The sequence below is a fragment of the Rosa rugosa genome, chromosome 7 (assembly GCF_958449725.1).
Source record: "Rosa rugosa chromosome 7, drRosRugo1.1, whole genome shotgun sequence".
NCBI classification, from domain to species: Eukaryota; Viridiplantae; Streptophyta; class Magnoliopsida; order Rosales; family Rosaceae; genus Rosa; species Rosa rugosa.
The window spans coordinates 26,140,914-26,201,861 of record NC_084826.1 but is presented as its reverse complement, the minus strand read 5'-3'; the positions used below and the strand labels follow the sequence as shown (position 1 = coordinate 26,201,861).

Genomic DNA, 60,948 nt, shown 5'->3' with positions numbered 1-60,948 from the left:
GAGAAGTCACAGCCAAAATGATATTCCTATTTCAGTTTGCAGCGTGCCGCTGCACCGCAACGGCAGCGTTCCGCTGCCAATTAATAAACCAAAGTTGTTGTAGCTACTTCATTTTTTAATTTTCATTAATATTTGCAGCGTGCCGCTGCACCGCAACGGCAGCGTTCCGCTGCCAATGACCAAATCTATATGCAGTAATCCAACTACAAGTCATAGAACAAGTCACCGACAAGATAACTAAAAACTAATGTCAATGGACAAGTCAATTAGTTTACAAATGGTTATGTCACTGTACATGTAACTATTAAAACCTGTAGACACAAAGAATACTGAAGGATTTATAAAAGAAGAAAACAGAAAAACTGTCTCATAGTCAAAAAAAAAAATTCCAATGAGTAAGCACCTTACAAGCACTTCTTATCATTTATTGAAAAAAATGAAAAATCAAAACAAATATTCAAACTGTATTGGAGTCACTTGCTATGTCACTTGCCATGTCACTGTTAAAGGCATGTAGGCAGAATTGAACCTATATCGGAGCTGTACAACTCTTTCTGTTGTGACCATCACATTTTCCACACCTACCACACTTGATCACCCTGGTTTTCTCGCTCCTTTTTCTGAACCTCTTCTTTCTAGGCCTTCCCGGTGGTCTTCTAGTCAAAGGCGGCTGCAAGATCACAGCATCTCTACCAAAATCATGCACTTGCTTCGAAATAGAGGGAAGAGGATTAATTGGGAAAGAATAAGTTTCTCGATATTTATCCACCTTGTACAGCTCATTGACATACAAATACGGGGAAGAACCATGTTGTTGGATCACTACAAGTGCATGGGAACATGGGAAACCATACAGCTGCCATTCTCCACACGAACAAAACCGAGTTTCCAAATTTACCATGCTATTGTACTTTTGGCAGTGAACTTCATACACATAGGTATCAGACCTGCTCACTCTCCAATGCCTTCCGACTTCCAAATTGTCCTTCAGCTTCTTTTCAATCACTGGGCACAACTCAGACAACCATTCATGAGCATCCTGCTTCCGAGCAGCAATTGAAGCCATGGACTTCACTCTAATGCCATCATTAATATCAAGAATAGGAAGACTCTTCAAAGGCAACACCCAATTATTGAAAGACTCAGCCAAGTTATTTGTCATTTCACCAAATCTTTCACCATTAAAGTAAGCCATACACCAGTTCTCCTTGGGAAGATCTTCCAGAAATTGAGCAACTATGTCACCGCCTTCACTCCTCAAGATTTCCATGTTGAACTCATACATCTCCGGTGTGCGAGAATAAGCACAACACATAAACAAGTAAGGAATCCGATCCTTGAGGTAAGATCCAGCTGGAAATTTGTCAGAAAGGTTAGACATCAGGTGTCTAAAACAAAACCCATGTGGATTATTAGGAAACACTCTAGGGAAAGCACTAACAAGCCCAACATGACGATCAGAAATGAATGTCACCCTCCTCATAGGGTGTTTTGCAAACTCTTCAGCCAAAACCTCAAGAAAAAATCTCCAATTACTCTCATTTTCAGAATCCACAATAGCATAAGCAACTGGATACAAGCCAGAACAGAAAAACAAAATAATGTCACTGCCATGTAACTGTTAATGTCACTGACCATGTCGCTGACATAACTGCAAATTACTTGACAGTGACATGGCCAGAGACATGTCATTCAAATCACAGAACATTTAGGTCATTGGACATGTAACTATCAATGAACATGTAAGTGACCATGTCAGTAGCTATGTAACTAACCATGTCACTTACTTTACAAAAAAAAAAAACAAGACATGGCAGCAAATAGAAAACAAGAAAAATAAAAAACTACAAGTAATGAAGGAGATTCAACCTTGATTGGCATCCTTTGCCGATGCAGCAATAATCTGCCCCTTGTACTTGTTGGTGATGAATGTAGCATCAATGAAAAGAATAGGTCTACAAGATTGAAAACCCTTCATCCATGCACCATAGCTCACAAACATACGCTGAAACCTGTGTGTTTCTCGATGAAACTCAACCACTATCCTAGAGTCGGGGTTTGACTTCATAACAGACTCACTGAACCAAAGTAGCTGAGCATAAGACTCAGCTTCATCACCATGTAGGGCTGTTTTTGCCAACTCCGTACCATACCAAACTGTACGATAAGCAACATCCAAACCATAATCACTCTTGATCTCATCAGCTATATCAATTGGCTTTTTGTTTGGATTGGCACGAATCTTATCAAGCACAATAGACTTGACAACCTTGGATCCCATCATCTTACTCTTCTGCAAACGAATCACACCATGACAAGTGTGAACATTAACCAACCTTTTAATCATAAAGAAACCATTAGCCCTACATAAATAAGCCTTCACCAGCCAATTGCAGCCTTGAGAATGTTTCTTAGAACACTGAGCAATAACACGAACCTTGTCATTTCTAACAAACTCATATGAAAAGCCAATTTCTATAGCATACTTACGCAGCTTATCCCTAAACTCAACAACCCCACCCTCAAACTTTTGGCCTTCAGAATGAATATAACTCTCCCAACCTTTTGTCATATAACTCTTCGGTGCCTCTGCCCTATAACACCCCAAATAATCATTCTCCTCAAGCATGGTACTAGAATCCTCACACACTGTGTTACTCACCACACTTTCACTAATAGAAGGCAAATCAGTCACAAACACTTCAACAAAATCAGAATTGTAACGAACCAAATTCCTAAAAATCATTCTCATATCAACTTCACTCTCTAGAAAACATGAAGTAGAATCCGGAGGAATAATGTACCTCAACATGAAATTGCCTTGAATCAAATCCGGAAAACGAGAGCGTATGGAATTGCATAGGTCAACAAACGACCAATTATGCAACAATGGAACTGTCGCTGCTTCACCAGAATAAATAAACTTGACAACATAGCTAGTATCCATAACAACTGCACAAGAATAAAACAAATCACTATCCATGTCACTACTAAGGAAATCAACAGAATCAACACAAACAAGTCACTGCCAAAGTAACTGTTAATGCCTGAACAGAAGAACAACATCATACTCGCAAAATAAATGATAATTCCTGAACAAAACAGCAGTATTAAAAATGTAACTGGCCATGTCACTGATAAAAAAATCACAGTATAGAACAAATATAGTACAGCAATAGCACAAAACATCATCAACAATTCAACATAGCACTGAGTCCGACGAAGGAGAAGAAAACAGTAATCCAAAACGAACAATTCAACAATTTAACACAAACAACAAAAATACACTGCAAAATCCAAAACGAACAAATTCACAGAGAGATGGCTTACCGATCAAATCAGAGAAAACCAGAGAGAGGAAGAAATAGAGAGACTGTAACTAAGCACTGAGTCAACGAAGAAGAAGAACACAATAACGTGATCAAGACGAACACCGACGAAGCCAGAGATCCAGAAAAAGAGAAAAGAACTGAGGAAGCTCCAAAACCACTTTCAGATCGTCGCAGAGGCACAAAGAGAAATCGGAAGCTTCCGACGGAGAGGGCGGCGAAGAAAGAATCTCGGAAAGAGATCTCCGATCAAATCGAATCGGAAGCTTTCTGATCAAAGGAGAGAGAAAATTTGAGCTCCCCGATTTTGAAATGGAAGGTTATAAAGGTTTATTACCTTAGGGGCAGAATCGGAATGATAAAAATTAAAAACTGACCTTTTTTAACATGACCTCATTATTCATAAGGACTAAACTAATATTAATAACAATTTACAATGGACCTTCTTATCAAGTGGAAAACTAGGTGACCTTATTATCATTTCACTCTCTAAAGTGATCTTTTCCATCATTTCCCTAAAAAGTAAAAAGGAAAAAGAAATTAAAAAGGAAAAAGAAATAACAAAGGGGTATATTGGACATTTCACCTAAGGCCAACTCCTAATTTGACGCTGGAGGGACCAATCAGACAGAAATTTTGACGCTAGGGACTTTTCAGATTAATTGAGAATATCAGGGACTGAAACGAAAAAAATGTCATAGTACAGGTACTAAACATAATTTAATCATTTTTAAAACTCACCCGAGCTTTATCTATTTTTTCGCAATGTTTTAATATGGATTAAATTATGTTTAGTCCTCCTCGCCTTGCTTTGCTTTAGGTTACCCTTGCCTGCCCTAGCGTTAGCCTCACTTTGCCTTTAGTTAGCCTCGCCATAGCACGCGCAACAAGCAATGACAGCCTGCACAGCCGCTCACAGCACACTACTAAAAAGAAGTGCATTTGCATCGAAAATTTGCGGCGGAAAAGTATTCCGTCTCGAAAAGTCAGCTTTTGCGATGGCACATACTACAGTATATTTTCCGTCGTAAATATATGAACTTTTGCTACGATTTCAATTTTGCCGTCGCATAATCTTACATCAATTTTGGCATTTGGACCTATTTAAGAGTTTCTTCTTACATTCAAGATAGTATGTAGTCTTCAACTTGGAGAAAAAATTCTTCTCAAATGTAAACCCTAAAATATACATCAAACTCTATGGAAGAAAGTGACGATTCAGTAATTGAGCAAAACATCATTTTGGTGTCTTTGCACAAGGTATGGGTTTAGACGTTTTATGTTCTTCTTTTTTTCACTATCTTGATTACAATTGGTCTGTGTATTTGAAAATCAAGACATATTCGGCTTTTAACGTTTTGCCTTCAGGCCATTGAGATATCCCAGATATAGACCCCATCCCTTTTCATCTCCCATGATTTTCTTGTTCTTTATTTTTGTTTTGTGCATGAATTCATATATGTATTTCTATTACTATGAAATTCATAAGATTTTTTTTGTTGTCGGTAAGAGGGGGAAAGGTTAAAGAATAGTACAATGGGCTTTTGGAGGCATGAATAGAATCTTCCAAAAAATGGCTTTTATTTATTTTATTGGACAATGGGCATTTTGGGAAAATTAGGGAGATGTAGATAGCATATTGGTTATTTGTAAAGTAAATTGGAGGTCTATTAAGTAGGGAGATCCAAATGCCAATTTTGGAGGTATGCATAGAAGCTCTCATTGATATATCATCCGTGTCTTTTATTTTTGAACACTGTTGTGTCTCTCTAAACTGTAAACCGAAAACTGTGACTTTTGCTATTTGATAATGTGATATGTATTAAAATATAATTATCTAATATCGAATAATTAATATATCATTCATAATAGTAGAAAATAATAAAATCATGACTTTTATATATACAATATCTCTATGTTTTAGATATATACGGTATTTCTAGAAATAACTTTTAACATAAATACAAATCCAATAAAAAAAAGTCTCAATTAAAACCTGATAAGAAAAACGAAGTCTCAATAAAAATCTAATGGTTATCCATAATTAACTGCTATGGTGGGCTATTCCAATTAGGTTGTTTTAGGCCTCAACAAACATTTTCTTTGTTGCATCTGGTTTCATTCTTAGCCAAGAAAATCTGCCCAGCAAAGATCAAAACGTCGATCAAGCCACAAGATATGTAATGAGTAAGCCCCAGTCCCCAAATGAAGTTTCCGTAAGAAATTACATTGGTTTTGATTTGGTGTTTACGTAAAATTGTAGGTTGGATCAATTGGATATGGGTAGATTTGGTGGGTGAATGCGGCCGTTTGAGAAACTTCAAAATTCCAGAGCAGTTAAAAAAGGAGAGAAATTGGTACGTTTGGCGGCAGAGAAAGTTATGTTCGTGGTGGGTCAAAAACCGTCTGGAGAAGAGAGAGGACGAAAAAAGGGAAGGAGGAAGAGGGAGAGACGGCAGAGATCCCGAAGTCGATGACATGATCGAACAAAAATAAAAAGGAGATCATCAAATTCCATCTGTAAAATCTATTAGGCCCCGTTTGGATTTGAGGATTCTGGAGTGTGGATTTGGATTTGGACTCCTCAAATCCAAATCTATCTGTTTGGCAATTCTTTTTCAGGTGTATTTGGATTTCAAATCATCTTGCTCAAATCCACACCCCAATTTTATTAAGAATTTGAAATTACTACTAAAGGGTAGTTATTTGAAATCACTTCTGTCTTTATCTAATCCTCTCTCTCTCTTCTCCATCTCTGTTCACCACGACGCTCTCTCTCTTCTCCGTCTCTGTTTCACAACGACGCCGGTGCGGTGGTGCACTAACTGAAGGAGAAGGCAGGTTCATCCACGACGACAAACCGGAAAGAGTCGTGGCGGTAGATCCGACCAACCCGAGCGCCGAACTGAGCGAGAGAATCTGGTCGAAATCAACGGCACCGATTAGAATCTGGGTAACTTTCTTCCCATGAAATCCTTTCGGGGACAATTGCAATCCAAACAACAATATTTGAAATCAGTAAATTCTGAAAATTTTAAATCTAAATCCAAATCCAAATTCAATTTCCAAACGGGGCCTTAGTGACTTGTGGATTGGGTTAAGAAATTTCTTAAGCAGTAAGAAACTGCACGTGGACTAGTAAGGACTAAGGAAGGAAGTTTTGGTGTCATATATTGCTACCTAGCTTTGGCTAGAAGCCTAGAATACAATCATCAAGTATGAATGCACTTATATGTCACATCCCACATTAGCTAAATAGAAACAGCAACCAAATATCGACCGCGGTTACATAATGAGAAATAGTTGGTATAGTACGGAGTTACAGAGACTGAAGCAAGTAGCTTTAGCAACATTACGGTATATTACATATACATTAGACATGATCGATTCTGTAATGGGATGGAGAAAAAGTATTAGGGCTGTCACTCGGTCGGTTCGAATCGGTTATAGGTATTACCAACTTCAAAACCAAAGCTTTCGGTTTCAAAACTGAGTTACCAATTACCAACCAAATTTTTCGGTTTTTAATTATATCTATCAAATTCGGTATTTCGGTTTTCGGTATTACCAACTTTAGAACAACTAATTCTTTATAATATAAATTAGAATAAACAAAACTAGGTTTTTGAATTTTATAGTCATAAACATTGTATTCATCTACTAATTATAGCTTTCTTTTGTATATATGACATCAAGTTTTTACAATTTTCACTAAAACTAGGTTATTTAACCATTTTTGACTAAGTTACTTAAAATACATGTACTATTAATGTAGTAATATTCCTACTATTATAAAAGTTTTTATGTTTATTTCTTAATATACATGTATGTGTATTGAAAACTGTAGTATATAAATCTAATATTTAGATAATCGGTAGATTCGGTATTTACCAAAACCAAACTAACTTTTTCGGTAATTTTTTATTTCGGTTTTATCGGTCTCGATTATCAAAAAGTCGGTTTACCAAACCTAAAACATCAGTTGGTATTCTGTCGGTTTGGTAATTACCAAACAAGCGGCAGCCCTAAGAAAAACAGAAAACACATTATGGTACTATCATCCATCATGACTGTTAAACATACACAGCACGCTCCATTTATTGAAGTTGGTGAAAGCTAACTGGAAGGAGGAAATTAGGGACCCATGGTTGCAAGTCACGGTACTTTAGTCAATAATGGCGAATTGCATGATTGAAAGATACTTCGCCAAAATTGCTGGGAAATTTCCTTTCTGCTTTTTATCTCTGTATACTTTCTTGGAAAATATGTGCACAGTATGATTTCTTATTAGTCTGGTTTGATTCTGATGAAGGATCAAAGTTTGTTCAGAGTAGATGAAGAAAGTTGCTGAGGGAAGATCAAAATGTAAGCTAGCTGAAAACACATTCGACTTGTTTTGAGTGTTGGAAAAGCTACCAGTATTCAACTTCATTGAAAATCTAGTTGAGAACTAGCAATTGAGCCCCGCGCGATGCTGCGGGTTGTTTTCCTATACAGAGTTTTTTTTTCCTGAATTTATACGTAATAGAGTACCTCATAATCTAATAAGCGTTAACTAAAATTGTTGATTTCTTGTTATTTTACAAATTGCGAGAGGAAAATAGAGTTTAAAAAAGAAAAACTCATCAAAAAATAAAAAAGCATTAATCTAAAAGTGATTTGAAGGGTCTCCAAAACATGCTGCAAACAGAAAATCTATAATGAGCATTGTTTCGATCATCTCCAAAACATAAAAAAAAGGTAACAATTTCACCTCAAAAGCACGAAAACTTGCAAGACAACAAACAAATCCTAATGTTGATCGACAAAAACTGGAAATAATGACATCCCAGCCACAAATAACATAAACCAATGAAAAGAAAACAACTAAAAAGTAAAATCAAATACAGGAGGGGATTCAGTCACCATATTATTTTCAGCGGGATTTACCTTGATGTCACTCGCACAGAAGAGTATATACTCAATCTTTATCTGCTAGCAGGATTTGTTGTCCATCTTTTTTCATTCCTTCAGTTCCAAAAGAATGTACTGCCATTTAAAGAATAAAATTAGCACCATTTTATATACCCAAAGCTCATATTACACCATACAATATATATCATAAGCTACACAGAGACTGTCCTTAAACCATTTCCTACTTCAGATAGGGATTTTTCAGAGTAACCAATGAATCAAGTACCTACCTCAGAATAGAAGAAACAACCATAGTAAGACAAAATGAAGAAACAAAATTATACAAACAAAAGCTTTAGTTTCCTGCATATAACCTTCAGATCTGACCATCTAGTGATCCACATCATTCCCCAAATGCAGATTCTGGACTTTCTTATTATGAGCCAACTCAGCTGGGTGACCCTGAACCAAACACATTCATTATGCTAATGAACAAACAAAAGTAGATAGATAACGAACAAACCATACTTCAACAGAAAGGTAAAGAGGTAAGCATTTGAAAATTACTAAAAACAGTTGGAAGCAAGTATTTACAATTATAGAAAGCAGAATCAGTAATTGCAATAACTAAGCAAAAAGAAGAATTACAATCAGGAAGCTTCCTATAGAATTTACATTTTTACAAAGAATGTTTTCCAACACACATATGACTTGAGCGTAGACTGTATACGCTGAAGTTGGCATAGCCTTTAGCCTCTTTACATAGCTCAATCAGATCAATAGATGCCAAATGTTCCAATGCTTCCCGAAACACAGCGAACAATCTCATAGGATTACACTTCTATATTTCTATGTATGCAATTGCACAAAAATGTTTCTTTTCTGGAATTAAGGCTCTCAAAAAGTTCAATGAAGACAAAATCCAAACACTCTGAAAAGTATCCATCAGATTAATCTACAAACCATCAATCATAATGTAAACTTTATGATCAAAATTGCAAATCTGACGTCAAATCAAAGAATCAAAATCTCAAATTTTAATCAAATCTGGGAGATAAGATTTGAAAACCAAACTTCTTCCATTTGTTTTCAGCCCAACCTTTCTATCTGAGAGTATTAAAATAATTTGGTTTTTGGAACTACTGTAAATGGAAAACAGAGCGTACAAAATAAAACAATTTAATCAGATAAGCTTCAATTAAGGAAAGAAAGAGATAACAAAAACTTTCATCTTCACAGATTGTAAACGGTGAGAAATCGATTAGCATAATTAGGAAAGTGAAAAGAAATAACCAATCAAAGGAAATCAGATGAATAGATATGACGGGGATATTGATTTTATTAAGCTCCAATCTTACCAGGCTTTCACTGCTGTTGATTTTGATGGCTGCGTTTGATGTTGTGAAACAATGAAGACGGGCGTTGACAGAGGCTTCCTGAAGAAACCAAGACTCAGAGATTTTGGTTATATATAGAGGGGGAAGGAATGGCGGAATCGCCATTGATCTTGGTGGCTCAGTTCATCGTCTGGGAGTTGATAGAAGCTTCGAGACCTGACAGATTTATACACCAATGGCAGCGTGAAATTGTGGGAAAAATCTAAGGGCAGAACCGACATGTCACTGTAGATGTACTCTTGAAACCTATAGAACTGCTTCCAATCTCTGTAGATCTCGTAGGAGCATCATTTCATGGTCATTGCAGAAGCTATTGAAAAATGTCAAAGCTGGTAATATATAGAAACATATACAGTATCCTTACGATGGGTTCTGTATACTCTTTTATTCCAGAATAATGTTTTTTTTTTCCTTTCATTTTATCATCATCTCATAACTTTGAACATCCAATTCGGCCTAGTTGCCTTTTGTTTTACCAAATTCATTTCCTTCATTAGAGCTGCTTTCAAGTTTAAAGTATTTCTTTAAACAAAGGAGACAAATGGCCAACCCATGTTTAGCAAATTTTATCTCAAGGTAAGCTAAGCTCAGATAAATAACATCGGTGCCAATGATACATTAAAAGTTTCTAATGGCCAATGATATATTAAAAGTTCCTAACAGCCAATGATACATTAAAAGTTCCCAACAGCTCTACCGATTCAAACTGGCAGGCACTATACCATTATAGAAGTATGTCAAATATATAAGATTATTTATGAATAAACTTTAACAACAATGGATATTCTCATCAAAACATCTAACTACACCGAAAACATAACAAAGATACAATCTACAATGACATAACTCCAAGCATAGCTAAGCAGTCAATAATATACACTGTAAAATATTATTCGACAAAAATAGATAATGAAATAATAATCGCATTCATTTAGCAACATTCAAGTGAAACCAAGCAAAATTAACTATCACTAATATTGCATTTCTCCATGAAACCAAGAGAAAATAATTACCTGCCAGCATCGCAAACGCATCTTCATTTCCAACTGTACTCGATCCTTCGACTACTTGTTCCTCAAACACTATAACCAAAAACCAAACAATACAAATTAGTTTATACACTTAAGTACAGATTATTCATAGATCAGTGATGAAAAAACAACTTCCATAAACAGCGAAAACAAAGGAGGAGAAACGAAATGGAATACCCACTTCTTTTCCATCTCTTCGAATTAACTTGATCAAATTGATTAGATTTACATCCTCCTTCCAACAATCTTTTGACCCGTTTCGTTGTGCTCGTAGATTCCATCACTGCAACAATAGATGTAATCCAATTAAATTTTTAGAGCATCATATTGAACATATGCCTAGAAAATCAGAAATTTCTAACAGCTAGTTCTGGTGAAAGAGAAACAGATCGGCATACCTTGTAAGCTGAAGAAGACGATTGGAGTCGTTTAGAAATAGATTTTCTTTCTTTCTCTTGGATTGCGAAAACAGAGCTGGAGTCGTTTCTGGTCTGAATTGGAGAAACAGACGGTACCTCTCTCTCTCTCAATCGTTCTTGATAATTGATCTCTCTGGATGAATGGTTGTGCTTCTGAACTTGATTATGCAGCAAAGATGGTGGCTTTGGAATTGGATTTGATGGATGCTGATGTAGACAAAAGCCTCTGTCGGTGTAGATGGACGCTTCCAGAAAAAAGGAGAGAATGGCAGCTTGTAATTATGGGAAATAGAAAGGGCAAAATCGACAATCCCGGATGTCACTGTAGAATGAACAGTATAACAGTGGATCCGTCTTTAGATCTAGTTGAGAATGTGTTCTAAACACTTGGGTTTGAGGGAGGTTCCGTTTGTAATGAAGTCTTAACAAAATGTTTTGTAGCTGCAATCTTTCAAAGTCTGAGTCAATGGCTAAGAGGTCCGAGACCAAGTTACAGTTGAAAGCTGTACTAGGTATCATAGCCAATGAAGTGGACCAAACTTGCATTAACTTGATAAATGTGTAAGGTGCCTTGCTATAAGATTGATAAGTCACTTCATACGGCATGCTTCATTTTGAACAGTGGGTGAAAGCAATAATGGTGGCCCCTGAATCGCTTACTTTTTGAACGATTGAAAGATATTTCACCGAAACTGCTAGGAAATTTCCTCTGTACTAGCTTTTTACTTCTGGGCTTCTAGCCAAAGCTAGGTAGCAATATATGACACCAAAACTTCCTTCCTTAGTCCTTACCAGTCCATGTGCAGTTTCTTACTGCTTAAGAAATTTCTTAACCCAGTCCACAAGTCACTAATAGATTTTACAGATTAAGTTTATTTGAGAACTAGGCATTCTATATTTGCTATTTTGCTTGTTTCCAATAATTAAATAAGTAATGAAAAAGCAAAAGTAAACAAAATCAATCCTAATATCTGTATACTTAATAGTTTCATAGTGCCCCATAATAAAGGTAGAGCAAATGAGAAACCTTGCACACTGAATAATAGTGAAGGGAATCAAGACAATTTGCTAGTTTGGTGACTTGGTCTACTTCACTACAAACCTATATGCATGGTACTTTACATTTACAAACCCCTTCAAACTCACAGTTTTAGAATCATCATCAATTGTTACAAAAAAAAAAAAAAAATCATCATCAACTAGCTGAATATTAACTCTAAATGCATTAGTAATCATACAGATAAAGATAGATCAACATCCTTACCTTGTCGGCCTTCACATTGCCAAGAAAATTCCAGCACAACCCCGGCAGATTCCACTTTCTTGTCAACTCCTACATTACCCTTCTCAATTTCAAAGCCAACCCATTCTCATTCTCATTCTCATTCTCTTTACCTCAAAATTTCAGTTGGAAAAAAGCTCATTTCTTGCCGAGGCATAATTTCAATATCGACCGCGGTTACATAATTTGAAATAGTTGGTACAGTACAGAGTTACAGAGACTGAAGCAAGTAGCTTTAGCAACATTACGGTGACTTTTTGAACGATTGAAAGATATTTCACCGAAACTGCTAGGAAATTTCCTCTGTACTCGCTTTTTATCAAGATAATGCAAGTTTGGTCCACTCCATACTTTTTGAACGATTGAAAGATATTTCACCGAAACTTCTAGGAAATTTCCTCTGTACTAGCTTTTTACTTCTCACAACTTTCCTGGAAAATGTATGCATAGTTGCTTATTAGTATTCATTCATTCTGGGGAAGAATAGAAGTTTATTCAAAATAGATGAACCTAGTTGCTGGGGGCAGAAAGTGAGCTAGAAAACTGATTGGTAAGTGTCTATTGATATCTTTACTCATCCAAGTTCTAACCAGGTAAGTAAAACTGCTAAGAACAATAGTCTTGCTGTGCAATTACTTATCTGTTTTGCTTTCTGAATCTTTATATTCATCGCAAAGATTTGCTTCTTTCGACTTGTTGATTTTCAGGCTATAATATGGCTGCTGCTTCTTCTTGCTCTGATATCATCCCTCGGGAGAAGTATGATGTATTTCTTAGTTTCAGAGGCGAGGACACCCGGAATAGTTTTACCAGCCATCTTTATGAGGCTTTATGTCGGAACAAAATCCAAACTTACATAGATTACAAACTGGAGAGAGGAGATGAAATCTCACCTGCCCTTCTCAAAGCAATCAGCGAATCGAAGCTCTCAGTTATCATTTTCTCCAAAAACTATGCTTCTTCTACATGGTGCTTGGAAGAACTTGTGCACATACTCCAATGCAGAGATAAACAGTTTGTTATACCCATCTTCTACGGCGTAGATCCATCACATGTACGCAGAAAATTGGGGAGTTATGCAGATGCATTTGTTAAACACGAGGAACGTGTCGAGGACAATCCGGACAAGGTGCTCAGGTGGAGAGATGCTTTGACAACAGCAGCCAATATATCTGGGTTTGATTCCCAAACTATTAGGTAACTCAATCATCAACTCATGTATCCAGTTCTTACTTCTATTATGCATCGGCTATTCAGAGAAGATTGGCTACTGCATCACTTTACTAACTACTTTGTCTTTCATGTCTATATGGCAGGGTCGAGTCTGAATTAATTAAGACTGTGGTCGAAGACATTTTGGAAAAATTGAACCGCGAATCGTCAAGTTGTTTAGAGGGCAAGGTTGGAATCAAAAAAAAGATTCAACAAGTTGAATCGTTATTATGCCTTCACTCACTGGATGTCCAGACTCTAGGTATTTGGGGTATGGGTGGTATCGGTAAGACCACCATTGCTGAGGTTGTATTTGGTCGTCTCTCTTCTCAATTCGAAGCTTGCTGCTTTATTGCAAATGTTAGCGAATCAGAAGCGAAACATGTACTAAATGATTTGCGGAATCAGATTCTTTGTGAACTACTGCAGAAAGAAAATCTACGTATGGCCACTTCATATACTATATCAAATTCTGAACGAGAGAGGCTTCGCCGTACAAAGGCCCTCATTGTTCTTGATGGTGTGAGTGCTTTCCGCCAAATACAAGTTTTAGTTGGAGGTGACAATATGTTTGGCCCTGGAAGTAGAATCCTTGTAACAACCAGAAATAAACGCATATTTGGGAACCTTGTTAATGAAGATAAGATATATGAGGTTAAGGAATTAGACGTTGATGAAGCTCTTGAGCTCTTTTATTTGAGAGCTAATGTCTCTTTCCCAGGTGATTATACGACTTTTGCAGAACAGGTGGTAGATTATGCTAGGGGCAATCCATTGGCTCTTACAATATTGGGCTCCGTATTCTCTCATTGCAGGAGCAAAGAAGACTGGGAAAGTGAATTAGATAAAGTGAAAAAATTTCCCAGCCAAGATATCCAGAATGTGTTGAGGTTAAGTTATGATGGATTAGAAGAAAATGAGAAGGATATATTTCTCGATATCGCATGTTACTATAAAGGAGAGCGTATAGATTATGCAAACAGAATGTTACATGCCTCTGGTTTCTGTGCGAATGCAGGGATAAGACTTCTCATTGATATGTCTCTCATATCCGTGGATAAATGTTCCAGATTCATTAAGATGCATGATTTGATACAAGAAATGGGTCATAAAATTGTTCGTGATCAAGGTGTTAAGAATCCCGGGAAACGCAGTAGATTGTGGATTGCTAATGATGTCTGTTATGTATTGCAAAATAATAGGGTAAGAACCAAATGCAGTCACCTTTTTTGAAAAAAATAATTGAAACTGATTTTCTTCTAACAAGTTAAATGCATGGTGATATAGTTCTGAGTGAAATAACTTTTGTTCTCTACTGTGTGCTCATTTATATTTTGTTCTTGATTTTCAGGGAACTGGAGCAATTGAATGCTTAGTCATGAGCCTGGACCACATTTCAGATCTTGACATAAAACCTTCAGCCTTCAAACAGATGCATAATCTAAGATTACTTAAGTTACATTTTGAGCGTTACTGCGACCCAATGTCATGCGTCAACAAAGTTCACCTTCCTCGAGGTCTCGAGTGTCTTCCTCAAGCCCTTAGAATTATGCAGTGGGATGGCTACCCTTTGAATTCTCTGCCATCAAAGTTTTGTGCAGAAAAGCTTGTTGAGCTTCGTATGCGGAACAGCCGACTTCAGCGACTTTGGAATGAAGGCGTGAAGGTTTGCTTAATTTAATTCTTGTGTATGAATAATGGTGTGGAAAACATAACTCTTGCCATTAATTGTCTTTGATTTGTTACAGATCAATCTTGGGAGCTTAAAACATATCGATCTTAGTGACTCCCAGCACCTGGCTGATGTTTCAGCTCTGATTGAGAGCCCAAATCTCGAGACAATTATTCTTGAATGTTGTACAAGTTTGGTTCAACTTCCTTCTTTTCAGCATCTTGCCAAGCTTACTGATCTCAATCTGTACAGCTGCTTCAATCTCAAAATTCTCCCAGAGATGCCAGGCAATCTGGAAAGCTTATACTTGGATGGTACTGCAATAGAAGAATTGCCTTCATCAATTTGGTGTCTCGAGAAGCTTTATAGATTGGGTCTTGAAGAATGTGAAGAGCTTAAGAATCTTCCAAGCACCCCTTGTAGGCTGAATTCGCTCCGAATTCTTAGTCTAGAGGGCTGCCTCTCTCTTGAGTGTTTGCCTGTCGAGCTCCCTTCTGGGCTGGAATACCTTTACTTGAGCAGTTGCGAGAGTCTTGGGTCTTTGCCTGTCGAGCTCCCTTCTGGGCTAAAGTCCCTGAGCTTGAGGAATTGCAAGAGTCTTGGGTCTTTGCCTGTCGAGCTCCCTTCTGGGCTGGAACACCTTTACTTGAGCAGTTGCGAGAGTCTTGGGTCTTTGCCTGTCGAGCTCCCTTCTGGGCTAAAGTCCCTGAGCTTGAGGAATTGCAAGAGTCTTGGGTCTTTGCCTGTCGAGCTCCCTTCTGGGCTGAAGGAACTGATCTTGAGCGGTTGCGAGAGTCTTGGGTCTTTGCCTGTCAAGCTACCTTCTGGGCTGAAGAAACTGGACTTGAGAGATTGTGTGAGTCTTGGGTCTTTGCCCGTGGAGCTCCCCTCTGTGCTGGAGAACCTGTATTTGAGCAATTGCAAGAGTCTTGGGTCTTTACCGAAGCTGCCATGGCTTCTAAACGATTTACAAGCAGATGGCTGCATGTCACTAGAGAGGATTGCCCCGGTACAAGGTTGGGATCAATATTTCAACCGTTTAAAAGAATTCAGGATTGAGCATTTCGAGCAGCATATATTTATAAATTGCCTGAAATTGGATCAGAGTGCAAGGAGCAACATAATGGCTGATGCACAGCTTCGAGTCATGCGAATTGCATATGTCCCAGGCGAAATTACAATTGTTTGTCCGGGAAATAAAATTCCAAAGTGGTTGAGGTATCAAAGTGAGGGGTGTTCGATAAATATCAAGCTTCCTCCTCATTGGCATCGTGAAGGCTTCATGGGTTTCGCTCTATGCATTGTGGTTGCATTCAACAACTATACGCCACCCGATATTGGGACTTCCTTCTTGAGTTGTGAAACCCATCACAAAACTAATAATTGTCAAGAACTTCGTCGGAAACCCATCACAAAACTACCAGATAATCTCAATTCAGATCATGTGTTCGTGTGGTATTTCCGCCCTGAATATGTTGTATTAGAAAGTGCAATCAATCGCCAGGATTGGGTAAAAGCATCCGAGGCCTCTTTTGACTTCATATTGTACAATATACTGAGAAGCACCGGATCTTGCCAGAAAATAAATCCTTTTGCCCCGTTCACTGTGAGGGTGAAAAGGTGTGGAGTCTCCTTGTTGTATGCTCAAGATCTTGAAAACTTCTTTGGAGGCATTGATGAAGATGTTGTTATGGAACCAAAACAAGTAGTTGAAAAAGAAGATATCATCATCAAAACTAAAGAGACGAGGCGGCCAGTTTGAACCTGGTGGAAGCGGAACTGCAATCCTCAAAGAAGATGACGGCGAACTACCTCCCCAGAGTAGTAAAAGGAAAATCAACATCTTTTGAAATAGCTAGTGAGTGAACTTGCATTTCTATCTTGATTCTCTTCATTATAGTGGATTAGTGCGCAACTTTGCTCCGCCTTTGTAAGTTTGATAAGTTACTTTTCTATATGTCAAAATAGATTTGTTCCGGACTTTATATTCTAGACTATTGAATCTGTTGAAATGTTGTTCAGTCAATAACTTCATATTGAAATGAATCGAAATTACAGGCGTTGTTGGTTTACTTGATTTACAAGGAATGAAAGAGGGATTAAAAGCTTTGAGAGAGAATGATAATGGTGAATCACTGCAGTTCAAGAGCACTATAACGGAGTTAATTAGGAGTAATACGAGTGAGGAATTGATGGGAAACGAAAAGGCTAGCTGTTAATGGATCGAATGTAAAGTCTGGCTCTGCCGCTGCTGCAATTGAGAAAGCAGACAAGGTAAATTGCTCACCTATGCCTGTCACCATAATCACAATATGTGCACAGATGGCACGAGCACATAGCTAGACTCTTGACTGTGGAAAGATATCCTCTTAAAGCTACCTGTGTTTAGATCTTTTTCCTTCCTTGGTCTTTCATGCTTTCTGCTGGTAGATAAATTGACATTCATTCATACTTTTCTCACATATGCACATTTTGTTTTAATAAAAATCTGCCGACAGGTGAGACAGTCAACACTGGTCTATCCAACTACGTACACCCACCAATACTCAACTAAATTAGAAATCGAGTGACATATCCATGTAATGCCTGTATAGTTTCTAGTCAAGTTGCCAATGCTGCTACTGTAGTCTGTAGTTAGAATGGTGATCTGATTGAGATTGTTAGCTGCAGACAGAGTTTGACCAAAATAATGCCACAATTATCTTCTAATTAAAGTCAGACAAAGACAAGTCAAAATCTAAATGATGCAAGCTAATAAAAGTCAGACAAAGACAAAGAAAATGATAGGGTGCCAACTTAATCCCATTACAGTTGGACAAAAGAAAATCATTGACTGTAAAATGTATCTCAGCTTCAGTCAACGAAACTTCAGAGAGATCGGCTCATATAATTTTGAAAATGACAATCAATAATGTATTTCAAATAATATAGTAATAAAGTGTCTGGAAGGACCATTGAGGTCTGCAATATTCAGTTCTTTCTCATGCATGATTATGATAGACTAAGGATTCCATTAATTGAAGGCTTTAAGATGCTGTGCTTATTGCATCTCTTTTTCTTCTTTTCAGTGCTCATCACAGTTACAACTTCCAAAGTAGATCATTCGAGTACATTTCAGTCCATTGCAGACGGCGAGACCATAGGTTCAACTGGTGGAACCTTTGAGCTTGGATTCTTCAGTCCCAGTTCTTCTACTACGCGATATGTGGGGATATGGTACAAGAAGATATCGGTTACCACCATTTTGTGGGTTGTGGGTTGCCAACAGAGACACACCCCTCACTGATTCATTAGGTGTTCTCACGATCACACACCGCGGAATTCTTGTCCTTGTCAGCCAAAACAACAGAACAGTTTGGTCCTCCAACACATCAAGAACTGCACAAAATCCAGTGGCTCAGCTTTCCAACTCCAGAAATCCTGTTGTGAAAGATGGGAGTGATAATGAGGCAGAGAATTTTCGGTGGCAAAGTTATGATATTACCCAGGTGACACATTCCTACAAGGTATGAAGCTTGGCAGAACACAGTTACAGGATTCAATATCATCGTGGAAAAATCATCAAGATCCTTCTCAGGGCAATTACACTATCAACTTGATCCCATTGGTTATCCAAAACTAATTTTGAGGCAAGGTTCGGTCACAAAATTTCAGACTGGTCGATGGAATGGAATCCGATTTAGTGGAAGACCTCATTTGAGTCCAAACCCTCTATACGCATATGGTCTTGTTTTTTATCACAATGAGATATTTTACAGTTATGCTGGCCAACAGCTCAGTTATTTCTAGGATGGTGTTAACTCAAGAAGTGGGTTGATACCACAAAGTTGGGTAGTTTACTTAACAGCACAGATTGATAACTGTGATAGTTGTGCACTTTGTGGTCCAAATGGCCCATGTAATATTGAGAACTCCCCAGTATGTGGTTGCTTGAGAGGATTAGTACCCAAAGTTCCAAAAGATTGGGACATGATGGATTGGTCAAATGGGTGTGTTAGAAGAACTGGTATACAGTGTCATGGGGACATAGTTTTCCAGTAGTACACTGGGACCAAATTGCCAAGCACCAAACAATCCTGATTTACCACAAGTACGAACCTCAAGTAATGTAAGAAGTGTTGTATGAAGAACTGCTCCTGCATTTGCATATCAGGGAAGGAGTAAGTGGGAGCTTGCTGTGGTTCAGTGATCTGATTGACGTAAGAAATTTCACTGAAAATGGGCAAGATATATCTAGTTATCTACATATATAAGATTAGCTGCATCAGAGCAAGGTATGTAATCATCTTGATTCCTCAAGTCTTGGTACTTTATACAAACTTATAATAGGAAAACAGAACACTATACTTCCAATAACAACATATTTAAAATTACTCACTTGATGGTGATTTATGTATTTATGAATGATCATATATGCACAAAATGAAGTCAAAACAGAACAAATTAGCTGAAGCTCACAATATACATGAACTGATGAATTTCAGGGTATATTGAAAGAATGAAAGATAGACGAAAAATAGAAGTGAAAAGGCTCTAAAGAGACTCTCTATGCAAGGAATCAATGATTTCAAAAATGAGGTTGTACACATTGCCAAACTTTAGCACATGAATCTAGTGAAGCTTCTAGGGTACTGCATTCAAACAGAAAATAAAGAAGTCCAAGCTTTTGTTGGTCATCACTGAGAAACCTTATATTTGGTTTTATTGGTCCAGCTGATGCAGTTTGTAATTGCCTGGTGGATGTCCTATTTGGCATGTTATTTTGCAGATAGATCAAAAAGCATGTTACTGGATTGGCCTAAGCGCTTTGACATTATTAATGGCATTGCTCGGGAGCTTCTCTATCTTCATCGAGATTCTTGACTGAGGGTAATTCATAGAGATCTCAAAGCCAGTAACACATTACTTGACAGAGAATTCAACCCAAAAATCTCAGATTTTGGCATTACTAGAAGATTTGCAGAAAATGAAACAGAAGCAAGAACGAAGAAAGTTGTTGGAACATAGTAAGTACATACCCCAAAGAATAAATAGTTGTACTATACTTTCTTTTGTTACAAAACTAGTCCTTGATTCATTGGGTTCTACTCGATAAAATCTGATGTCTACAGCTATGGAGTTTTGGTGGAAGAGAAACCAAGGATTCTCTCATCCAGGCCAGAATCTCAACCTTCTTGACATGTGAGCATCAACTGTCAAGTTAAAAGAAATTAATTGCTGTTTGATTCCTATTCTTCTATATATTCAGTAAAACTGAAGGTTTTGATCTTTCCGGCATGGAAGCTCTTCACAGAAGGCAGATCCATCGAACTTCTTGATCCATTGGTAGAGACTCCAGCACCCTACATGAAGTCATGTGATCGATTCATGTAGGCCTTTTATCAGTTTATGTGTGCAACAAAAACCACAAGATAAGCCAAGTGTGCCAGCTGCTTTTCTAATGTTGAGTGGTGAAGGTGCATGATTGCCTCAACATCAGAAGCCTGGTTTTTATAGGAAGTAATCCGACAGAACTTGAAGTTTCGACAAATGGTTACAGAATGTTCAGCTAATGAACTCACTGTTACACTAGTGGGGACGCGATGAATGATAATTCATGTTGAGTATTCCCTACTTGTTATCCTCTTGCTTTCCTCTGATATGAGTTGGGGCTCATTTGAATGTTGAGTTACGAAACACACACTTTCGTTATCACTTTAAGCCTAGTTATCAACTTCTCATTGGTAGCAACTTCAGTCTGAACTAACCTCTGAGTTGAACCAGCCAACTCTTAGTAAATGACTGTAAAACTGTAAATGGATGCCTAACCAGGCATTTCAACTGAAACTTCCACTGCAACCATTGTACATCTCTATGACTTATTTACGTGGACAGTTGAACGTGGAACCTCCCTTAACATTGTGAAGAGATATATGGCGATCAACAAGTAGTTGGCAAGCAAAGTTACATTAAACATACAACTCAAAAATGAATCTTTTTGATTATATAATAGTAGTGGTGGTATTCAATTGACCTTTACCCTATTCTCTCTTTAGTTTCTCAATTTGCATGGTTTGAATATCATAATCCCTCACATCTTACTAATGCCTTTTCCATGCTCTTGTTATAATATATATGTTTAGCTAGATAGATAGGAAATTAGAGCATTTTTAACAAACTCTTAATCTTGGCTCCTTAGCTATTTTGAGAGCATGTTTAACTTTGATCAATTGCAGCAGCTGCACCAAGCAACTTTCTATTTTTACTTTTAACTATCTCGCTTCTAAATATATATATATATATATATATATATATATATATAGATGAGGCTTTCTGTTATTTTTATTAATTTAAAACATTCATTTTGAGTCATTTTATGTAATTTATAAATACATTTAAACTATTTTTTCTTCATGTAATAAATAATATAAATTCAAATCTAGCTAAAATATATAGAACTGATGCAGATATATTTCTAAAATGATTAGATGACTCTTTAGCTATTTTGACTAAAATTTGACTAAAATTTGACTAAAAAATAGCTAGCATTGCTAAAAATGCTCTTAGTACTAAAACCAAAATGCCCCGATGTTCTAATTTTTAATTTTAGTTACAAATAAGTAGACTTACAATATTTGTTATTGTCAGAGATGCTCTAACATTATTTTGGTAGAATAACGTTGATCGTAGAGACTAGAGAGTAGAATCCAAGTATAACATGGTTTGGAGGTTGACTCTGATACCACCTAGGAAAAAGACCTGCTTTCCATAATTGTCAAGGAATTGACTTGTTTCTCTTGTTCAACTAGGATTTGGTTTTCTTTTTATTTCAATTTAGATTCCTAATATAATTTGGAGATTTAAGAGTTCAATAAATAGGACCTTTGGTTACATTGTTGTGTACATAGTGAAACACAACAGACAACTGTTAAGGGAGAGTCAGTGGGAGGTCTTCGGCGCAAGAGAGAGCTTTGTGAGCTTGTGAGAAAACTCAGGTATTTTTGTGGTCTTGTATTCTGCTTCTTCATAGTGAGAATCAAAGAACCTAGGGTCGTGAGAAAATTGATGTGTCAACAATTTAGAATAACACCTCTTGATAATCTAGGGAGTAATGTGATCAAAGGTTCTTTGCCCAATGGGGATCAGCGAGAAAGAAAATCGTCATTTGGCTTCTATACTGATTCTGACATGTTGGTGTGGTTGAAAGCACTTGCATTAGACCCTTGTGACCAAAATGCACCCATAGGTTCAAGTAACAAATTACTGAATGTTCGAGCAGTACGTAAACTTCTGCTTCGTTGTAATGACGTGCATCCTTGGAGTAAGCGTAAACTTGATCAGTTCTTAAGAGGTAGTAGATACATTGGCACTCATGGAGTAACTACAAATAATTTTGATGATCATACAGCCAAAAGAGTTTGTACAGATACGTTTTGCTCATCCTCAACCATTACAAACAACAATGAATATTTCAAGCCAAAACTTGTTTGTGCAAATAACTTTTCAGGAAATATGTTGGTCATCGAGGATAAATCAACTCATGGTTCGATGATATTAAGACTAGGCAAGTCAAAGCACTGTAGTGCAACCACAATGAATGTTAATGATTCAGCTGATTACTCAAAACTTGAAAGAGTATTAAGGTCAAAGAAGAGAAACTTGAAGGCTCGAGAGACATTGAGATCGCCATTTTCACGTGGCAAGTATTTCCACGGATCTGTTCCTATTGGGCCTAGTTTTCAAGCTGAAATTCCTGAATGGACAGGTTCGGTCCACCTTTATGGTAATGGTGACCCAAAAGTTTTGAGGTGGTTGGGCATACGAATTTGGCCCATCAAAGGGAAAAAATCAAGTGTTGAGACCACTATAAAAACCATTGGACTAGGGAGACCTACATCATGTTCTTGCATCTCTCCAAGATCTATTGGTTGTGTCAAACACCACATTAGTGAAGCAAGACTTAGGTTGCAAGATGAGATTGGGTCTGCCTTTTGGAGTTGGAAGTTTGATGAGATGGGAGAATTTGCCTCCAAGTCGTGGACCTTGAAAGAACAGACAACCTTTAAATCTCTTGTGAGGAGAAATCAATTATCAAAGGTACTAAGTTCTTTGAAACTTGCTTTTAAGTATTTCCCGGGTAAGTGTCATAGGAGTATTGTGAGTTATTACTATAATGTGTTCATCCTTAGGCGTATAAGTCTTCAAACTAGAGCTTCCTGTTGTGAAATTGACAGCGATGATGAATAGTCCATCGAGGCTTTAAGGATATAAGAAGAAGTGTCAGTTTGAGATTGTTGTGTTGTAAGAGGAAATAGTTTTTCTGATTTTAATGTGAGAGAAAGCACTTCTGATTTTGTTGTGACAAGAAGCATATGAGTGTTTAGTAAACTGGTTTTTTTTTTTAAGTGTTGTGAGAATGAAAAATTAAGCAATTTAGAGTGTTTGGTAGACTGTGACTAAAATCAGTAAAATGTGTTGGGGCTGTTTATGATTACCAAAAAAAACAAATGAAAATACCACTAAATAAATTTATTTTCTCTGTGTACCCATATCAATTGAAAAAGTTTCTCATATGGACATGGGTTTTTGGGGTAGTCCTTTTACATGGTGGGATCACCAAACTAAGAAGTGACTTGATACAAGTCTGTGGTCAGCCTCTCTACAAGCTATGTTTCCCTACTCTCAAACCGTTCATCTTCCGCCGGGGACTCAGATTATATTCCCCTGCTGGTTGAGTTAGGTCGCACTCCATTTGTACCTAAACAGCAGGTGAAGAGAGGTTTTAAGTTTGAGGAGTTATGGGCCAGACATGCCCCTATTGTTACAAAGGGCTGGGCGTAGGGGTCATCATGAGTCGGGCTAGGGCCGACCCTACCCTAAATTTTAGGGCTTAGGGTCTGGCCGGGCCGGGCCTAGTCAAAGTCAACAAAATTTAGGGCAGGGTAGGGTAGGGCCGGAGTTTAAATATGCTAATCCTTACCTACCTGAAAAGCCCGAGCCGCTAGGGCTGAAAGGGCCGGCCCTCTGAATAGGGCCAAATAGGGCCGAAATGGGCTGAAAAGGGCCTTATTTTGTTTAACAAAAAGAAATACATTTTTTTTTCTTCTCAAAATGTGACGCAATGATTATATAGTTAATATAAGACTCATTAATTTTGTTGATCATATTTAATACACACACACATACATATATATTGGAATTAACTTATAACATTTATAAATATTAGTTAAGATTGTTATATTCAATTAACTATGTCTCGAAATCTCCCAAAATAAATTGTTGTTTAACAATGAAAACAAAAATTAAAGAAAATAAAGCGTAGGAAATCAATTACAAAGAAAGAGATAAGTTGTATGTTATAGAAAAAGAGAAACATATTTAAAAAATATATATATTATGGCCTAATTGGGCGGGCTTAAAGGGTCGGGTCGGGCTTGGCCCTAACGGGCTCAGCGGCTGGGCCGGGCTTCATTTGCATGGCCTATACCCTACCCTATTTGAGACAGAGTCGAGCCGACCCGCCCTAATGCAAGGGCCGGGTCGGGCTTAGGGCCAAATGATGACCCCTAGCTGGGCGAATCCTGTTACTGATCATCCCATAAAGCAAGTGTGCCTCAAGATTAGCTCCACTAGTAAGTTTTTACAAACTTGGCAGCATGGAGTGTTTCGCCACCGTAGAGAGGAGTTACAAGCCATCTAGCAGAGGTTGCAATCGTTAATTATGTTTGGCTCCAGTTTTTCTTGAACTGGTCAACAGTCTCTTTTCTTGTGTAAGCGTGCCAGCACCGTTCAGGTCCGGTCGTCGAGGGTGTCCCTTGACCTGACTTCTTTTGAGCAACTGTAGACGAGGAGAGCACCAACCTTGTCGTGGGGGTCTTCTGTGCCTCGTGCTGGAGGACTTTGTCTTGTGTCACCAAGTCGATACTCAACGTTATAAGTCGAGCAGAGCGAAATCACCGGGAAGTAGAGAGAACTTGTCAAAGCATGACTTTAGCTTAGCTAGTTTGCGAGGGCGTTACCCTTGCTTGGCTGGTTCCGTAACCGTTGTGGTCACGGTACTTCAGTCGGCTCCCGAGGAGACTAGGACCGAAGCACTTTGACAGAGGGTTTGGTGGCACTGACAGTCGGCTCCTGAGAAGACTAGGACTGGAGTGTGATCACCGGTAAGAGAAAGAGAGGGGTTGCTCTAGAGAGGCTTGGATGATCATAGAGATTCTTTGATGAATTGTCTTGTGGTCGCGGTACTACAATCGGCTCCCGATGAGACTAGGATCGAAGCACGTTGACAGAGGGTTTGGTGGCACTGAAAGTCGGCTTCTGAGGAGACTGCGACTTGGAGTGTGGTCACCGGTAAGAGGAGAAGGAGAGGGGTTGCTCTAAAGAGAGACTTGGATAATCGTAGAGATTGTTGTTGATGAATTGTGTTGTGAAAAAAAGTTGTTACTTGTTGGAGCCTCTATATATAGGCTACCAAGCCAAAGTGGTTGGCCTTAAACAAATCACGATGGGTTAGGTTTAAGCACTTAAACACTAATGGAATTTGTTAAGCACTTAAACACTAATGGAATTGTGGTAGGTTTTGAGTCACTTTTTGCTCATTTCTTCCTTCAATTATATCTCCACAAAAAATTCAGAATGGGCTTTCGACTTCTTCATATCAAATGATCCACCATGAGTGTAGATCATTCTGGTAAAATTTCATAGCTTACTTCCATGTGGTTGGGCCGGAAATGCTGCTGGACTCCTTACAGGTCCGGTTTTCCAGTTTTGTCTTTCAGAAAATTGGACTGATTGTTTGAAAGTTTTCCACTCCAAATTAGCTCTTAAACTATTCATAAGAAATGATCTTTGGGATGTCTAGAATGAATCTGGAAAGTTTTAGCTTATTTGGATTTCGCTTGGTTAGTCTGCTGCCCCTCCTTCTTTGATTAGCTCGGTTTCTCCTAGCAGGAGTAGGAAAATGTGCTAAAGTTGACTTTTCATTTCCATGTTTCCATCATTTCCTTTTCTTACAGCTCGGATAATCTTCCATAATTCTGCAAGTAGGCTTTATTTAGCCTCTAAATAATATATTTTGAACTTGTCGACAATATATAGCTTGAGCCACTGACATTGGCTCAATTTCTCAAAGACACGCCTTGTCAGGCCAAAATGCTCATTTTGGGTCCAAACAAATTAGTGCTCCATTCTCAGTGGCACAGGTGGAAGAGAAGAAAGCTCTTAATGCAAGGTTTCAAGAACCACAAATTATGGAAGATACTTACTGGAGACAGTTGATTGGCTCAAGGATGGAGATAGAAACACCGCTTATTTCCATCGACGAGCATCCAACAGGAAGCATCGTAACACTATCCAAGGACATACTGAATCCGGGCAATGGATGACTAGTCCACATGAAGTTGAGGCAGTTATTACAAGCTATTATAATACTCTGTTTTACTTCACAAGGGGTGAATGAAGCTGTTATGGATATTATTTAGGATACGGTCTCCTCCAAGGTAATAGACTCAATGAATCGGAGATTGTTAGCATAGTATACATATGAAGAAATTCGGAAAGCAATTTTTCAGATTTATCCATCCAAGGCACCTGGCCCGGATGGGATGTCACCTTCCTTTTATCAACACTATTGGCAAACAGTAGGCCTGGATGTGTGCCTTGCAATCAAGGAGGCTCTAAAGTCTGGGTCAGTGCTACGCGAGATTAACTATACACATGTTACACTAATTCCAAAGGTTGAAAATTCGATGGATATGACACAGTTGAGGCCCATTGCTTTATTTAATGTCATTTATTGAATTTGTTCCAAAGTATTGGCAAACAGGTTGAAGAAAATTTTGGGTGATGTTGTTTCACCTTTGCATAATGCTTTTGTATCGGGGAGGTTAATATCTGATAACACTTTGGTCGCAAATGAAGTGGCACATCAGATGCATATCAATTGAAGGGCAGGTGATGGTACTTTTGCTTTGAAACTGGATATTAGCAAAGCATATGATCGTTTGGAATGGGATTTTCTCATGTTAATGCTGCTCAAATTGGGTTTTGATAGTAAGTGGGTGGATTTGATCATGTCATGTCTTACTACAGTCAGGTACTCATTTAATTTTAATGGGGAACCTTGGGGATATGTGGTGCCCTCTCGAGGTATCAGACAAGGAGATCCTCTCTCCCCATATTTGTTTATCCTATGCGCAGAAGGGCTTTCTTCTTTGATTTCACATTTTGTGCAACAGAATTGGTTGCAAGGTGTGCTGCTAGCCCCCACGGCACCTAGGCTACATCATTTGATGTTTGCAGATGACTCCTTCTTGTTTGGTATGGCTACCATGGAGGAGTGTCAACAAGTCTGAAATATATTGCACACCTATGAAGTAGCTTCGGGCCAACAGGTAAATTTGAATAAGAGTAGTGTGGCTTTCTCAAAGAATGTCAAAATGCAAGAGTAAGAACAGTTAGCTAGTGTGTTCGGTGTGGCACGAGTGGACAAACATGAAAGATATCTAGGTCTCCCAACTCATGTGGGAAGATCAAAGACTGAAGCCTTTGAGTATTTGAAAGAGAAGTTGTCCAAGAAAGTAATGCGTTGGCCTACCAAACTGTTGAGTGGAGCTGGCAAAGAGATTCTGATGAAAGCAGTGGCACAGGCAGTTCCCATGTACATTATGAATTATTATTTGCTTCCACAAAGTATGTTCTATAATCTACATCAGTTGCGTGCTCAATTTTGGTGGGGTGATACTGATTCACAAAAGAAGATACATTGGTAGTCTTGGGAGAGATTGTGTACCCCAAATAATGAAGGTGGCATGGGGTTTAACGATTTACATCTATTTAATTTGGCAATGCTCGCCAAACAAGGGTGGAGAATACTCAAAAATCTCACTTCACTTATTGCTCAACTTTATAAGGCATTATACTTTCCAGAGGGTATGTTTTGGGATGCAGAGCTAGGCCAGCAACCTTCTTTTCCATAATGAAGCATTGTTGAAGCTCGTTCAGTGTGACAAGTTGGTACAAGGTGGGTGGTTAGTAATGGGGAAGACATTAGAATATGGGAGCATGGATGGTTGCCGACAGACATATATGCAATTAGACCTTGGTCACAGCCTCCCCTGCATGGACTGGTATTTGTTTCGGAGCTTATTGATCGAGAGACCGGTACATGGAATGATAGACTAATTGATGAGCTATTTTCTCCTCCAGAAGCTCTACTTATTAAATCCATTCCTCTAAGCAGCCATCTACCTAGAGATAAAGTGGCATGACATCCACATAAGAGAGGAATTTTTACTACAAACTCAGCTTATTATGTAGCTCGAGATATTTCTCATAATCTGGTCAATTATCCCCCACCGGTGGATGAGTTTCAAGCCTTATGGAAGACAATATGGAAGGCCAAAGTCCCAAAAAAAGTAGCAGTCGGAGTTTGGACAGCATGCCAAAATATCCTCCCTACCCAAGAAAGGTTATTAACAAAAGGTTATGATGGTAAAACAAATTACTTGTTGTGTGATTGCCCTCTGGAGTCAGTAGGACATGTTCTAGCAGATTGTTAGACTGCTCGGGAATTATTGGGTGAGGTCTCTTTGCAGATCACTTGTCCGGTGACATCAGTCTTTTTTTCGAGGAGCGGATGTTGGAATGTGTTAACTGAGTAGCTTTGGAGCAATTTGAAAAGTTCATGATATTCTTATGAGCTTTGTGGAATAATAGAAATGCTGTGGGAGGAGAAACCAAGATTGCCAGCAGATATAGCAATTGCTACTACGAGCTGATTCAATGAATATAAGCTAGTACATGCTTCTTCAATTCCAAGAATGAAGGTGATTCAACGGTGGACCAGACCAGCTGAACATGTTTTGAAATGTAACATTGATGGAAGTTATAGTTATCATCAGAGGAAGGGTGAAGTTGGATGTGTTCTCCAAGACCATCAGGGAGGCTTTCAGGCTGCTTTGATGAAGGTGGTGCATAATGCAGCTTCTGCTTTTCAAGTTGAGCTCCTAGCTTATAAAGCTGCAGTCCAGTTTGCTATATCGCTGCACCATGAACAGGTACAGTTTGAAACTGACTGTCTACAGCTTGTCCAAATTATCAATGGTGATAACGAAGATGCTTCAATTTGCGGTCATATTGTGGATGAAGTTAGAGTGATGTTTAGAAATTATTCTATGTATTCTTTAGCTCATGTTAATCGTGGAGCCAACAATGTGGCTCATACTCTTGCTTACATGACTCTTCATTCAGAGTTATCTCATTCTTAGTTCTTGTATGCTCCCAAATTTATTAGGGATATCATCTTAAGCGATACTCATCGCTAACTCAATGAAAGTTCTTTTTATCAAAAAAAAAAAATTGAAAAAATTTCTCATATATTGCCCTTGTAGACTATTTTTCTAATATTTTTTTTATTAAGAGAAATTCATTCATATCTGAAGAACTACATCGATCAAGTAGTATATAGTTGCCTCATTAAACCCTACACAACATAGGGAAGAGTTCCACACTTGATTACACAACTTAAGGACTAAACTCATCCACTAGGACAAGACTTAACCACTCTTGCCCTTGTACGCTAGGCAAGAGTTTTGTTTAACATTTCTATTATTCCACAAAGCTCACAAGAGTTTTGTACACTAGGGAAGAGTTCCACACTTGATTTCTCGTCTTCCCGAACTATATCCTTCATTTATCTCCATCTCTTCAATAGTCTCTTCAGACAAAAAAATAAATAAATTTGTTTAACATTGAGATACCAGCCAATAACGCAAGCATTTATAACAAATTATACAATATTGCAAGTTATTAGATCAAAGATAAACATTAATATAAAATTCCTTATTCATGGATGGCAGATTGCAACTAATTTAGACGAAAATGAATTCCACAAACTTGTGAGTCCCACAATCAAGTGGTCAATAGTAGCACATATTCATAAGAATCTCACAATTTAGACATTAAGAACATTGCTCTAACTCAGCAAAACAAGTATAAACAGTGAAAATGACACTATTGCCTCATGAAAAACCAGCATAAGTGCTCGCATATCAACCTTACTTCCCAGAAGAGTGTTGTCTTTCCTTTATAAATGAAATATTAAGAAAAGAAAAAAACTGCACTGGCTATAAAAAAAAAAGGAGGGATGAAACCGAGCAAGAATAACAACTAAAGGAGAGAGAAAAAAAAAAAAAACAAAAAAAACAACCAGCAGGAATGCAGGATTATACAAACATGAAAATGAGGTCAAAACAAATACAAAAATCATGTACTCGGTCATGCTTCATAGAGCAAAATATGAGAAACAAAGACCATGAACTTACATATAGAGAATACTTATTATGAAGAAGAACTACGAAGCAGAAAACCAATAGAGAGAAGATAGAAGAAAAAATCTACTAGCATATGTAACAAGAAGATAAGCAATTTACACTAGCAAAAAGCCTATAATCTATGGAATTTCAATGAAAATTTCGAGAAAATATCAGATATCGATGGAAATTGTGGATAAAAGTTGTGAAAATCAAAATCAATGCTTGTAAAAGAAATGAAAAATTATGAAAACATCTGGGATGTTTTAGTCTTTTACTCTAATATTGACATAAACACAATCGTTTTTCTCTAAAAATAATAATAATAATAATAATAAGGGAAAATTTCACAAACAGTACATCAAGTAAAGACCACTAATAATTCTTATACATAAAGTTCCAAACCAAACATTTCGGTACACGAAATCTGAAACTCGACCCACTATCAGTGCACGATGTCAATTTTTGACACCAAAATGTCCATTATGCCCTCAGTTTTTTTTTTTTTAATAATTTTTTTTTCTGTTTTTTTTTCCTTCGTTTTTATCTCTTTCTTCTTCCTTCTTCCGGCTCCACGAAACCCACCTCTGTTTTCATGTGAGAAGAAGCCGGAAGAAGGAAGAAGAAAGAGATAAAAACGAAGGAAAAAAAAAACAGAAAAAAAAATTATTAAAAAAAAAAGAACTGAAGGCATAATGGACATTTTGGTGTCAAAAATTGACATCGTGTACTGATAGTGGGTTGAGTTTCAGATTTCGTGTACCGAAATGTTTGGTTTGGAACTTTATGTATAATAATTATTAGTGGCATTTACTTGGTGTACTGTTTGTGAAATTTACCCTAATAATAACCAAAAAAAGAAAAGAAAAGCTCCTAAATATTAGGCCTGGCGTCAGCAGAAGAGTTGAGGAGAGATTCTTGTAAACACCAAGTCTAGTCTCCCACTTGGAGTTGAGTTGAGTTTTAGGGAGTGATCTTCACAAAAGCAAAACCAAATAAACAATACAAATATCTCCTTTCGATCTCATCGCTACCTCTCTCTTCCTCCCTTTTCATTCCCCCAACGCCAAATCTCAGCGAATCTGAGAGAGGGCACAGAGCCACCACCGCTGAGAATTAGAACCAGAAGAAGAAGAAGATGGCGCCGCCAGCGCCCGTCGCAGCCGCCGCAGCCGCAGCAGATGGGCAAGTCCAAGGCGGACGGCAGCAAGGAGGGATTGGTCAGAGCATCGGTGGAATCATACGGATGGCTGTGATCTGGTACTTCGCTTCCAAATTCTTTTCCTCCTCCAAAAAGCCTTCTGATCCTTCTCAGCTCAGCTCCAATATCTTCCCCAAGGGTGAACCACTGGTAACTTTCTCTGCTTTTTAACTCTTACTTTTGCTCTAGACCTAATTGAAGTTTCCCGATTTTGGTTTCCGGTTTCACATAATATATATAAGGCTTTGCTTTTGTTAGAGCGAGTTGATTTAATTTGTGATTGTTCGTCTCAGGATATGTGGTTCTATATTACTGAACATGAGAAGTTCAATGAATTCGGGAGTGAAAGTGCGCTTGTATGGCACGAAACTAATATCCCCTACGCTACCTATGGGCCGGAGAGTACCAGGACTCTGTCTATGAAGTACTATCCATCTGAGGTATCACTTATAGTCAAATATAATCCGTTGGTTAATTTGCAGTTACTTAATAAGTTCAAACATTATGCATATATTTCTTCTTTCAGGCACTAAAGCACAATGGGAGTCTCTATGCTCATGTTTTCTTTGCCCGCTCTGGTTACCCTGCGGACCCAAATGATCCAGAGTATCTGCCTCTAGCTGCGTTTGGAAAGACGCATGGTAAGATGGTAGCCTACCCGAGTACATTTACGGATTTTCCTTTTTAAGTTCATTGACAACTTTTTTGTTCTTTTAAGAAAAAATCAAATTACCGAATTCTTCGTTTGGTAATAAATACGAACATTTATAGAGATCTAATCATATGTTTATCCCAGTCATTGTGACACACTTGCCCAAGTCGAAAGCTGGTAAAAAGAGGAGTTTGCTGGGGGCCTCAAAAGACACTGAAGAGGATGTAAAAATTGCTGAGGCATGTTTCTCTTTACTTTCTATTTTCGTAAATTGGGTTATGATTATTCTTTCAGTGTTCTTTTTATGTTGTTTTCTAGAATCTCATCTCTGTACCCTTGGTTGGATACCATGACTGTCAGTATCATTCCCAACTTGGACAGTGCGAAATCCTCTGGGGAACAAAGTAGTTTTTTTTTTTTTTTTTGCCATTGCTTTAGGATTGCTGGAGTGCTGGTATGTAGGACATGAGTCATTTACTAGACAATAAGTGCAAGTACTCGTTTAAAAAGAAGGAAAAGAAGTATACAACAATCCCTCATTTATATATACACTGAACTATTAATATAATTAGAAGTGACTCATAGCTAGTGTGGGACATGTTTGGGCATTGGCTTATGCCTAGTGGTGGAATTAAACTTTTGAGAAGTTCATTTGTAAGCTGAATTACACTGGTGAAAGTAAAACCGCAACCGTGGAATTCTTTGGGTAGCAGCTATACTTGGTGGTGTTTGTGTTGGATCTTCTGAAGGGGATAATTAAAGATGACAGTTTGGGGGAAAATACTTGGGAATATGGCTCAGTTGGTCAAGTAGAGACAGAGAGAGAAGTCTATGCGGTGCTTTGATGGGATTCAATATAGCTAGTGCATTAAATGAGGAAATCTCACTATATTTGGTTTAAAATGTTTGTTGAAAGTAGATACAATCCATGTGTATATATGGTCAAAGAGTTTGAATAATACCAACCGACGGTTCGTTTGGTATTCCCCATACATGTATTTACCATAGATTATTTATGACGTTTATTAGTTTAAAATTTAGATATCAATGATTGGTAATATTACCTTAAGTTTCTTGCTTTAAACGACATTTACTGGGATGTCAAATTTCATCCTTATTGATAGCACATGGATTACCATCCTGATCCTTTCAGTAGGTCTATAATGGAACATTATATTTCTTCCCATCAATGTCCTCCGTATTCTTTTCCACAGTGCAATGTTCTCAGGTCCTAATGAAGTCATGTTTGTTGCCTCAGGTGGTTGATGATACTCAAGGTGATTCTGAGGATAATGGTCCTGAGGAGTGGGTATCATACTTTAAACCAAATGTTACTGTCAATTTGGTTGATGATTTTACCCGGTATGTTTTCTGGAAGTGAAGTATTGGGTTTTGCAAGTACTTGGCATAATATTTTGTTTAGTGGTTAGGAACTTGCTTCTGAAATTAAAGAGTTAAAATAACCTAGTTTAATGTGTTTTCTATATGTTGTATTTTGCCAAAGCTCCTATATCAGTGATAATTTTGATCTTCATTGTAAATAGAATTTACCCTTATAGAATTTGACCGAGTGTGCTTATGGACTATGCAATTTGTTTTATATTTGTAGGAGTGATAGCCATTCTTGTATCTTTTATGTATAAATGTGTATAACTTGTGTCATTGAGTGTGTGGCTTTTTACATCAATATTTTTGCTTCCATCAAATTTCAGGATTTAAGATAAGTTCTCGATTTTTTCTTAAATATGAGAGTTTTGGATCCCTTGGTATTGCAAGTTCAGGTGTTCTATTTTATTATTTATTTTTTATGTGAATTTTTTTTCAAAAGGTCAAAATACACGATTTATCCTTGTAATGCCAGTTCCCCTTTAGTGCTCTTTTTTAGGGTCAAAACTCAACAAATTACCTTTACAGCTTTCAAACCATGTCACATTGTTTCCCAAAAAAAAAAAAAAAAACTACGTTATATTGGCCCAAATTAAGGAGTCTGTCAGTTTTGTTAAAAAGATGGACACTTTAATAGAACATGAGTCATTCAACTATAACTACAGTCAAATTATAGGGACAACAGCAGTATCAGCACTAAACTTTAAGGATAGGGAGCAAGTTTTTTTTTAGAGAAGTGTTTCATTAACAAGTATTGGCATGTCTGAATTGGACCAATATGATAAGAAAAGTATAAGATTATGTTTGTTGAGTTTGGACTTTGGAAGCTTATATTGTCTTGCTGATAGGCCCTATGCAAAGCATTTAATTGTCAATGGTAAACGGCACCATGGAAAGTTGACAAAAAATTGTTTTTTCTTTTTATTGGTGCAATAGAGAAAGTTCATGCAAATTCTTTGTTCAGGAAACTCGTTTAAGTGGATCGCAAAGACCAAAAAAAGAAAAGCTTATTTACCAGCATTTTCATATCCCATTTTCCGAAGAAATTTCTAATTTTTGCTTTTTGTTTTTCCCCGCAGATATCCTCATAATGCTGTTCCACCCAATGTTGCTCCTTGTATCCTTCTAATTTTACCATCCCTGATCTGGTTGTAATGGGATCTGCCATTCTTGTCTGGTCTTCTAAGCAGTCTGCTGGGTGGTTGCAATATTGATTATACATGTTTTCTTGGAAAGTACTATTGTTTCCTGAAATACATTGGTATCTCTTCATGAAAAATATATCTGACATAATTTTATTTATATCCAGAGCATACTGAATCAGCTTGGATGGATTTTTGTTTTTGTGAAATTTCCAACTGTGACAATAGTCTGATACACAAAGAACTAGTTTGGATACTTGCACTTGTTATTTGCTTCGACTTCTCCCTAAAACAGAGAAAGGAGCATATACAATTGGAACATCTGTGCAATGATTAGATATTACATAATTTGTACAGAAATGTCTACATGCATATAACACACACACACACACCCACCCAACCCCCCCCCCCCCCCCCGGGCAGTTACTGTAGTTATAATTATTTAATGTTCACAATTTCTGCATTGCACACGCACACGGAACACATACAACCGTTTGTTACCTATCTTAGATCTTGTCTTCTTTCCCTCATAGATAAGCAAATGTACAAAAGTATGGATATATCTGTGGTATTACATGCTTATCTGTAGCTTTGGGTTTCTTAACTTTAGCTCTGCAGACTTGAATGTGGAGCCTAATTCTGGCAATTACTTTCCAACCATTTTCTTCAACGAATTTTGGTTACTTCGAGATAAGTTGATACCAATTAATGAAACAGTGAAAGAATTGCAGCTGAATCTGGAAGTAGGTCCCATAAGCATGACTAAGTGGCAACTATTCCTACAGATTGATCAGTCTTTCCAAATTCACCGTAGTTATGGAAGCATGCTCGAGGGTGAGGCTGATGAACTGAAGGTATTGCTTCTTTCTTTTACTTGGGATATTTTCTTCAATTTGCATATGATAAATATATATATATATATATATATATATATATATATATATATATATTTTTTCTGTTTAGCTATACTTCCTACAGTGCTGATATTCAATCTAATTTCAGTGAGTGTGATTAAGAACTACTTTTAACGTTTTGGGGAGTCTAAAATAAAAATAAGATGTGATCTACTCTACAATTAAGTTAAACATGACATAAATGACCCTTACACATTGTATACTTTAAAAAACAATTCCATCATCAGGGCGATTATGTGAAACTAATTAATGAAAACAGATACTCTCACAATCCCATTTTCATGGTTACCGCCCACTTTATTCTTTGCAGTAACTTCTATCACCACATGCTTGGCATGTGCTTAGAGTTCGGGTAATTATATTTAAAGCATTCTACAATGGCTGAATGTCCAATCATCAAATGCAAAGTTACATGGCAGAAATTCATTCTGTTAAAGGTCGTAACCTGTCTCTTTCATAGATAAATTCTGTTTCTTTTCGAAAAAAAAAAAAAATAGATAATAGGTGGACTTAATCATTTGTTAATTTTATGCAGTTATTCCCTGCTCATAAGTTCCTATGTTCATTGAAAGTGAATCTGCATAGACTGATAATGCATTTTCTGCAAAGTTGCATTTTTGAGAATCTTGATCGAAGTTGAGGATTTGAAGACCAGTGCATTTATGTCTTCTTCAAGTGATTTTAAATTTCTGTTTAGATGATTTGTAAAGTCTTTAGGGTACTATCTTAATGTAGTTAATAGAGTTTTGTGTTTAACATGCTTCTTGCTGCTTGGAGAACCCTATATGTGCTAATTAATAATCATTGTTTTGATATGTAATTGCTCTATAATGTTTTTCAGAGAGTATTCTTGGAAGGAAATCCTTACCTCCTGGCAATCACTATGGCTGTATCTGTACTTCATTCAGTGTTTGACTTCTTGGCATTCAAAAACGGTGAGCGATCATTGTAGCTTGATCTATTATTTATAGAACATATTTGGATATTGATGTCTTATTAGTCTAATTTGTCCCCTACAGATATTCAGTTTTGGAACAAAAATAAGTCTATGGAAGGGCTGTCTGCAAAGTCTGTTGTCGTGAGCTTCATAAGCCAGTTCATTATCTTCCTCTATCTACTTGACAATGACACTTCATGGATGATACTTGCAAGCTCTGGAGTTGGCTGCTGCATTGAATTTTGGAAAATTGGGAAGGCCATGCACATAGAGGTATCAGATCGAGCTTGCATACTGTCTCATAAGGCGTCAAATAACTGATTTTCAAATTAAAAGATTATGCTAAACAAATTTCTACAAATTTGTTAATCTCTTATCTCGACTTAATAACATCTCTTTGGGAGTTATATGTTCAAAGAAAGAATAAGTAGCAGCATAGATGCTGGAAGAAAGGATGTCATCCGAGGAGTATAATTTCATGGAGATCATGGGTAGCCTTCCTAATATTTCCTGTCACTTTTAGATTGCCTATTAAGGTTCTAGGATATTGGAGAATTGAACGATTTAGTTTCATTTGAGGATGTGATAATGATAGGAAAGATCACCTAATAGATTGGTGATACTGTTCAGAGACCAAAAAAAAAATAGAAAAAAGGTCTAGTCATTAGTAGCGTAATAAAACAGGAATAGAGCTCTATTTGATAAGTGGTTGTGGCGGTGCCTTTTGAGAACATGAATGGTTGAGGTGGGATATTGTTATGGGGAAATATAGGTCGCACTAATGGGTGGCCTTCTGAATTCGAAGGAGTCACCTTTTGAACGCCCTAGTATATTTCTCAGGGTTATCCTTATTTCTATATAGGGGGGGGTGTCTGTTTGGTATTTTGAAATTATAACGTCCCATATCAATCAGCATAAGAGCTTTATCTGTTTTCTCACTTTCCAATTCCATTCCCACAAGGTTGGTTATTTAGGATATATTCGCCATTTAAAATTGAGGGTTTAGGGTGTAGTCTACCACTAAAAAAACCCTGGAGCTAATTTCTAAACTCCAAATGTGATTGACAGCTGCTGATTGATCTGAATATTTTTGCACACACCTATCAATCAGTCGGCCTTTCATAATCTCCCTTTTTTCGCTGGTCTTTCAAGCTGTCTGTTTATATGGATACAAGTAACAAATCTTTTGGGTGTGAACCACTTTTTGAGGAGTGCTTATTTAATAGACAAACAAAGTATCTCTGCTAGAAAAAGGTTTAATGTGACCAGTCTAAGTTTCCATAGTTACTCTGTACATCCCTTTGATTCGTTTTGCCACGTACCATATCAGCAGCACAGTGCCATTAACTGCTTATGGTTATAACTCGGCATATTTGAGTTCACAAAGATGACAGTTATTCATAAATTGATTTTGATCTCTGTTTTACAAGCTGGTCACATTTGTCTCCTTTTCAATCTCCAGATTGATAGAAGTGGGAAGATACCAATGTTGAGATTCCGAGATCGTGAGTCATATGCAGGGAATAAGACAAAGGAATATGATGATATCGCAATGAAATATTTGACGTATGTGCTCTTGTTCCTTGTCGCATGCTCCTCTATTTATTCACTCAAGTACGAGCAGCACAAGAGCTGGTATTCTTGGATTCTCTCTTCATTCACGAGCTGTGTCTACATGTTCGGTAAGCTCTTAGTTCTGCTCACTGCTCCTTGTACTCTGGGTACATATTGAAAAACTATGCCTATTTGACACGCTGTTGCTATTTTTCTATACAATGCTTTGTTGTCCTTTTATCTTTCATGTAGTAGATTTTCTCAAAGTCTGACAAGAAGTTCACAATTGTAAATGTGAATCATTCTATATGATATATATTGGGTTATAATCTTTGTTAATCTTATCTCCAGTGAAGGTTTGGTGATATTTGTCCTTTGTTTTGAATATTGCCATTGCAGGTTTTATTATGATGTGCCCTCAATTGTTCATTAACTATAAGCTGAAGTCGGTAGCTCATCTACCCTGGAGACAGATGACTTACAAGTTCCTCAACACCATCATCGATGATCTATTTGCTTTTGTCATAAAAATGCCAATGTTGCATCGCCTTTCTGTGTTCCGTGATGGTGAGATATAATTTAAAGTTTAGTTAGTTATTTAGTTTGTTTATTTTACTGTCCTTACACCATAAATATGAATGGATTTGGGTTTTAAAGTGTTACCTTGTCCAAATCGATTGAATTAGTTGATGAATCACAGTGGTCATGTAAAATCGTGTTCACTTTCCTTTTTTATGATAATACTTTTACCCATAACTATAGTAATTCACCACCTGGGCACAGTCTCTGGTGGCTCAAACACTAGATAATCTCCTAGTTAGTTATGATAATTGGAAGGGTGTGAATTTTGTTCATTTGAAGGCTATTTTCTTTTTGTCATGTCTCTCCCTTTTCAGACTATTGAGCTCCAAATTTCATTTTCCTCGATTGATTTCTGATTTTCATTCCTCTTGCTTGGCAGATATCATATTTCTGATATACATATACCAGAGATGGGTCTATCCAGTGGACAAGAAACGTGTAAATGAATTTGGTTTCAGTGGTGAAGCCGATCAGGTCACCGATCAGGTCATTGAACAGGTCACTGATGGTACAGACGACACTGAAGTTAAGCAAGAAGCGAAGAAAACCAAGTGAGCAGATGTTTAATAGAGATATTGCAGGACATAATGGAACTCACCCTTTTGCTTTACCTATTTACATTTAGGTCTATGTTTTAGCAAGGATTGGTTGTAGGCTATGCCCCCTTGTCAGGAAGACTAGTCTGGCTGGCAGAGTAGTGAATGTTGGGGGTGTTCTTCACCTGATTTTGTTACTGTCTACAGTTTACGACTGGGTGATTTTTGTTGGTCTGGTTGGAGGAAGTAAGTTAACTAGGTGGTTTCTTCTTTTCTTATTCTGGTCAGAAACTAGGTGATTTTTTCTGTAATTTTTATAAGTCCTTTTGATAATGCCACAAATTTTGATGATGCCAGGCTTATTTTGTAATTTTTTTTCTCTTGATTGATATTTCCAATATAAATATTGTGACTGGTAGTAAAGTGTGGCCGTCCCAATATTGTAGTGACTAAAACCTCCATTAATCACAGATCTGATTGCTTACCTTTTACTAGACTAGGAAATGTTTCACATAGAATGTTGACATGCTGTTGATCTACTTGGTACTGAATTACGATGCAGAGAATTTACACACAAAAAAAATGTTGGATAGAGGCTTTCATCTTCTTTTACTTGCAACAAGTCGAGTTTATATTCAATTTGCAAGTTATTTTTACTTCTTTTGAGCAGAAATTTTGTAGGCTGAAATTGGCAAAATTTCATCAGGAGGTTTATTCAAGCCAACAAATAAAAGCGACAGTGATCAAGGCTAAAACTGAGCAACTCTCCATCCATTTGCAGCCTCAAAAATATCTTGCTTAGGGGACAAAGGCATAAAGAAGTAGGAATCAAAAACCTGCTTATTCCTCCATTATTACTGCAGCACTAAAGATCGTAAGCCATTGTACTTGTGCTGCGTATATGAGTAGCCAACCAGCCATTTCAAGGCTTTTGAGGTCTTTGACAATTTACAACGGCGGTGTCCAGATGCTATGAATAGAAAGAATAACAGGTCTCAAGAGGGATGAGCTCTTCTGAGCCGGTACCCCAAAATTGCTAATTGTCTGAAATTTCATCATCTTTGACTAGCCACTTGGAAATTGCATGGCTAGCATTGCTGTTGAATAGCACAAACCAAAGCGATTTTCTAGAACAATGAACTCCGTCAAAGAACAAGTCATATTCAATTCCAGGAAAAAAAAATGATGAATAAAAAGAGTTGTCCAATTCAAATATTAAAAATCAGCACCAGCAAGGATAATCTACAATAAATAAAGAAAAATTTACATAGAAGCGTATGCAAAAGTTATATACAACCAACCCAACGAATATTCCAGCAGAAGGTCATATCTGTGATGAAGATGGAACACTGAGGATGCCCCACAAATCCATTGCAACTCCTTTCTACTATGAATGTCTCATCTCATGTTCTATTTTCTTATCCATCGCATTTCAATAGCCATCTGGCATCTCTTCTTCGTCAGGTAAAATCATGGTCAGGAGAGAATACTTGACTCGTAAAGATATTTTAGCCTTCTCAACAAGCAGCCTTGCACCGGACACAACCCAATATCCAGGTGAATCCTGCGGTCCTCTAGTCAATTCTGTTGTGTCGACAAACCTCATTAGTTTAGGCGTCTGTGTGGGTACCGGGGGGCCTCCAGGATACAAAGCCGAATTTATGTTCACATCAGCAGGATTAGGGGGCTGGTTTTGGGCAGCAGACGAGAAACGAGTGCTGATAATGGTTGAAATAATACCCGATTTCTGTGTCAAGGCTGGGGAACCGTCCCACTCAGATTGTCTAACATTGGTTGCACCGCTGACTTTAGAGAAATGAAGTCGTAAAAATAATACTTTTTTCATCCCCGACTCTCCAATTTCGAAGTGAGCCCCAGTGACAACAGAGAAATCATCATTAGCCTCAATAGGAGCTGTGCAGACATGAGAGAAGCTCTTCCACTGAACCTTCTCATAATATCTGCGGTCAGATGAGGGATGAGAGATATGCAAATGATCCTGGAGTTGGAAAGTCTTTGGCAGCGTTGAAAGATGCTGCAGGTGGATTGCTAAGCAATTGCTCCTTTTTCCCTCCAAATACAGTCGGAGACCCGTCACTGGTTTCTTCCCCACATCAACCTATCATGTAGTTCATCATAAAATTATCATATGCTAATATAGGCATATTTTTACTGCAACCATAAGCAACCTCCTAAGATGAAATAAAAAGTGAAAAAGCAAACAAAAATACATGTTGAACAAAACACCCATAAAGATACCCAAAACTAATAATAATAAGTGTCATTTTCTGTAAAAATTAATTAATCAAAGTTTCATATATCATACCCAAGAAGTCTTTGGGATAAGAAATAAAGGGCATAGAGAGGGGAAAGAACTATTTCCCCTTACTCTTGGCTTCTAGCTGAAGCTCCCAAGAGACCATGATTATAGGTCTCCACGTTGTTTTACTTGAGTACTAAACAGGACAGCCAGGGGGAGGGCTCCCAAGATCATAGATAATAATAAATGAATCTGGATATTTATAGATACAATTATGGGTATATGAGAGCAGATGTTGTTTCCTCCAGAAGGTGGTACTTATTTTTTTTGTTTAATGTTTTTATTTTTAAATCTCACCTGAAAACCTCCCCTAATCTCACTCAAACCCTAATCTCACCTGAACACCTCACTCATACAAATACTTCCCTGATTCGCAGCAAACTCAAAAGATAATAAAGGAGGAGAGGTTGATACTCAAACTATGCGAGCATTGATATGCCTATTAAATACCACTATACCAGTTAACAACTTAGGAATAATCACTCATTACTATCTTAATCAAAGCTATAAAACTGAACGAACATTCTAGATTGTTTTGCAACAGTTCAGCTTAATCTATTGATTTAACCCTCAGATGAGTAGCACACGGCAATTTACTACTTAGAATAAAATAAGCCACACTTCTGTTTTCAAGCTTCATTTGAGTTCAAGTTTAACTAATGGCCAATAATGCAACTTTCTCTCCATCAGCCATGAATGATATATCTAAAGAAAACACAATAATAATAGCATTACCGGATTTGTGTTAACGTAAAGCTTAGGGCCCATGAAGCTAAACTGTAAAGATGCACCACCTTGTTGCTTCTTCTGAGGACCAAGAGCAAGCTCACCAAACACCGGTGCCCATTGCCTTGGAAGCTGAAATTCCAAAAATTGATGTAGTTCTTCAATTGGCGGTTTGTCTGCATAGGGAAAATATTACATATAAGAATCTACCTTGACAGAGTTGGATGTTTATTAATCTTAGAAGACATCAGTATCATTTATTTATATTTTACATAGAAAAGACTTAGGGAAATCACTCCTCTATGAAGCTGAAGATCCATTACTTAATACCCTGACTATCCCTAATTATGGCAGCAAATGTGCAGCAAGAAATCATATTTGATGAATAAAACTTTTGTTATTGGAATTGTTTATAGTTATAATGTTATATACCTAAAGGAGACCATCTAAAAGCCATGCAGTTTGGAATAGATATCTCTACAAATTTCAGTGGTAGAATAATGAATATGTTATACAAATGCATTACATAAGAACACAGTGACACCCCGCGGGACCCGAAAATAAATAAGAAATGTTATATCAAGAGTGGGAGAAGCACTTCAGCCACACACACACACACACACATATATACAGTGGGAGAAGAATCAAGCTCATGACCAATATGATTTATACAACTAGTTCCCTAACACATTACTGCATCTGCATAGACTCGGAATTTAAAAGCAAAGCAAGACAATACGGATGTATTGTATGAGAGAATCCATATATACCATGCATCTGATGACACAGAAGAAGTGCATATGAACTGTAAATAAGAACTCACAAGCCAACAAACCCTCATTAAATCACACTTTCATTAGTGTTTCTACATAGTTATGAATGTATAAAACTATTGCTACAATGTAGTCAGCTGAATTTGATGAGGGTGGCGTAGCAAGATGGTATCAATTGAAGTTCATCTCAACCAAAAACTAATTACCAAAGTTCTACATCCAATTTGAGGTTTTCATGGTAGGTTGACTCATTCTTGAAAAAAATCAAGTTGTAAATATGTTTTACACATGAACTTAACACCATATGTTAAGGCTAAAGTTCCATAATCAAGATAGAGAGGTTTTGATTTGATGACAACTGGAAGAAAAGATGACTAATAAATCCGATACGGTATATGAACCCACACAAACACAAAATGCAAAAGTTCAGATGACTTCTGTGTAGAGTAAACTGTGGAAAAGTGTATTTATATTAGATAGGCTTGTGCGGAGCATGGTATCGATGACTTCTGTGTAGAGTAAACTGTGGAAAAGTGTATTTATATTAGATGATAGGCTTGTGCGGAGCATGGTATCTACACGTAAGAACAGCTATTCCTTTATCGCGGCTCCCAAAGCTGTGAGGAGGCAAACCCAATGGTGTTTATCAAGTTTACCACACAGCAAGACAGACTAACACTTCACCTCATTGTGAGTATAAACCCACACCTGACACACTAAGCATGTTGTCATATTGAATGTTATTAACTATTTGAACAGACAATGAGAAAAATAAAAAAATAAAGAAAAAGGAAAAGAAAAGAAAGAAAGAAAAAACCCAACATATCAGGAAAACTATTGGATACTTCAAATGATGATACTGCCCTATTCATGTAATTTGAGTAAATTGATTTGATAAGGAGGAGAAAAATTCATCTTACAACGAAGATAGAGGTTAATGGCATGGCTCAAAAATCCACTCCCATGAACTCCACTCAGTAACGATGTGATAGGAACCAATGACATTGAGATCACATCAGGTTCAAGCTGAACTGTTTGAGACCACTCACTGTGACGTAGATTTTTTTGTAAGCTTCCACCCTTTCTCTTGCACACAAATTTAATATCCTGTGACTGCATTACAAAATAGATATCAGCTTCCAATATTACAGTTTCATGACTCAAGAAATTTGAACACAGGAGACCCAAGAGGTTAGAAGACCATCTACCAAAATATTACGATACCAGGCAAAGTAAAATACCATAAGATGTTCAAAGTAGGTTCAACTTCATAAAAGTCCAAAGACTTAAATTCCAGTCTCATATCCTATTATCTATAGTTAAATTAAATGGCTTTGTTGTACTTCAAATTTTATCAACTTGAAGTACAAGCAAGATAGGAAAGAAAAGTCTACATGAAAAAGAGAAGAAAAAAGAAAAACATGTGGGTGACATGGAACTTCAAGTCAAAAAAACCAATTACGATTGTGGTAGCGATCGAGTCTATTTGTTTCAACTTTCATACAACAAAGTTATAAATGAAATACAGATTTCTGGTTTCACATGTACCTCAACAGATGCGTAAGAACTGGATGGAATCGCGTTCATAATACCCTGCCCATGCTCCTTGGCGAACTGAAACAAAATCATAACAGAGGTTACGGTGGCTCTACAATATGCCCATAGCATAGCCCATCCCAATCATTGAAGAAATAGTGTCTATCATGGACACTGCGCTCAACCACAACCTAACACATGTGCGGTTCAAAATTTCAAATCAATTATAGAAGTTGATAATATTATCCAATCTTTCGTCTGTACCATATAAAATGAGCTTTAAATTTAGTATCTTTTGGCCTTAGCAGCTACACTAAAATCTCTAGATGCCTTGATGTCTAACATCCATTGAGGGCTTAAATCTTAGAAGATTAAGGGTGTATTTGGGAGTGCTTTGGAAATAGCAAATAATCTTTTCATGGCATATAAAAGCTAAAAGTGTTGTTTGAGGTTAAGGAATTCTTCCTAGTTTACGGTAAGACGCACTTGGTTTGTGATGAAATTTTCCACGTGCTCCTAAATCCTAATAAATGCTACTAAACTTTGTACCACTGAGATTGGTATTACCATAGTCAACATCTGCACTCACTTGTAAAATAAATTTCCATAACATAGTTAAGATTCAGAAAAGTTCATCTAGCAAAACAAACATCAATGTTTTGAAGTATTAAGAAGGATGTAATGCTTCAAACCTTGTCTCTTTCGTGACCAGTTCCAGTTCCATCTATATACATTTTGTCTGCCATGTCCTTCAATTTTTTCTGCACATCAGCAGGTTGGACAGGTGAAGAGTGCATCTGCTTGGCGTATATCGTATCCTTTCCCCCCATCTTCACCCCAACTATAACATGAGTTCCGTACTTCTCAATAAACCTGTAATCAAACAAGAAGATATAACTGCAATCAGCTTCTAACTTTAAACAAACCAGACCATTTGGTATAAAAATGTACGACTATATAAACAGACTAAAAGTCATGCAAATAGAGGATGGAAAATAAGACCTTGCCAATGCTGCAGGATCCCAGGAAGAAGGAACAGCTTGTTTGACATCATCACGCAAGGCTACCTGAGATTTGTCAAGAGCAACGCTGTAGAGGGTGATCGAAACCCCGTCGAAAGCAAGAGTCTTTGTGTTGGCAGCATCCTTCTGCCATCCTCCAGTAAACTCAAACGCAGTGTTGAAATGTCCGGTAGGAATTTTACCGGACAGAGCCAGTTCCTGGTTAAACTGCTCTGACATCTGCAAGTCGAAATTAATTTTTGTACCGAAAATGAAATCAGTAATGATCAAAACCAGAAATAAAACAAGTGACGATCAGAGGGGAAAGTGGGTACCTGTTGAAATGAAAGAACCTCGGAGCCGAACCTCATGCGCTCGCCCTTATCGCATTTGATGGACTTGGGGACATTCGGTATGCAAATCCCGCCGGGAATAGCGATATCTCGGACTTGATCGTCGTCGACGGCGATCAAGCGCGAGTCAACACCGGAAGACTGGTGCTTGCAGTACTTGAGCTTCAAGTCAACGGTGAGATCGTAGCCCAACCCAATCGATTTTATCGCAGCCTCCGCCTCAGCCGCAGCTTTCCGAGTACCCATCTCTCTTTTTCTCTCTGTCGATCTCTCAGTGTCTTCTTCTTGTTCTTCAGTTTTCTTTGGGGAGCTGAAACAAACAACAAGTCTTGGGTTCTTGCTAGTCTATGGAGACGGGTCAATCACGTCAATGTCATCCATTTATTGGGGCATTTGTATAATGGTACTGTGCATTTTGATTAGGTAAAAGGAAAGGGTTTTTGGGGAGGTAGTCAAAGCTTGAGTGCTGGCGTCTAGTTCTTGGAACCTGCTGCCCATCGAACTCCACCTCATGGGTTTCGTCTTCTAGCCTCCATTTTTTTTTTTTTTTGGTTCTTTTTAGGTTTTCAAGGGTTGGGGCTGCTATAAGAGTTTTGAACCTTCTCTCAAATGTCATTGACGGTGGGTTTTGTGATTAGTATTAGGCGATCGGTTAATCGCTACACGATATTTATTCTGACTATTTTTGAGAGGCTAGAACATGTGTGCTATGAAAACAAGCCGCCACAATACGCTCTTCGGAGAGCGTATTGTGGCGGCTTGCTTTTTTAATTTTTCTTAGGGTGTTGGTTTGGTTTTGCTTAACCAAGTTAAGGTTTGTTTGATTGCAAAGGCATGGTCATGGTGTTACTCTCTAGAACTAATTGTATTACTATTAAGTATGTTCTTATTATCGATGTGCTGATGAGTAGTCCCTACACGTGATTTGATACTTTTTAAACGCGTTGCAATAGATGGCACAATCTTTGTTGTTGCTGACTATGATTTGTCCAAATTATCACATTGGTTGACAAATCAAAAACCCCAAAGTAGGGCCAACCCTAAGCCGAATTACCTGGACCTTTCTGTTACTAGCAACCACCTGTTAAAAAGGATCGTGGTGCCAACACCACAAAACTGGGAGCAACAATTGATAAAAAAATAAATACTGGATCAGGTCCTTATGTATTCAAGATTAGTGGTCAAGTACATCATTTAATGAGTTTTATATTATCTTAGAGCAAGTGCACCCGTAGTTAAGAAAAGGCAAAGTCGAGAAGTTAAGAATTCGACCAGTCAAGTTACTATTCACTGCCACTGGACATAGGTTTGCACCCGTTTTTTTCTTGTCCGGTCAACACTGTTCACTTTTTACTGTTCATGGGTTTTTCACTGTTCACTTTCACAATTTTTTTCCTTACTATTTTGTTACCTCACATATATAATCATACATATTAATTGCCTAGCCGTCAGATCTGCCTTCACTATTCAATCCAACGGTCTGGATCATTTGACCGTTGGGCCCTCAATTTCCAAACCAGCCAATTCTGGTGTGCTAGGCGACAAAAAAGATGCAGACGCCAGCTGGAAGTATCTCATTTGTCCGTGCGCTCCAGTCTCTGCCATCTCCGCGTCTGTCTCTGCTGTGACGTCAGCCATGTTCTCTCCCCTTCCAGTGGCAGCTGGGCTTCTCGTTCGACTGGTCAAGAAATTAGTTAGGGCTTTGCCCTTTTTCTTGCCCTTGGTCAAACAAAGCCAAATGCTGCCCAGGCAAAACAGACCCGGTGGAGGGGAAAAAAGGAGCTTGCCCAATCAAAATCAAGGATTGCTGAGGTGGTGCCCGGGCAAAAGAGCACCGGTGCACTTGCTCTTATGAGGGTGAATCTCCTAAATATGCTCAATTATATGTATATGATACAAAAAATGAGATCTCAAATCGTATTAATGCTATTGACCCCACTCATGTTAATCAAAATGTCAAGCCAGATATTGTTGAAGGGCTTATTAAGATGTTTGATGAAAGAGTTTTTCTATTAGAACCTCCAAATTTACTCACTTGACCTCTATGCTTTTTACACCTCTTATCAAATTTTCAAATACCAAATTTACTCATTAAACCTCACTAAACTTCCTCAAATAACCTCACTCATATAATTTGCAAACAAATTAATGAATTATTATCTTTAAAATAAAAAATTTAGTCATTTCAATGATTTAATCACTATAAATCTTAAGTAAATATACATTTCTTTTTTTTGAGGGGAAATTGTCAACTCTTTATTCAATACTTAAACAAAATTACAATCAGAAGAAAGTACATTAAGAATAAAATTTGGGGGAATGTTTTCCCAAACTAAAGAAGATCTAGACAGAGAAGCAAAAGAAGCTAAACAGTGAGCCACACAATTGGCTTGACGATAAGCATGCTTGAACATAGAACCTGGAATGAAATTCAACCCTTCTATGATGTCATCATACACACGACTCAATTGGGAAGTATGGGGAATGACAGCCTGCTTAGTAGCATTAGCAAGAGTTAAAGAATTCGTCTCAAACACTACCGGAGAGGACCCTTTATCTCGTACAAACTTCACAGCTGCTCTACCAGCAAGAGCCTCCACATGTTTTGCAGAATAAACATCCTCCAGAGCCTGACAGAAACCCCCAACACAAGTACCAACAGCATCTCTAACAACAATACCAATACCTCCACTAGAACTAGAGCTTGAAAAAGCCCCGTCCATATTCACCTTTAACCAACCTTGAGCAGGAGGTTTCCACCTACAACTCCCCCTCTCAATCCTAGACAATGACCTCCTATAGAACTGGAAGTCAGTAAGCCTAGCATTTAAGCTAAAAAGCACATCACCTTCCCGGGCCTCTACCTGTTCCCAAACTCTATGATTCCTCTCCTTCCAATTAAGCACCCCATATGAAAAATAATAATTTACACCACCCTTCTTTTGAAAGCTTCTTGAAACAAAAGTTCAACCAATCAAATAAAGTAAGATCAATTTCAGTTACCTCATAACAAACTCGCTTGAGCTCCTCCTCCGACTCCAATAAAGTCTTCGTAAAAGGACATAAACGACACAAATGATCCGAGGACTCATTCCCCATCCCACACAGCACACACAAATAGGACTCAATTTGTACTCCCTTTGACACCAATCTGTCAACCGTAGGCAATATATTCTGAAGCACCTTCCATATGCAAATTCGAGCAGTTCCAGGAATACAAGCTTGCCATACACCTTTCCAAACCTTTGAAATAACTGCTGCACCCCCACCATTAGCTGCATGTTGTAGTCCCAAGCAGAGTTTACAGGCACTTTTTACAGTAAATTGGCCTTTTGAGTCAAGATGCCACACTCTTCTATCATTCAAATTTCGTTCTGAGAGTACTAGAGACTTCACAAGTGCGACATCTTGAGGAACAAAGAGCTGCTGCACCTTATTCATATATATCCCACCTCCCTGGAGCTAAAAGAAGATCCCCCACAAGCAAAGTGACATCCACACCAATTGCCTGAGGCACCGAAACAAAAGGATAGGCATTTGGAAGCCACAGATCCATCCAAACTCGAAGCCCAGCACCATTACTGATCTGCCACCTCATTCCATGCTTTAGCAGATCCCTAGTACCCACAATGCTCCCCCAAGAAAAAGAAGGAGAACTATGATCGGGTGCCTCAAAAAAATCACAATCGGGAAAATACCTGGCTTTGTACATTTTTGGCAATAAGAGAATCTGGATTCTGTAAAACCCGCCATCCCTGCTTTGCTAACATTGCTTTATTGAAAGCATGAAGATCTCAGAAACCAAGGCCCCCTTCCTCCTTAGGTAAAGAAAGAGTATCCCAAGAGCGCTAGTGAATTTTTCTTTTATCCTCCGTACTCCCCCACCAAAATTTGGCACACATCTGCTGCAAATCATCACAAAAATTCTTTGTGAGTTCAAAGCAACTCATAGCATACGTAGGGAGTGATTGAGCAACCACCCTAATGAGAATATCTTTTCCAGCCCCAGTCAAGCATTTCCCTTGCCAACCCTCCAACTTCTTCCCAAGCCGTTCTTTAATATACTGGAAGGTTGCAGTTTTAGCTCTCCCAACATATGTAGGTAGCCCTAAAAAAATTTCGTGGGACTCCACCACCACCACATTCAACAACTCTGCAATCTCACCCTGTAAAGCTTCTGTAACATTTTTACTAAAAGTAACAATACTCTTAGAAAAATTTACCTTCTGACCACACGCCATCTCATAAATTCGAAGTACATCTTTAATCTGATTACAAGCTTCAACAGAGGCTTGAGCATAAAGCATACTGTCATCCGCAAAGAGCAGGTGATTAATTTGAGGAGCTTCAGGACAGATAGCTATACCCGATAATGTTTCCATCGCTGCCCTCTGGTGCAACAATGCAGAAAAACCCTCAGCACCTAATAAAAATTAAGTAGGGGGAGAGAGGATCCCCCTGTATCAACCCTCTAGAAGGTATCACATAGCCTCGTGGCTTACCGCCAAAAAGAAAAGAGTAGCGTACTGTAGAGATACACTGCATAATAATATCAATCCACTGTTGTGCAAACCCAAGACGCTCCATCACCTTCCGCAAAAACATCTACTCCATTCTATCATACGCCTTACTAAGATCAAGTTTCAGTGCCATCACCCCATCCTGACCACCCCTCTTATTGTGAATATAGTGAGCTACCTCATTAGCAGCAAGAACATTTATCAGTAATTAACCGTCCAGGAATAAAAGCACTCTGACTTGGAGAAATAATCTCTGGTAATAAAAGCTTAAACCTATTTGCAATCACTTTAGAACAGAGCTTGTAAATTACATTACAAAGAGCTATTGGTCTAAGATCAGACATGCATACAGGATTCGGAACCTTTGGGATTAAACAAATATGGGTAAAATTAATCTGTTTCAGTAACTGACCGGAGTGAAGAAAATTCTGAATAGCTGCAGTAATTTCAGAACCAACAGAATCCCAATAATGCTGATAAAAAAGAGGGGGCATACCATCAGGGCCCGATGATTTTGTTAGATACATTTGAAATAACGCAATCCGTACTTCATCTGCAGAATAGGGAGCACATAGTTGCTGATTCATTGCTTCAGTAACTCGGGGTTGGATAGCATTAAGAGTAGTATTCAAAGCATCAACCTCACATGCTCCTGCCGTGAACATGTCAGTAAAATACTCAGTCACTACTGATTCCAAACCGGCCTCATCCTCCTGCCAAACACCATGGCCGGGAGTCAAACAGCCCATGAATCCCATTCTTCCGCCTTCTATTGGAAGCTTTACGATGGAAATAGTTAGTGTTCCGATCTCCATCCTTCAACCAAGTAACTTTAGCTCGTTGAGCCCAGTACAATTCCTCTTGAGTCAAGAGCTGCTCAAGACGTTGTTTATTGAGGACACATTTCTCATCATTCAATTCATTCGAAATTGGAAGCCCCATAATTTGTTCCAACCTGTCCCGGAGTCTCTGAATGCACAACTTACGATCACTAAACGTGTTCCTGTGCCAAGCAGTCAAAGCCTTACTGGTCTTCTTAATTTTCTTTACAACCTGGAACATAGGTTGTCCAGATAACTCATTCTCCCATTCATGTTGGACAATAGCATCACATCCTCTCTCCTGCAACCAGAAACTTTCAAATCGGAACCTCCTAAATTTCTGTTTTTCAACCAAAGGCACCGCACTTACCCTTAGAAGAATATGAATATGATCAGAACGACTTGGCAGCAAATGAAGAAGCTTAGAGCACCCAAACATATCTGACCAAGACGCTGTGCCAACTGCACGGTCAAGCCGTACCTTAGTCACCGAGTCGATCCATGTATGTATATTACCAGTAAACCCTAAATCAACCAAATCTGCATATCCCAAGGCTTCACGAAAACCTTTCATCTGGGCTTCAGGACGAACCCTGCCACCTGCCTTCTCACCTGAATGAATGATCTCATTAAAATCTCCAATAGTGACCCACGGCAGAGAGTCTTGATCAGCCAAATCCTTCAAGAGTTGCCATGAAAGATGTCGATCTCTTCTTCTAGGGTGCCCATAAAAACCCGTCAATCTCCATTTTGGGTCACCTGGACCACCACCAATTTCTACATCGATAAAACGAGGAGAAGAATCACGGACCCGGACGTTCAGACCCTCCGTCCAGAATAATCCGAGTCCGCCTGATTGCCCAATACTCAAGACATGTTCTTCATGCGCAAACCCTAGCGCGCGGTGCAGTTTTTCAAAATCTCGATCAAACTGGATTTTCGTTTCACACAAGAATAGAATAGAAGGCCGGTTCTGAGCAATGAGATTTTTCAAGGCATGAACCGTGGAAGGATTGCCGATACCTCTGCAATTCCAAGACAAAATCTCCATCAAAGAAGAATAGATGCAGGGCTCAAAAACCTAAAGAATTAGGTCTCGTTCCCAAACCCTAGCAGAGCTAGGTCAAAGTAAATATACATTTCTTAATCAAACTTGAGTTTCAAAAATTAATGTCTAATCAATAAGAAAATGCCATAAACTATTATGTTTTTTTTTTTATATTTGCAAAAAAAAAATGAAGAAATCATTTGTTTTTATTCTCAAAAAAAAAATCATTCATTTTTTTAATGTTTATTTTTTTTCTGTATTTTTTGTACCATATGATTAATTATTTAAATATTTTTATTATTATTATTAATTTTTTTTTTTTGCGAATATAATGGATTGACTTAGATTTAGGTCATAAATCATAAGAGAATTTATTTTGTTTTCCCTCACCAGTATGCGGTCAACATATATATCATACATTTTTATGTCACATGATCTTAATCATATTTTTAATTCTTATTAAATATATATGAATGCTTTAATGAGTATGTAGTGAAATTGGAAAATGAAAATAGATAAGGAAAATAATAAGGAGTACAATCTAATATTATTGAATTCGAAAGTCTACATAAAATAAATATAATATTTTTTTGGTATAATTATTGTCCTTAATAGTCATTTTATAGTAGATTATATATGTCATTTAATAATTCATAATAGAGTGAGGTCAAGTGAGCAGATTTGGAGGTCCCAATAGAAACTCTCTTGATGAAATTAATGAATTAGTAAAAGAATTTCGTACAATGAGAGATAAATTTGAAAATCCTTCTTTACCTTTATTTAATATGAGTATACTTAATTGTCAATCTACTGATGGTAAACAATATGAAAAGCCGACGAGTGAAGAAATTGGTGGTTTAATTGTTGGTGATATTGGAGAGCACAATTCAAATAAAGACATAATTATTGATCGAATCAAATAATGGATGTTTACAACGAGTTTCTAAAATACATCCAAAATATATGTCACTGCAATATCCAATCCTTTTTCCCTATGGTGATTATGGATATACACCAAATTTACGAATGGAACGTATTGGAATAAATTGTAAACAAAAAAGATAAAAAATGTCAATGCGGAGTTATATTGCGTATCAAATTCAAGATAGAAATTATGAAGCAAATACTTTATTACAAGGTGGTCGATTATTTCAACAATATTTAGTAGATTTGTATGCAACTGTTAAAGAAGATCGTTTAGATTGGATTAGAAAAAATAAAAAAAAATTTAGAAGTGAAATTTATAAAGACCTTTGTACTGCAGTTTCAAGTGGAATTAATAAGGGTCATGAATTAGGACAAAAAATTATTTTACCAAGTTCTCATACTGGAAGTCCTAGAGATATGATCAATAATTATCTAGATGCTATGGCAATTTGTAGACAATATGGCAATCCCGATTTATTTATCACTTTTACTTGCAATGTTAAATGGATAGAAATACTAAGATATTTTGAAAAAAAATCCTAGATGTAAAGCTGAAGATAAACCTGATATAATTTCAAGAATTTTTAAAATTAAATTACAAAATATGATTACTTATATCAAATTTGGAGAACCTTTTGGAGAAGTTGAGGCAGATGTTTGCACGATAGAATTTCAAAAAAGAGGACTTCCTCATGCTCATATGTTATTTTGGTTGAAGAAAGATTACAAATGTTATACAGCTGCTGATATAGATTCTATTATTTCAGCAGAATTACCAGACAAAAATGGTAATCAAGAGCTTTTTGAAATTGTTAGTTAATTTATGATTTATGGGACAAATAAATTTAAAATCTCCTTGCATGCACTGTACACACACACAATTGAATATTGTCCTCTTCAGCCATTCACTTACCTCATGTCTCTATTCATTACGTAGATATTTTAGTCTTCTTCTCAGTACTGTTACTGGCACTTATGCTATTTTACCTAATTATGCAATGATTGTTTATCCATTCAGGTCAGGCTGAAGAGATACTTGGAAATGAGGGAAACTCGATCATATCATGATGGAGGGCCTTGGAGGAGATAGATTATCTGCTTTGCCAGCGTTTTGGGTAATATGCATTTTGACTCTCTATGAGCAGCTCTTTTATTTGTTCTTATCTATGTGTACGCCACAAGCTGGTCGAGGACCTTGGATTTGTTCAAGGTTATGTAGAACTAACTTTAGGAGAATGATCTTCTTTTGTCCTGCTTTTTCTTCTGCCACTGGCAATTTTACTGTCTATCAAGCCAGTGCAATTTCCAGCTTGCACTTTTGGGATATGTTTCAAAGTTTATGTTTTATTTTATTTTAACCTAAAAAATACAGTAAAATGTTTTATTTTATTTTAACCTCCAAAAATGCAGTAAAGGTCATTTCCAGCTTGCACTTTTGGGCTAGTTTCAAAGCTGTGCACGCATAGCTCATGGCATCCATATATTCTCCTGCAGGATGTACTTGAAAGAAGAGGCTTTAAGGAATCCAGCTTCTTGAATGAGGTGGCAGAGGTGGTTAGAATCGTTAAGTAATTAGGAGTTGCTCTTTTCATTTGCACATCTTCCAGCTCCAGCGACGATGATACCCCCAATGCTAAGGTAAACTAATAGCGATTTGGTTGGTTTTTAAGTTATTTTAAATGTTTTGCAGATTGCAAACCATCTTAATACTGTGTTTCTAGCATTAGGGGAAAGCCTTTGACGGTCTTGCTCCAAGTGAATACAAGTGGAGAAGAATGTAAGTTTACTGGATTTGAGCTACAACTTTCACAGAAATGTTTTGTCTATTTCTTTCTGTACCTGTATGTGGATTAAATTTTTCTCAATTAGTGCTTGACTTTGGGAATTGGAAGATTGTTTATGAGGGATATGTTTATATTATTGTATTAGCGTCTGTAATGCACAATATCTTTGTTTTATTGATTGTAATTTTTGGTTTGATTTTGTTCATTGTTTGCTTCCATTATTGTGATTATACCTTTTCATATGGTTTTTCATGCTCTGTCTACTATTAAGGTAGTTCAGGCAAACATTGTTTGCTGCAGCCAAATCAGAAGTTTCTGGTGCTGCTTCTATGACTCGGACGACGGCCACCCGCTTGAGGAGTTCTTTGAATTAGCAGATAGGAAGCCTGATGAAGAAATGGCAGTTGTATATGGTACATGCTTTTTGTTTCCATTGTTTTCTGTTGTTCAGCGCATTTTTGAATTGGGTTATTGGATTGTATACTTTGTGAGGATCAATTGAAGGAATTTAAAGTGCAAGGCAGAGGTTAATTAGTTTTGCTTTTCACATAGGGTGTAAATGCAGACTTTTTGATGGCTTGCATTAGGATACAATTGTTCATCAAGTTTCACATATTTACATATTTAAAATTTTGTGCGAGAATACCAAGTGCAATGTATTTTTAAGTTAGATCTTTAAACCTACGAAATTTGATAAAAGGTATCGAAGTTGATTGTTCAACTGTGTGTACAGCGCGTGACAACTGTGGAAATACACATCAACCTCAAATCTGGATGAGGAAGGATGCATAAATGAATGATCTGTGATTCCAGGTCTTGGTTGCACTGATAACTTCTAGAGTAAGGAATCAGTCATCAAGTTTATGAAACTTGGTCGCACTGATAACTTCTCACACTATAAGGTAAAAACACACCTGATTAAATATGAAATTATTTCTAAGATATGCTGCATCATTAATGAATAGAAGGTTGTTACGAAAAGACTGTTCTATTTCTTTTCTTCTTCTTTTTCCGCTGACAGTTTCCTTTGAAGTTTCAAGTGATCTCATAATTAAAGTAAAGGGAAGCAGATATTTGCTTCACAAGGTATACTAATTAAAAAAGTTCCTCACAAAATCCAATTGATTATTGCAGATCAATGGTTTCTTGAAATTAATTCGTTCATTCATTTTCACAGGTCACACAATTTCCACTTCTGTCGAGGTCTTTGAGGCTACGGAAGTTCTGCTATGCTATCAGAGTCACCCTCAGAACCCACAACATTGTAGCTGCTAGCAGAAATGCTGAATTCTTGGACAACTGAGAAAGTTGAGAAGGGAAACTTGATATATAAGCTCCAAGCGTTCTTCAAATCTTGCATGCTCCATGGCTAGAGGGACGGAATTTCCACTCTACAAAGCACGAAGGTGACAACCTTTCAGATCAGTACACAAAGATTTGTTATATCGGTGGGGATGTTATTAGAATCTCTTAGATTGTTGGTTGGTTCTGGAATTGAAGGCTTAATAGTAGAATCTAACATGTAAATGCATATGCATGTAATTCTTTAAATTCCAAGTTCTGATATCCATATTGAGTTGATAAAACCGTTTCTATTATCTACATTAACCCAAAGCAGTCTCTTAACCCAAAACCCAATCCAATTTAAGATAAGAGATTATTGAGTCGGCCTCTTGCTTCGTATTGGTTTGTTTCTTATTTTCAGTCAGTTTTTTTTCTTTTTTCTTTTTTCCTATGTCATTGTACATTGTTTTTAACCAGCAAAATTGATATATGTTTGTTGTCTTAGAAGTTCGTCTCTTTCTGTTTTGAAATTGTGATTGTCCCAATATTTTGATGGCTTGGAGATTTATTTGTCTGGTATGAATGTGAAACAAGAATCATTTACAAAGTTCCAGTGGTGATCATGTGCTCAGAGAACATCCTCAGTTGAATCGATAGGTATGTTCTTGGACCAAGCATGATTGTTTGATAGGTATCTTTTTGTTTGATTAAAAAAAAAGATGATTATCTGTTGATATTTTAATTTTATAAACCTCCAGTCTGAGTTTTATGTTAAGAGAGGTTTGCATAATATGCGTTGATCAGTGAATTTGATAAGATTTTTGAGCTTGATAATCATGGATTTGATCTAGATATGTACCTAATTGTTGTTAGGTTTCTTTTGCGTCTAAAGCATACAATGGCAATTTTTTAGTAGTGTGATCTGTGGTCAAGATGATTTGTGAGTTTTCCTTTTATGTTATGCTTTAGGTGAGATAGCTTATTATATCTTTGACATGAATCTAAGGACGCAAAACATGAATTTGGGTATTTGGTTTTGGTTGTAGTGGTTTGCTAGATAGAAAACTTTAATTATTATTCAAATTGCATGAATGAGTTCATAAACATTAGCTCTGTATCAAAATCAGGTAACGAATTTATGGTTTGTATCTGAATAAGAATAAGAAACTAAAGTACTGCAAATTTGCAAACAGCTTTGTCTCAATAATTTGCTGATGACGAAATGAATTCAAATTCAAATACTCAATAAGAACTTCATTTACATAGTATTCATTTAATAACAATGAATTCAAGATCAGATTTCCACAATAACAAAAGTTAACTTTGTTAAATCCCCCATGAAAACTAAAGAGTTGCTGCTACTGATATAAAAACTTCCAAACAATGGTCACAACTTCAATGTTGTTTTGATGTTTGCTTTTCTTTATGACTAATTATCGCTACTAAACAGTTCTCCTTTGCATTTTTTTTTTCTTTCTTTTGTAATGATTTTTCAATTTCATACTAGGACATGTCTGCTGGAGCAAGGGACAGCTTACAAACCCAGTTTTCAATTTCATTCATATCTGTTGTTTAAATTTTCCCTTTAGTATGCATATAGAAAAGTTAAGAAACAACTTAATGTAGCTTTTCCTATTGCTTTTGCAGATTATATCCTCAGGCTGTTGAGAAGGCTTCACAAACTGATAAGCTGTTTGTGCTTCTCCAAACAGCATTCATAATTTTCAAAAGTAGAAGACTTAACTGTCATTAAGATTCATAACCTTTAGTTCAATTTCGACAGTGCTTTGAACCAAGCCTGCATTATATATTAGTAACCTTCAATGCTTTTAGCTAGAGAATAGCATTGTGAATTTTGAGGAACCTTACATGCTAGGCTCACTAACTTCGGAAAGGGCAACTAAATTGTGAATTTTGCAAACCGATCTTATTTATATATCTGAGTAAAAGAAATTTGATTAGTAAGAGCTAACTGGGAGTGCCTGTTTTGAAGGATTAAAGTTAGAGATAGAAGTTAAAATGGATTTTGTGTTTATGCTTTTGTTTTGAGTTACCCTTTTAGGCTTTTGTTTTGATCTTTGAGTGAGATGTAAAATCAGACTGTGTGGAATTGATCATACCTATAGTGTTTTCATAATTTGTTTATTCTTTACCTTTGATGTTTCAAAAATTTCCGGTTTTGCACATCTAAACCACTGGAATATTTGTATAAAAGAAGAAGTTAATAGGCTATTTTGTTTGCTTTGTTTGATTCCATTTGATTTCTGTCAGTTTTATATGCAGCAAGTTCAATTATTCTCCTTAATTTCAGTTTTTACATTTGCAGCAAGTCTTAGACCAACCTTTAACTTCTTAAATCACTTTATACTCTTTTAATATCTCGAGCTATAGGAATGAAGAAAACACAATGCAGACAGGGGAACCTACTTTCTACTCTCATATTTCAATTTACTCTCTGTATACCTTCTCTTTTAACTTTTGAACATAAAGCTGCTCACAAAATTAGCAACCAAATATATTGCTTACTAATAATGGTACATACTTTTACAGTTATAGAGTCCATGCCACCATTGAAGATCCAAACAGTGAAGCCACAGTCAAGCTTAGAGGAAAACCAGCTGAACAATTGCTTGGAATGACTTGCAGAGAGAACTCATAAACAATTACCCTTATGCTCCACAGGAAACATTGCCAGAAGAAATATTGCAAGCAAAAGGGCAAATTCACATTTTCCTAATCCAAATCAGTGAAGCAAATGACTTCATAGTGAAAGGTATCTTTCCAAGCACAAAGAATCAACCAAGTGCCAGCACACCAGCTCATCCACTGTATGACAAAAAAAGATCCGTCGATAAAAGAAGAAGACAACTATTTGCTACCAATCCAGACAGCTTATAGGAAGATTGTGAATGTTCTTAATATGGGTCCTCGACCTAAATTACGTGATCTTCAATTCCCATGACAATGTGATATCAGAATTTGAATCAAAGATGCACATAAAGCCGAAGTTTTGACCTTGCTAAGGCATAATATACCCCGCTTCATAACCTTGCTTCTATAGGTTTGGTTGCGTAAGGAGCCATTTTCTTGGGTTGCAGAAATATAAGCTAAGCAGTCATGAGATGGTTATCCGGAACCCTTGTCCGTGGAGCTAAGGGGGCTTCAATCCTTACTCTTATCCCCCGGACTTAGTAGGCCCCGGTGCAAATCCGAGGCCTTGACCAGGGTCCGGAACCAGAATTCTAGATACATCAAGCTCTGGCGGTCTGGTCAGTAAGCTTGCATAGGTGCTTTGCTTCATGAAGTTTCATTCAACACTAGACATGAAAAAAGGTATCTAAAAATTACAGTAACTGTCTCAACTCAACCCTCCACAAACTATCGAGAAAAGAAAGAAAAAGAGAACAGAAGAAAGAAAAAAAGGTAGATATTCTAATGACCCACTTGCTAACTTTCTTCAACTTTCTCAAATGTACTCAAATGGGTCACTGGGAATCGTTCAGCATTTTGGACATTGATTTATGTTTACGTCCTACAGATCTGTCTTTTCCTTTCAGCTGCCCTGCACTCGACTGCTGAAACAAATTAACGAAAATGACCCTCCCCTCCCGTACGTTGATACAATAAGGCTCTTTATTAAACTAGATGAATCTTAAAAGGACATGAAGACAGGCAAAAGTGAAAGTGGTAGCAGCATCTCAAGCCGCGGCAAGCAAAGTCAAGAGGAAGACACAGACATTAGCGGTACCAAAATCCTCAGAAGATTTCAAGAATCCTATTACAGTGACCCTTAAATAGATAGCTAGTTTTTGTGATCGTTAAGAATGACAATGGTCTTTTACTGTCAGCCATCATTCATGAACTAATAAAAGAAGCACACTGATCATATGCATATATGCCATTATTGCTAGCCAGCCCATTGTACGTTGAAAGCAATACTAACAATCAAGCAACGTGATTTGTCCTTCCTGAGAGAGCTAGCAGCCATTAGCACAGTTAAAATTCGAAGAATTGATTCTAATTCTTGCATTAGAAAAATTTGCAGCATGAAGTAAATGAATATGACAATATGAGGTGACACCAACTACCGCAAAATATTTACAAATCTACAGAATGTGAATCATCTATGAATTCTACTTTTTCTCGAAAAGGGTTTTTGATGCTCATCTCAAACTGTTCTAATAGAAACATAACTACACTAATACTCACAAAGTGCTACAGAAATGAGTATTAAACTTGCAAGAATTGAACTGCCATAGTGTGTTGACAAATACGATTCACAACACAGACAGAAAGTTATTCTTCCCAGACCGGAGTAGACTGAAATCCCTAATATCAGAAAGAACACATCAGAAATCAATGGTATTTGTTGTCAATTAGCTGTCAAATCCTAAAGAAATTAAAACAAATTCAAAAGTAATGAGGC

The 60,948-nt window shown here is 37.3% G+C and overlaps 5 protein-coding genes and 1 long non-coding RNA gene across 28 annotated transcripts; 3 read left to right on the top strand and 3 right to left on the bottom strand.

Moving 5' to 3' along the window:
* Positions 1-215: 215 nt before the first annotated feature.
* Positions 216-11,852, bottom strand: LOC133720165 (uncharacterized). 9 transcript variants are annotated; one of them, XM_062146348.1, is made up of 9 exons: positions 11,049-11,841; positions 10,832-10,933; positions 10,633-10,701; positions 9,581-9,775; positions 8,597-8,684; positions 8,259-8,357; positions 2,805-2,952; positions 1,870-2,672; positions 216-1,569 (listed from the first exon to the last, which is right to left on the bottom strand). In XM_062146348.1, exons 7-9 carry the CDS (start codon positions 2,945-2,947, stop codon positions 530-532), a joined length of 1,986 nt encoding a protein of 661 aa, XP_062002332.1. In that variant the 5' UTR covers positions 2,948-2,952; positions 8,259-8,357; positions 8,597-8,684; positions 9,581-9,775; positions 10,633-10,701; positions 10,832-10,933; positions 11,049-11,841; the 3' UTR covers positions 216-529. The 9 variants fall into 9 exon arrangements, 8 of the variants coding, with proteins under 8 accessions (XP_062002332.1, XP_062002334.1, XP_062002330.1 ...); XM_062146350.1 differs by having other exon boundaries at positions 1,870-2,293; positions 11,049-11,814; XM_062146346.1 differs by having other exon boundaries at positions 1,870-2,952; positions 9,581-9,929; positions 11,049-11,852.
* An 878-nt stretch (positions 11,853-12,730) lies between these two features.
* Positions 12,731-21,253, top strand: LOC133720164 (disease resistance-like protein DSC1). 9 transcript variants are annotated; one of them, XM_062146340.1, is made up of 10 exons: positions 12,732-12,901; positions 13,059-13,548; positions 13,668-14,766; positions 14,915-15,229; positions 15,312-17,165; positions 17,294-17,509; positions 18,304-19,509; positions 19,720-19,813; positions 20,004-20,241; positions 20,347-21,253. In XM_062146340.1, exons 2-5 carry the CDS (start codon positions 13,067-13,069, stop codon positions 16,995-16,997), a joined length of 3,582 nt encoding a protein of 1,193 aa, XP_062002324.1. In that variant the 5' UTR covers positions 12,732-12,901; positions 13,059-13,066; the 3' UTR covers positions 16,998-17,165; positions 17,294-17,509; positions 18,304-19,509; positions 19,720-19,813; positions 20,004-20,241; positions 20,347-21,253. The 9 variants fall into 9 exon arrangements, with proteins under 9 accessions (XP_062002320.1, XP_062002324.1, XP_062002321.1 ...); XM_062146337.1 differs by having other exon boundaries at positions 19,949-20,241; XM_062146341.1 differs by having other exon boundaries at positions 19,720-20,241; positions 20,347-20,416; positions 20,519-21,253.
* A 10,176-nt stretch (positions 21,254-31,429) lies between these two features.
* Positions 31,430-39,799, top strand: LOC133721386 (uncharacterized). Its single transcript, XM_062147986.1, has 12 exons — positions 31,430-31,876; positions 32,020-32,166; positions 32,253-32,367; positions 32,523-32,617; positions 33,637-33,740; positions 34,844-34,881; positions 35,525-35,760; positions 36,662-36,755; positions 36,840-37,030; positions 38,220-38,439; positions 38,711-38,878; positions 39,273-39,799. Exons 1-12 carry the CDS (start codon positions 31,664-31,666, stop codon positions 39,446-39,448), a joined length of 1,797 nt encoding a protein of 598 aa, XP_062003970.1. The 5' UTR covers positions 31,430-31,663; the 3' UTR covers positions 39,449-39,799.
* Positions 39,800-40,642: 843 nt separating this feature from the next.
* LOC133721387 (MACPF domain-containing protein At4g24290-like) lies at positions 40,643-46,620 on the bottom strand. Its single transcript, XM_062147987.1, has 7 exons — positions 46,121-46,620; positions 45,787-46,025; positions 45,477-45,657; positions 44,797-44,862; positions 44,169-44,361; positions 42,485-42,651; positions 40,643-41,548 (listed from the first exon to the last, which is right to left on the bottom strand). The coding sequence occupies exons 1-7, from the start codon at positions 46,382-46,384 to the stop codon at positions 40,862-40,864; spliced, it is 1,797 nt and encodes a 598-aa protein (XP_062003971.1). The 5' UTR covers positions 46,385-46,620; the 3' UTR covers positions 40,643-40,861.
* Positions 46,621-48,405: 1,785 nt separating this feature from the next.
* Positions 48,406-50,520, bottom strand: LOC133723119 (uncharacterized). The gene is made up of 4 exons (XM_062149947.1): positions 50,096-50,520; positions 49,647-49,755; positions 49,142-49,600; positions 48,406-49,029 (listed from the first exon to the last, which is right to left on the bottom strand). Exons 1-4 carry the CDS (start codon positions 50,518-50,520, stop codon positions 48,406-48,408), a joined length of 1,617 nt encoding a protein of 538 aa, XP_062005931.1.
* A 3,869-nt stretch (positions 50,521-54,389) lies between these two features.
* LOC133723775 (uncharacterized) lies at positions 54,390-60,385 on the top strand. Of its 7 annotated transcripts, none has more exons than XR_009853256.1 (8): positions 54,390-54,569; positions 54,949-55,092; positions 55,176-55,231; positions 55,519-55,651; positions 55,972-56,140; positions 56,260-56,324; positions 56,416-57,179; positions 58,170-60,385. It is a non-coding gene; the product is annotated as an uncharacterized LOC133723775 (long non-coding RNA). The 7 variants fall into 7 exon arrangements; XR_009853257.1 differs by having other exon boundaries at positions 54,391-54,569; positions 59,073-60,382; XR_009853259.1 differs by having other exon boundaries at positions 54,392-54,569; positions 56,416-56,644; positions 59,073-60,385.
* The last annotated feature ends 563 nt before the right edge of the window (positions 60,386-60,948 follow it).

Bases quoted from the DNA above. Each gene is read 5' to 3' on its own strand.
- LOC133720165 (XM_062146346.1), bottom strand. From the start codon at position 2,947: ATGGATACTAGCTATGTTGTCAAGTTTATTTATTCTGGTGAAGCAGCG. The intron at 1,570-1,869 runs GTTGAATCTCCT...GCTTGTATCCAG, and splicing joins GGCAAAGGATGCCAATCAAG to TTGCTTATGCTATTGTGGAT.
- LOC133720164 (XM_062146336.1), top strand. From the start codon at position 13,067: ATGGCTGCTGCTTCTTCTTGCTCTGATATCATCCCTCGGGAGAAGTAT. The intron at 14,767-14,914 runs GTAAGAACCAAA...CTTGATTTTCAG, and splicing joins ATGTATTGCAAAATAATAGG to GGAACTGGAGCAATTGAATG. The intron at 15,230-15,311 runs GTTTGCTTAATT...GATTTGTTACAG, and splicing joins TTTGGAATGAAGGCGTGAAG to ATCAATCTTGGGAGCTTAAA.
- LOC133721386 (XM_062147986.1), top strand. From the start codon at position 31,664: ATGGCGCCGCCAGCGCCCGTCGCAGCCGCCGCAGCCGCAGCAGATGGG. The intron at 32,368-32,522 runs GTAAGATGGTAG...TGTTTATCCCAG, and splicing joins TGCGTTTGGAAAGACGCATG to TCATTGTGACACACTTGCCC. The intron at 35,761-36,661 runs GTATTGCTTCTT...AATGTTTTTCAG, and splicing joins GTGAGGCTGATGAACTGAAG to AGAGTATTCTTGGAAGGAAA.
- LOC133721387 (XM_062147987.1), bottom strand. From the start codon at position 46,384: ATGGGTACTCGGAAAGCTGCGGCTGAGGCGGAGGCTGCGATAAAATCG. The intron at 46,026-46,120 runs GTACCCACTTTC...TTCGACTTGCAG, and splicing joins AGGTTCTTTCATTTCAACAG to ATGTCAGAGCAGTTTAACCA. The intron at 41,549-42,484 runs GTAATGCTATTA...ACTACATGATAG, and splicing joins TTTACGTTAACACAAATCCG to GTTGATGTGGGGAAGAAACC.
- LOC133723119 (XM_062149947.1), bottom strand. From the start codon at position 50,520: ATGGAAACATTATCGGGTATAGCTATCTGTCCTGAAGCTCCTCAAATT. The intron at 49,756-50,095 runs GTATGCTATGAG...TGTGGGTACTAG, and splicing joins GTTGCTCAATCACTCCCTAC to GGATCTGCTAAAGCATGGAA. The intron at 49,601-49,646 runs GCAATTGGTGTG...ATCTTCTTTTAG, and splicing joins CTTTTGTTTCGGTGCCTCAG to CTCCAGGGAGGTGGGATATA.